The sequence below is a fragment of the Amborella trichopoda genome, chromosome 2 (assembly GCF_054954075.1).
Source record: "Amborella trichopoda isolate Santa Cruz 75 chromosome 2, AtrichopodaSantaCruz75HAP2 v2.0, whole genome shotgun sequence".
In the NCBI taxonomy this organism is placed as follows: Eukaryota; Viridiplantae; Streptophyta; class Magnoliopsida; order Amborellales; family Amborellaceae; genus Amborella; species Amborella trichopoda.
The window spans coordinates 4,120,559-4,192,647 of NC_142337.1; the positions used below are offsets into that span (position 1 = coordinate 4,120,559).

The 72,089-nt window shown below is 36.4% G+C and overlaps 4 protein-coding genes and 1 long non-coding RNA gene across 18 annotated transcripts; 4 read left to right on the forward strand and 1 right to left on the reverse strand.

The window, feature by feature from the left end:
* Positions 1–1,677: 1,677 nt before the first annotated feature.
* Positions 1,678–24,727, forward strand: LOC18443324 (uncharacterized). Of its 2 annotated transcripts, XM_020672717.2 has the most exons (14): positions 1,678–1,927; positions 2,606–2,828; positions 4,404–4,578; positions 7,496–7,579; positions 7,659–7,900; positions 8,009–8,246; positions 16,889–16,968; positions 17,078–17,162; positions 17,686–17,817; positions 17,909–18,022; positions 19,151–19,198; positions 23,832–23,916; positions 24,157–24,210; positions 24,297–24,727. In XM_020672717.2, exons 2-14 carry the CDS (start codon positions 2,608–2,610, stop codon positions 24,443–24,445), a joined length of 1,707 nt encoding a protein of 568 aa, XP_020528376.1. In that variant the 5' UTR covers positions 1,678–1,927; positions 2,606–2,607; the 3' UTR covers positions 24,446–24,727. The 2 variants fall into 2 exon arrangements, with proteins under 2 accessions (XP_020528376.1, XP_006853287.1); XM_006853225.4 differs by having other exon boundaries at positions 1,678–2,828.
* Positions 24,728–24,919: 192 nt separating this feature from the next.
* On the forward strand, positions 24,920–25,283 carry LOC148783050 (uncharacterized). Its single transcript, XR_016048887.1, has 2 exons — positions 24,920–25,009; positions 25,132–25,283. It is a non-coding gene; the product is annotated as an uncharacterized LOC148783050 (long non-coding RNA).
* A 5,393-nt stretch (positions 25,284–30,676) lies between these two features.
* LOC18443023 (putative WRKY transcription factor 14) lies at positions 30,677–34,835 on the forward strand. Its single transcript, XM_006853226.4, has 3 exons — positions 30,677–31,865; positions 32,660–32,800; positions 33,888–34,835. The coding sequence occupies exons 1-3, from the start codon at positions 31,306–31,308 to the stop codon at positions 34,495–34,497; spliced, it is 1,311 nt and encodes a 436-aa protein (XP_006853288.2). The 5' UTR covers positions 30,677–31,305; the 3' UTR covers positions 34,498–34,835.
* Positions 34,836–48,580: 13,745 nt separating this feature from the next.
* On the forward strand, positions 48,581–64,506 carry LOC18443021 (GTP-binding protein-like protein). Of its 13 annotated transcripts, none has more exons than XM_088857488.1 (12): positions 48,581–48,826; positions 49,303–49,375; positions 51,259–51,529; positions 53,116–53,169; positions 53,708–53,818; positions 60,825–60,887; positions 61,225–61,479; positions 61,719–61,865; positions 62,137–62,164; positions 62,295–62,365; positions 63,613–63,672; positions 64,118–64,506. In XM_088857488.1, the coding sequence occupies exons 3-12, from the start codon at positions 51,518–51,520 to the stop codon at positions 64,184–64,186; spliced, it is 870 nt and encodes a 289-aa protein (XP_088713614.1). In that variant the 5' UTR covers positions 48,581–48,826; positions 49,303–49,375; positions 51,259–51,517; the 3' UTR covers positions 64,187–64,506. The 13 variants fall into 13 exon arrangements, 11 of the variants coding, with proteins under 11 accessions (XP_088713614.1, XP_088713620.1, XP_088713615.1 ...); XM_088857494.1 differs by having other exon boundaries at positions 51,259–51,447; XM_088857489.1 differs by having other exon boundaries at positions 51,386–51,529.
* A 5,394-nt stretch (positions 64,507–69,900) lies between these two features.
* Positions 69,901–71,234, reverse strand: LOC18443022 (RNA-binding (RRM/RBD/RNP motifs) family protein). Its single transcript, XM_011628273.3, has one exon. It carries the CDS (start codon positions 70,993–70,995, stop codon positions 70,621–70,623), a length of 375 nt encoding a protein of 124 aa, XP_011626575.1. The 5' UTR covers positions 70,996–71,234; the 3' UTR covers positions 69,901–70,620.
* Between the last annotated feature and the right edge of the window lie 855 nt (positions 71,235–72,089).

A 72,089-nucleotide genomic window follows, 5' to 3' on the forward strand; every position in this document is an offset into this window, starting at 1 on the left:
TTATAAATTTTAAAGTTTTAAAACAATATATATCAAACAGATATATGAAAACTTGAAAATTGGCAGTCAAAAAATGCATTATAAGATAACCATTTTCAAAACTTTAAATCTTTTTTTTTCTCATGTCCATGTATCTTGAGGCGAGATGATCGATTTGAAGATATTTGGACATCAAAAAAGCCATTTTCTAGTGAATTTTTTGAGGCAGGCTCTAATTTGATTGTTTAGAGCCTCGGGTCTATATAAACTTTTCCTATTTATCATATATATACATATATTATTTTTAAAATATATATAAGCCAAAAGATAGAGTATAATGTCCAGTTACTCCTTGGGTAATACTCAGGAGTAATTTTAGGGCTCTAAATTATAGGGATGCAATTTTTTCATACTAACTTCGCAGGTAAAATTTTTTGAATTGAAATATCTATGTACTAGAAAAATTAGCGTCTCAATATTGAACAAAGACCGTTCAATTTTAGGCGATCTAAATGTTAAAAAAGCTCAAAATTCAATATTTTATTTTGAAAATAACAATCTAGCAAGTCTGAGGTAGTTCCTAGAATTTCAGACCAAAAAAGATCCTCCTTAGAAGGTATTTTAAGTGAGGGAGTAGATGCCTAATATATGCTATTGGGAGATCGGATTGGGTTTGGTTTGACCTTAACCTTAACCTGGACCAGACCCTTCCAGGCCAGTTAAGGTCAGGAGTAGACTTAGATTGGACCCAACTTCAATCTAAGTTATCTGAAACCAGACTCGACTGATAGGGTGTCAAATCGACCTGTTTGGTTCATAGGTCTGCTCAAATCCCTAGGAGTAGAGAAAAACACAAGTTGTAGATATTGTCGAGAGAGATTGCATCAAGAAGTGAACATCGCACTCACACATAGGGCTAGCAAGGGTTGCATGCCCCGGTCCGGTCCAATCCGCATGACCTTGAAAATGTAGGTGCAAGGCCATGAATTGTGGCTCAAGGTCGCGGCTAGGGCTGGTGCCTATCTCGTTCGGCCATCTTTTTTTGTTATTTTATTTGTTACATGTTTTTTTTTTTACGGCCCCGCCCTATGGGGAGAAGGGCTGGGCCCAGGACAAGGTTGGCCCTAACCGGGTCCAGCACGTCGCCATCCTGACTCACACAGGATAAGGAATGCAGTAGTCTAAGAAATGGTGGAGAGAGAGACTAAAGCTCCATAGGGAAGGAAAAGATGAAGCTAAATCAGTGACTCGCCAGGACCTGAGTCGGGTCGGGCTTTTGACAGAGCACACGGTTTCTTAACTCGAGGCTTTACCAATCAATCCTGCAGATCTTGGTCTGCCACGTGTAGGGCTGGCGTCCAGCTCATCGAAAGCGCGTGAAAAGATCTCCCTCTGGCTTATAGACACGTGCCTACATCGTCACCGTCGATTTTACAATCGCTATCGTCGTTGACTGTGACCGGCTGCTCCGGTCACTTCCTTACACGTGGCAGTAGTTCACGGGCTCAAAATGCGGACTCGAAGTATTTATATGCGCCACTTTGTTGGGGAATTGGAGTCCGGAGTAACCTTAAGTCGAAGCAACGTTAACGGTCGAGCACCTCTGCTGTCCACGTCAGAGTAATTTGCACGACGTTTAAGGAGCGGGAATTTGGGCACTACGATAAAAATTGATTGTATAGCGACTAATAAAAGCCATTTAAATTTTCTAGAGAGAGAGAGAGGAGAGAAGGGAGACTGGAGAGACAAGCTTGGATCAACTGGAACCTAATTTTGGCGCAGTGCTCGTTAATGGCGTTTGATGAGGAGGAGTGATCGGTTTCAGGTGCTTCGTATCAGCGTTTGGTGAAGATTGAGCCTTTTAGGGTTGAATTCCGTGCAATATACGGGGAGTTTGGGCTCCACTAGGGCTTTGTTGGTTTTACTGCATCAGGTGTCGCGATTCGAGGTGAATTTTCAGAGGCTTTGGATTTCTGTAGGTTTAGATGAAGTTTTAATGTGATTTGATGAAGTTTGAGCACTGTGAGGTTGAATTTCATGGAGAATTAAGCGTCATTTGTGCTACTTAGGACCTATTTTGATGGTTTCTTAGTTAAAGTGTGCGCTTTTGCTGTAAATTTCTGTGGATTCATGCCGTGTTTGATTGGAATTAGTGTATTGAGATGCCTGATTGTATGGTTTGGTAGAGTTTGAGTGTGTGGGGATTAAATTCAGTGGAGAATTGAGATCTAGTTTTGTTGTTTAGGGTTTGTAGTGATTGTTCGGTGAGGATAAACTGCTGTTTCTGAAAATTGTGAAATTTATCGAATACGGAATGACCGTATTTGTGCAAAACTCTGCATTTTGGTAGATAATTGAGAGTTCTAGGTTTGGATTTGGTACATAAATTTCAAGTCTATTTGAGGATATTAGAGTCCTTACACGGTTTCTGTGAGTCTATCTGTAAAGAATAGTGTTTGATTCTGGAAACTTGGCCATTGAAGATTTACTCAAAAAACCTAGCCATTGAAGATTCAAACCATGGTTTATCGTTTTTGAATTTGAGTCTTGACAATATCAATATACACATTTGGGGTATTGGGATTTTTGGTTATTGGTCGAATTGAAATGGGTTTCTAGTTATCAGATATGGAATCGGCAAGAAGCTGGTTTCATAAGCTCCAGCATAGAGGGGACAAGGTGAAATCATCAGCCAAGAAGAAGGAATCGGAGAATGGGAAGGATGGACATAAGCCTGCAAGTGAGGAGGCTCCATCAAATACCACCAAGCAGAAGGTTGCGGCTGCAAAACAGTATATCGAGAACCATTACAAGGCACAAATGAAAAGCTTGCAGGAGCGTAAGGAGAGGTAAGGACTCGTTAGATATTGTATGTTAATCAGTTTAAAGATTAAAAAAAAAAATTGGTTTGAGTTTGCCTTGCTTTTGAAATTGTCACATTAGAAAATCATGACACTGACTCATAATTTAAAGAACTTGGAAGATTTTAAGATTGGATAAAGCAATCCTGGAACCCCTTTAAAATGTATCAGCGAAATACCATAACGAAATGCAGATCAACTGAAAATGAAATAACGAATGAGATATTTAATTGAAAGCACTCTTCTTTATTTAATTGGAATTAATTGTATTTCTAGAATTTCTGGAGAGACCCATAACTTTTTTGATAATTCTGAAGAAACCATGATATTGCAACTATATCTCTTTAAAGTCAGAGAAAATATGGTGGTAGAATATAAAAAAAAAGAAAAAAGAAGAAAAGTTGGATGCCCGTGTCAAAGACATTTCGAGTAAATTACCAGTGGCTTAGTTGCTTAGTTTTTCTTTCCTACTGACTTAAAAGTTTGGAATTGCTCGTGATTTGTATAAATTATTTTAATTTGGGTTTGATGGCATTCACTAGTTTTCAGTCGCCTCTGGGATTCAAGTAAGGGCTTTTATATAGACTTATCTGAAGATGGTCATTATTTATAGGAAAAAGTTTATATAAGGTTGCCACCTTAAAATGTAGAATTAAGGTGCAACTTTAAAATCCTTTGAAAAAGGTTGTTTTGATGTTGGAAAAATATCTAATTGATCATTTCAACATCGAGATGTATAGATATGGAGAAAAAAAGATCTTTCAAGTCCTAAAAATAGTATATATTGCAACTCATTATCTAAACCATCCATTTTCAGGATTTTCATGTGTTTTATAGGTCGGCTTGATGTGCACCATTTTTGGAGTTTAAAATTTTATAATTAGAGATAAAAATAGATTCTCACACCATCCTAACATTTTCAACACCAAAATTGTATCTCATGATAAATTTTGGAGGTGCACCTTTATTTGATTGTTTAAGGTTGCAACCTTGTGCAAACCACACCCTTATTTATATTGTTCTTTGATCATATCGTCCTCTTAATAAAGCACCCTATTTTTTAACCTACTTATGGTTACTTAAATAAATTCTTTTGTTGAATTATTGTAAACAAAAGAAGTGTTATTGTGCTTTGCTTACTAGCCTTTGGCGCGAGTCCTGGCAACTTTCCAAATTCTTCCATGTCATTTTTGGGTTTTTCAGTAGCTTGTGAATATGTATACTTATTGTCTTCATTCTCATAAACTGACTTTCTTGAGTCTTATTTTTAACCTCCAGTTTTTTATTTAAACTATTTTTTTTTCATTTCTTTATTGGTGATATAACCACACAGATATCTGTTTATTGATTTGTTCTCAAAGGATCTTTGATTTTCTTTGTTTGTTGAGGTGAATCTGCTTATTGAGTTGCTGTCTAAAACCATATTATTACCATGCTTTATATATGTATATATAATGACATAAAAACAATATGCTTTACTGGAAGTAAAATTGAAGGTGAATTTGATTAAGCTTAATCTGATCGTTTAGAACTTCTATATTTCTTTTTTTACCTCTTTCCTAGACGTTGGATCTTAGAGAGGAAGCTGGCTGATGCTGAGGTGTCAGAAGAAGAGCAGAACAATCTTCTGAAGTACTTGGAGAAAAAAGAGACTGAATACATGCGTCTTCAGAGGCATAAAATGGGTGTTGATGATTTTGAGCTGCTGACAATTATTGGGAGGGGTGCATTTGGCGAGGTGCGTCTTCCATTTCTTTGTGTATATTATTTATTTTTAGGAAAACTTAATTTTAGAACTTGTGTGTTTCTTAGAATAGGCACATGCTGTGGATGAGCATGCTTCTCTTGAACTCCAAGCTACTTTGTTATGAGTGGACTGCACATGCATGTCTCTACTGATGATATGTATTGATGTGCAAAGGACAAAGTCGTAATATCAAAAAATAGTTGGTGTTGGTATGTTGGGAAATAAAATCTTTCTAGTGTCTTTGTCATATGATACAGATAGTGGACCAAAACCTTCCCACATATTTTTTATATCCATTTGCACATGCTCCTTTCCCTCTTGTTAATCAAGGTCTACCATATGGGGAAGTAACAGTAATGCCTTGAGTCCCATGCAAAATCTAAAGCCTTATTACCGAATGTCATATTCAAAGGCCACAATAGCTAATTCATTGCAGTTTTTCTTTACTGTTAAATACCCTGAGAGTTTAATGCCGTGTAAATTTGCAATTTAGGGTGTAAACAGAGAGTAGATGGACTTGTGGGGCTGTTTTCTATTTTTCCTTAATGATATAATTATCAATCATCATCATCATCATTATCCAAGTCTTATCCCAATTATTTGGGGTCGGCTATAGGAATATTGTTCCTTCGTTCTTCTCTATCAAGGGCCATACCCTCAGTAAGACCAATTACTACTTCTATTCTTGTCCTTTTGAGCCTTCCCCTTACCCTTTTAGAGCCTTCCATTTGAATGATATAGTTATCGATGCTAATCATAAATAATTATTATTGATTACAAAGGGATCAAATGAACAATGTTAAAATCTCTAAAGAGCTTAAAAAAGGAAAGGACTGATATAATGATATATTATTGGGCTAAATCCTTGGTAAACTGTCATACAGACCAATGAAATTGCAACATGTTTAACAATTAGGAATAATAGGAAAAGAAAGCTTATTGGGAAGAATTCTGCAGCAGAAGTTCAACCAGGAAGTTTGTTGTTGTCCCCCCCTTTGTCATCTATGTTTCCTCTAACTTGACTAAACCTCTGAGATTTGAATCTAACTTGTAAATTAGGATTACTTGTTTTACTGACAATAGTCTGCAGGGACTGCAATAACATCATCACCATCAATCATCATTTTTTATTATTATTAGGGATATTTTTATCGTAATCCCTCCCCCAAACCAATGTGTCAGAAAACATGTCACATGCACAAAAGCTATCACTAATCGTGCATCCAACCTCCTCTGTGCCTTTTCGACCAAATTCACAATTTTTCTCATAAACTAACCTGATTTTTCCCCTAATTCCCCCGCTCCCTCTCTCTCTTTCTCTCTCTCTCCCTCCCCCTCCCCCCCCCCCCCCCCCCCCCCCCCCATCTCCTCCCTTTCCCCCCTCCCAGACACCAGTGTTTCAAAAAGCGCTAGGCGGCACCTAGGCGGTCGGGGGGGTCTAGGCCGCCTAGAACCTGGGCGGCCCAGTAAATGTTTTTTTTTTTTTGGGGTTTTTCTCTCTCTAAAATAGCCTCTAATGGGTTTTAGGTTTTTTTGAAACCTAAAACCCACAATTTTGCACCTTTAGTATTAAAAAAAAGACCTAAAAGGACCCAAAAATGGCCTCAACGAGCGGCATTTCTGCCCCTGGGAGGGGCGCAGGTCCCGGGCGGCCCCAAGGCCGGTTCCGGCGGCCGCCTAGGCGGGCGTCCGAGGATACCCGCCAAGGCTTGGGCGATGCGCCCAGGCCTTCTAGACCGCCTCGGCAGCCGCTCAGGAGCTGGGCAGTCCGCTTTTTGAAACACTACCAGACACTAGAGTATTTTTGGGAGGAGCTTGGTAGAGTTTCGTTGGTGAAGGCATATTATGATGGGTTTAGTGAAAATCCCTTGAAAGGAGATTAAAGGGGAGTGGACTGATTGTGAACATGGAGCAGTGCAACAACTTTGTCCTTTTGGGAACCATGTGAATCTCCATGCCTTTTGGTCATCTCTTACTTATCTGATCTTAATGTGGCCCTAGAGGAATGCCCAACTGGATTTTTCTCCTCAACCTTTGGTTTTGGCTTCACTTTTTCTTCATTGAAGGATTAGGTCAAGCAGAGGTTGCTACTTCAGGTGTATTCTCCCTTGCATTTACTGAGTCGACAAGCCAGATAGAGAGTCTTGGTCATCCCATGTTCCTCCACATGCTCAATTTTTGCAATTCAATCTCAAACCAGACTTGAAATTCAAGACCATACGAAAATCCATTGATTTGTTCAGATTTGAAGAGAAATTCAGGGTTTTTTTCTCTCTACCACCTCCGTTGCCACTTTATGAGAATCAACCTTTTTCCCTGGCTTCAGTGCTATACTTCTGCCTCTGCATCTTGGGCCTCCAGAAGCGCAATATACACCTTACTTTGAACCTATTTTTTTTAAATGGAATATGTTCATTTCGTGTGGTCATCTAGTAGTTTGCCAAATAACCATGCAGTGTTGTGTATTTTGACAAATTCCACTCCCCCACCCCGCCCTTTTTTTTTTTTTTTTTTTCCAAAATCTGCTTTATAATGATATCTGGCTGTCACAAATGTTCCTTTATTTTGTTTGCTGGCACAAATGCATGGGGATTCAGTCATTCTTCACTTGTTTGATATATATATATATATATATATATATATATATATATATATATATATATATATATATATATATAGATATATTGATTAACTTCTTGAAGGGTTCATTCATGGATTAATGTAATTGAAAAATCGGCCCTGAACTTTTCCAAATAAAAAAAGAAATATGCGCCCTACATTTATGCATGTTACGATATTTGTCTGGTGTGCCCTTTATATGCTAGTTCATAAATTGTTTGTTATTAATTACACTGCTTTCAACTTTTTGGTACCATTCTAATTTCATAATTTGCCTATAACTGTGCAGGTAAGACTTTGCAGGGAAAAGACCACAGGTCATGTATATGCAATGAAAAAGTTGAAAAAGTCAGAAATGCTCCGTAGAGGCCAGGTACACCTAATATCTATCGTTTGAGGATATCTTTGGTGTTCACTTATGAAATACTTAACCTCTTGTTAAATATTCACAGGTGGAGCATGTTAAAGCAGAAAGAAATCTCCTTGCTGAGGTTGACAGTAATTGCATTGTCAAGCTTTATTGTTCTTTCCAAGATGAGGAGTTTTTGTATCTCATCATGGAATACCTTCCTGGAGGAGATATGATGACCTTACTCATGCGAAAGGATACCTTGACAGAAGATGAGGCTAGATTCTATGTCGCGCAGACTGTCCTGGCTATCGAATCTATCCACAAGCACAATTACATCCATAGGTTTGTTTCATACTTGCTAATTGCCTATTAATGAAGCATATGTACCAATTATCTTTTGCTGATACCTTGAGAACAATGATTTATTTTGTTTTGTTTTGTTTTTAACAGGGACATCAAGCCGGACAATTTGTTGCTTGATAAATATGGGCATATGAAGCTTTCAGATTTTGGGCTCTGTAAGCCCTTGGATTGCCGTAATTTCCCGAATCTTAGTGAGAGTGACTATGCAAGTGGAAGAAATTTAAAAGCCTCAGGAGAGAGTGATGGGCGCTCAAACATGTCCCCACTGCCCAGGCGCACACAGCAGGAGCAATTACAGCATTGGCAAAAGAACAGGCGTATGCTGGTGAGCTCTCTATCTTCCCTTGTATGATTTCCTTCATGGAACTAACAAAACTTCTGGACTTAACTACAAAGGTTGCAACATCCTGATGACTTTAGGTAATAAATTTTGAATATAATATACTTCTTTGTTGGATATTTTTTGAATATGACATGCTTAAGAGAGTTTAGTGATATTGAAGACAATATACAGCCAATCTTTCTTACTTGTACATCAATTATGATATTAATGAATTCTGTTATTGATCAGAAGAAAAATTGATGTACAAAGTGGTGAGACTAACACACAATTCATTTGAGGATGGTATGATGTCATCCTATTCTGAGTTTCATGGTTCACTCACTCATCGATCAAAGGCAGTTGCATCACTGCTTTACTCTTTTTTCTAAACAAAATAAAAACCATTAATAGAATTGGAGGCTATACTATTTTTTTACGTTGGATGCTTGCTTAAACAATTGAAGGATTGTTGCCAGTTGTTCTTTGTCTTAGAAGCTTGGCCTAATGATCATGTTTGTATTTTCTTGTTGTGTGGAGAACTTTGAAAGTATATTTTATGTATGTTGCTGAAGTTTTTAGGTTGACTATGAAGTTTTTTGTTGAGTTTTTTTACCTTGTTCTTGATTCTCCTTGATCAGAAATTTTTATGTGACTACATCCCATCCATTTGATTTGAAGTTTGTGTAGACCCCAAATTCATATATTAAAAAAATAAAAAAGATTAATGATTCACAATATTCTGGGCTGCATCAGCCCCCCCTTCATCAAAAGAATTCGCCTTCGAATTCGGCGGCTCGCCTTTAGAGGTTGATCCACGATATGGAATGAGATGCTGGACATTAAAAACATCTGAAGTGCGAATATGGGTGGAGAGCTTCAATTTGTAGGCATTGTCATTAATCTTTTGCATCACTTCACACGGTCCAGTCTTGGCTCAACTTATGATATTCCCTTGTTGGAAATCTATCCTTTGTCTAGATTGCCCGCACAAAATCTCCAACATCAAAAATCTTATGCTGGCGATGCTTGCCAGCGATGGCCTTATATTTGGCATCATACTCCCTAAGTTTGTGAAAGCATAGTTCCAATGAATTGTCTTCAACAGAAAACACAATCACCTTGTTTGCACCAAATAAAACATCGAACACATTGCAACCTCTCAATACACAATATTCGGCACTGACTGATCATGAAGCTCCTTCAGAACAATCCTGGCAAATTTAACATGAGAAATTAGTAAGGGAAAATGAGTTTCCCAATAAGAAGCTTCATTCTGCCATGGTATTCAATTTATTGCTTCGCCTCTATCAAGAGCATGCTTCTTTGTCCAAATAGGGGTAAGCCCATTCTAGTACACCATATCATTCAAGAGATAAGCCATCTTGTCCATAGATTTCCATTGGTTGTAATCCTTGATGTATAAGGCCAGGTATGACAGGAATGCTATAAGCATACTGATTTGCATGCCAACAAAATGGGCAATATATAACTGCCAGCAACAATGGTACTAGATTCCCATATCTAACATCAACAAGGAATATGTACTTTCCCCCAATTTTGATGGGACCCAATTCAAGAAAACAAGAGAGAAATGTTTTACTGCATCTTTCATAGAAACTTTATCCATCACTTTCATGTTTTGTCTACATGAAAAATTGTAGCATTCGTAGCACATATACACAGGATTATTGTACATGAACATACCTGAGATAACTCGCTAACAAACTTTAAAATGGGTTAAGATGAATGCGTTGTAGCTACAACCTCTTTTTGTTAAAACTTGGTGAGTTGTTGTTGGGGCTCTCCACTTAAAACAAAGTAATAGGTAATAGCCAGGTGTAATCACCGCCATCTTCACTATCATAAACACCATCACCACCATTATCTTCGCGGCCAATAGCATGTTTTTCATTGAAAATGGGACTTTCTTCTTTCTTTTCATCAAGACTAGGTTTACCAACTTCATCACAAATTGATTCTTCTACCAAACTCGAATCCTCATCAGGGTACACATCAAAGATTGGTAGTTAGTACCCAAAATCGCTATAGATCACTTTCGGGTCATCTTCGTCAACCGGCTCATCATAGATGGGATCACCTTAATACTTGTTGTCCTCATCATAAACTTTGGGATCTCAACCTTGAGACCGGTTTCCCACCTACTATCCCTATTCATGTGATCAGCTACCTTGTCTCCTTGGAGCTTGATCATGGACGAATTTATGGATTCCTCATTTGCCTCGATCTCATACTCTTGAGACGGGGCTTCCATTTGCACCAAACGTTGACCTATGGTTTCGACCAATCTCCTCAGATTTGCAATCCCTTCTCACGAACTAGCATCACATGCTTTTAGGATTGTTGCTTTTCCTCCTTTGCCTTTGCATGGAGGCCTGGTTGTTGATTTAGGGCAGAAAAATCAATGCTACAGTACTGCGCTACAATAACATGCTACAGTACCGTCCGTACTGATCATCAGTCTCTGATACTAACTTGTGGCAGACCTAGTAGCTTGGAGCTACGGTTTAGGAAAGAAGAAGATAGGGAAGATCCAAAATTAGAGAAGTATTAAAAAACCAGAGAAAAAAGAAGAAACACTTGCTGCTCTAGGGGTTTTTGAATAAAATCCATAACAAGATGACCCATTATGCTTGAGTTCATTTCTTATATAAGAAAATCCTAGACATGATTTAATCTTGGTCATCCATTTGATCTAATCATGACCATTTATTATAAAATACTTTAAATGAATAAAAAGACATAAAAGACTCTAAAAATTACTACTTGTACCTCTAAATCAGTAAAACGATTCGAGTAATAAATAAAAGACATAAAATGATCGACTCCGTGACTAATTTCCCCACATGTGGTTCCTCTTGTAAATTTCAAGCTTGTCTCTCTTATCTAGATACTCGAGGGCAGTATTCTAGGCTGCATCATAGATTGAGGAAGAGCAAATTGATTCTTGTTGGGTTTAAATTGGGTCATTGAAGGAATCACTAAAAGCTTTTCTCAGGTACTCTGGTCAAGTTTTCTAGCCAGTTTGGCAGCGAAGAGGCTGCACATCAATTTTTTTGATGAATGTGGGTGAAGCTTTTTGGCAAGTCAATCACTTCTTGGGGATTGAATAGAGAATCCCTTTTTTGAAAAAAAAACCCATCATTTTCATTGGAATTTTCCATTGGATCATCAATCATACGAAAGGGCAGTCCAGGGTCTCTGGCGCAAAAGAATTTACTTGGGGGGAGGGTGTCCGGCTGGTGGTCATTCACTCTACGAAAAAAAATAGTGTTTGTAGAAAATGTGGTCATTTACCGAAAATAATAATGTTTGTAAGCTTCTCCCATGAACTTGTTTTTTGAGCAGTCCTTAGTGTGAGGTCTCATTTTTTTATAATTTGTTTTCAGAAAGAATGATCACCTTAGCCACGCGTGGAAATTGTTAAACTTTTTTTTGTGTTGACAGTTGATTGATTTTGTGAAACTCTATAGTCTTTTTAAGTATAATTTGAACGCAAGGTTTACACTAAATTGCACAAAGCTGGATCCCAACTGCAGAGATGTATGTGCAAAGGTGTGATGGTGACTAATATGATGATATATGAGGTAACCTCAAAGTTTTATCCTGCAATTCTTCAACCTCCACCCTTTACAACAATTGACTGCATATATATCATAGTGAATCAATGAAACCAGGATTTCAAGTGCCCTAAATGCCATTTCTTTGCTTTCACCCCTGGATGCCTCTGCATTCTTTCCTGTCTAACAGTTGAAGATTTCTATGACTTTATCTCGATATCCATGATAAAGATTTTGTTAGCTAAAGTTTTTAATGGAGGGGATTGGAAATGATAATTTCTTTTAAAACTCATCAAAGCCTCCTGTTTATAGGATAACAATTAATAGGCCTTTTCTCTGCTTGCTTCTCATGTTTTAATCTTTCTGAGCATTTCTCAGATGTTGGATGATTCTCACTATTTCGGAATCGCGATTCAAAAAATTAGGAATCGTGTTTCCTATTTGCAAGAATTGATGTCCCTTCATGTTGGAATCACGTTTCATACTTATATAGAATCACACATGACCCTACTTCTTTTGGTGGTTGCTGGAATCATGATTCCTAAAATTATGGAATCATGATTCCTAAAAATAAGGTATCTTGATTCCTAAAATTCTAGAATCGTTGTCCCCATCAATTTGGAATCAACATTCTCACTATTCCGGAATCGTGATTCTTCCCATATTGGAACCCCTTACTAGAATTGCGAACCAATTCCCTCCGGTGTATGAGAGAAGTATTCAGAAAATATATAAATTTACCCATTACTACGAGATCGAATTTTGATCTGTATATACTCATTCCAAGACTCCAAATACTAATGTCAACCTTTATGATATCTTTGTGGACAATCCCATACAATGGACTCGGTCTATCGATACCCCTAATATACCTCCAAGGTCTGGAGAACAAGGGCAAGCTTCCTTTATCTCCTTTCCTTGAATTATAAAATAAGTACATGACATAGTAATTCTTCTTTGTTAAATGTAGTTTTGAGTCTTTTGACTTTTGAAAATTGAGTTATTCAATTTTTAGTCAATTTTTTTGATATTTAATGATTAATTTAACCTAAAACATCACACATGGCACGTCGTTCATATCCTTATTATCTTCTTATTTTACTTAAAGAAAAACATTTTTATCCTCTTATTCAACTTGAAGAAATGACGGTGCCCATCATATATTAAACATTATTACATTAGTAGTTTAGTGCCCACACCAGTTACCAAACATTATTAAATTTGAAGGAACATATTTTTTTAGTATTATTTATTCTTGGTAAGAATTCTTAAAAAGTAACATGAAATGAAGGATGGAAATTAGTAAATAAGAAAATAAAAAATTTAATATGTTACTTATATTTTAAAATTTGATTTTATTGCCGTGTGCAACAACTTCAAATTCTCTCACGCTGTCATACATGTCGTACTCACTCATGATTGAACATCGAAGGGTTTCTGCTCTCCCTATGCTCACATTGCTTCCTGACAACATGGACTCGCAATTCTTTAATACTTTGAATCAACATTTAGCATAAGTAGAATCGCATTGTTGTGTAGCAAGCAATCACGATGTCTGCAATATAGAAACTTGATTCCAAACAACATGGATTCACAATTCCAAAAAAATTGGAATCAACATTTGTCACAAGCAGAATCACATTCTTATGTAGCTAAGAATCATAAAGTCCTCGATATGGAATCTTGATTCCGGCAATCCAAGAATCGAGATTCCTAAACTGGGTGGAATCGGGTTCTCCAAAAAATGAAAACATGATTCCTTTCTTTTAGAATCGACTTTCGCTTGGGGAAATGCCAAATCGAGATTCCGTTTACCCTCATAGGCGATTCGGGTAACTATATTTCAAAATATGCTTATGAACATCTCGCTGTTTGAGTGGTTTTTGTATCACACTTAGGTGTTTAATGGGATGACAAGTGTCTTCTTAGGATAAGCTAGGCACACAAGTGCAATTATAAGCTTGGGTCTGGATGTGGACTCAGATTGCATAAAGACATATGGCAAGTTGGCCTAGTAAAAGTCCTATACGATCCTCTAGCATGGACGCCAAACGTTTGATGGTTCTGAAGCCCTTGGTGTTCAATTGATCTCTTGGGATCCAGTTGCTATGCTCACAATATGGCTTACGTGGTGGAAGTTGACAAGAGCAGCTCTGCATGAAATCTTGCACAAGCGGGACTTGGAAGATAGTTGATCAGGAGCTTTGTGCGGTCGGAACCAGTCACCCTGGCCTGATAATGAAGTCATGTGCGATGAATTTTGGTCATCTAGGCATAACTGTTAGTGCATGCACATGGCAATGCCATGAGAACCTCGGTGGTTCAATGGAAACTTGATGAACCTAGAAGACAACCATGGGCATCAAGTGTTCAACATGCTGTCTGGTGAAATGATCAATGTGTTGGGAGCTGAAAGGCTATACCAAGTGCTTGATGGTCTTCTAATAGTCATGAATGAGAGAGAGGTCCTTGTTAACATGTTTAGTCATGTAAGGTTAACATTATTAGAAACAAAACATGTTTAGTCATGTACGCTTGGTGTTTACTATTGTACAATGAGTCAAAACTAATTGTCCATGTCTGGGGATTTTTCAATGATCCTTTGGTTATCAAAAAGCTCGATACACCCACGAGATATTTGTAGCATTTTTGGCAGGTAATATCTGCAACCATGGTAATATTGGAAATTAACATTTTATTCTATTAATGATTGTTTAGATGAATGAGGAAAATATATATAATACAGTTGGACTCATTGCATTCAAGATGCATTCCAAATGCTCAGCAAAATGCCCGTATAGCTTTGCCATGAGCCCCAGACCTCTGTATTAGAAAGACGAAATGGGCCCATGGAACCTTTTCCTTAATGTTTGGGATGACTATTCTGGACATGCTTTGACATTCTTCACAATCCTCACACAATTTGAGTGGGCCCCAATCATAATCGACAATTCTGAATAGCCAATGGGATTGTTCTTTGATTGCTCCACATGCATCATCATCATCCGAGCGTTAATCCCAACTATTTGGGATTGGCTGCATGAATCCTATTATTCAACCATTCCACTTGGATTAGGATTCATGAGGGATGTGGCAAAAGTTTTTCATTGGCTGCCAACTTAACACAACCCTCCTCCTTTTTCATCCGGGCTTGGGACCAGCAATGGTGGAGTTCTGCATGCATATGTTGTATAAAGGCTTGTCCTAACATTTCGATGTGTACAACGTCAACAATGTTTGCCTACATGCAAGATTTATTATGGCTGTTGATTTCTAGTGGTTGAGCTATGAATGTGCAAGATTGGCTTTCGACAATATGCCTATTATGGGGACTTATGGCCTCATTAACGGTATGGCCCATAGCGCAGAATGGCGGACCAGGATTGGTGTAGCCGACCCCAATTAGTTGGGAAAAAGGCTCTGACAATGATGATGATGTGGTTCATGACTTCATGTTATAGGTGACATATACCGTGTATAGCTCATGTTCTATGTGACTTATGTCTTATGCATTCTATAGCTCATGTCCTTTGTGACTCGTTCTTAACACGGCTTATACTTTGTGTGGCTCATGTCCAGACGACTTACGCTTCATGTGGTTCATGTCTCAATTGATTCTTGCTTTGGGATGCATGTCTTGCACAATCTATGCCTTATACGGTACTAACTGTTCTCCAGCAACTGTGATGGTAGACATGCATGTGGTGGCTCATTGCCAAGTATTGAGAAGTTCAGGCCCTACTTCTGAGCTTATGAGTTTGGATTAGGAGTCGGGACTGATTAGATAGAACCTGAGGGTTCGATGAAGAATATCCCCTTCGAGACTCTCTTTAGTTGCTTTGAAATCATGGTACTGTAGCCACAATCCAGAGCCGCATAAATGGGCAATTGTTTGCCCATATTCAAGTGACGATAAGTATAACCCTTGAAATGCGGATCTTGTTGGACACAAAAGCCCACTTCTTGGGGAATCTGTCCATCTATCTATCCAATGTCCTGAGATCTCTATCGTACTCTATCTCCAGGATTTATCTCCCACTCTTTGATGCCACTTGCACACTTTCTTGGGAGTATTTTCTGATTTCTATGGGCGTTTACCCCACTCTCTCATCATAACTGCCTACATACTCTCAATAACTGGTATCTCCGGCTGAGACATATGATGCTTATAAACGAGCTAAGAGTACTCAGCTGTGAGGAATAACACCGACAAGAAGAAGAAGAAGAAGAAGAAGAAGAAGAAGAAGAAGGAGATCAAACAATGAAAAGAGAGAACATGGAGAAATACGGGAATGGGGTTGAGGTCATGGTGGCAGCACCACTTGAGCCTCAGCTACCGGTCTAGGTTTCGACTCCCACTAACGCATTAGAAAACTGCTAATTATTTCTAAAAACGGGTAGGGGCTTGTATTCCCCACTGATCTACCCAAAAAAAAGAACATGGAGGAATACATAGCGAGAGTTTCATTCATTAGAGAGGGCTTTAAGGGAAAAACAGAGAATATATAATGATCATAGTGCTGATCTTTTGGAAGGATGACTTTGTTTGAAGCAAGGTATCGGATGAAAAATGCTTGTGATGTACCTATTTCGTTCTTCTTTATTATGATTTTAATTTTCTTCCTTTGTCGACGTAATAAATTGAACAGATGTGTTCCTCTGTGTGTTACGATTGTAATTGATGTAAGATAAACAGGGTGTCTCTAGGTAGACTGCATTCCCCAGAATCTAATAAAAAGTCTCATAAAAGGATGAACTTCGGTTGTTCGATTTGTATTGCTTTCTTTAATTTATGTTAAAGGTCTACATTTTGAGCAAATACTTGCCATGATATGAATAAAAAATTGGCCCCATCAGGGAGCACCATGAGATCAGCCCAAAATACATTTAACCATATTTCACTGGGTGTGTTCTAAATTTATTCAAGCATTGCATTATTCTGCCAATTATATTCATTGTCTCCTCAGTGTCTTTTGATTTTCTTCAACTTGGAACTATTTCGTTTACATCGATCTCCGTTCTGGTTTTACATTTACACTTGAGCTTAACTAATGCTAAGAACTGCAGGCTTATTCCACAGTGGGTACACCTGACTATATTGCTCCAGAAGTTTTACTGAAGAAGGGATATGGAATGGAGTGCGACTGGTGAGTGATGTTTCCATTGTTCTTTCTTTTCTGACTTGGGTTTATTGCTTATCATTGCCCTAAATCAATATAATTCTTACCTTAATTTAATTTCTTTTCTTTTTCATAGGTGGTCACTTGGAGCTATCATGTATGAAATGCTTGTGGGCTTTCCTCCATTTTATTCGGATGAGCCTATGTCGACCTGCAGAAAGGTATACTGAAGCTTGCGTTTGCCACTAATAATCTTCACTTTCAATGGTTCAGAAAAATGTGTGTAAAATTATGGAGTAAATTATGGATTAATGGAAATAAATGTGATCTTGAATAATTTAGAAATAGAACAGCATAAGGGCAATGGGAGGGAAGGAAATTCCTAGGCATAATCTTTTATGTAATTTCTTGGTAATTTTCCCTCACATTAATACTGATTCATTATCTCGATTAGAATTCTCTCTCATGAATCGTTTTGTGTTTTTGTTTCTAATAACTGCTGATGACAGTATAATTTTATATCTATACCTGGATGTGCATCTGCTCTGTGTCATGCTGGACAAAATCCTTGCTTTAACTTATGGCACAATATTTCATCAAAACAATGGCCCATTATGATTATATGGAGAACCATTTTATTTGGTGGCCCATGTGCAGTTTCTGAATAATCGCTAGCGCGCAAAGTTTATATATTGCTGCTTAATCTTTTACATTAATACCTCTCACTTATTCTCTCATTATTAGATTGTGAACTGGCGAACTCACTTGAAATTTCCTGAAGAAGCAAAGTTATCAGTTGAAGCTAAAGATCTGATATGCAAACTTTTATGCAATGTCGAGCAGAGGCTTGGGACCAAAGGAGCCCATGAAATTAAGGTTTGTTAGAGTCTGATTACTCTTAATTTGTGATTCTCTGTGCTTCACAATTTACTAAATGATATTTCTGTTTTTTATAATTGGACTTCAGGCACATCCTTGGTTTAAAGGAATCCAGTGGGACAAATTATATCAGATGGAAGCTGCTTTTATACCCGAAGTTAATGATGAGTTGGATACTCAAAACTTTGAAAAATTCGAGGAGGTTAGAGATGCCTTTCCTTTTGCTGTTTTGACCCCCTATCTATGTGCAGAGATCTTGTGTCTCGGTTCAAGCCAACTTGCTTAGCTAACACTTGATACATACATTCACACATACATGCCCTCACAGAAACACAAAAACATGTGCATGCATATGAGTATGGCTTTTTGGGTGGCAAATACATTCAAGGATTGAATATAAGAAAATTGGAGGTCAATTAATAGCAAAGAATGTAACATCTGTTTTCTTCCCCGTTTTAGATGTTTGCTTGCAAAACAATGTATTATCTCAGTGAGACTGGGTTTTGCCTGGAAGGAGTTAAAAATGGCTTTTTTGGCTCCATATATTTTATGATAGATCTTCCTATTTTCTGTAAGTAATTTATAGTAGCAGCCTTCCTGGGAGTCATCCACCTTTCTGATTAGGCCTGGCATGGTCAGGCTCGGGTTGGGCCTGGCCCTGCAGGCCAGAGTCCTGGCCTGGCCTGGTGGAAGGATCAGGCCTGGCCTGGGCCCTGTCTACATGTGTTTTGGACCTGGGCTTAGCTGGTCTGGGATTACTAGGTGCGCAGGCCTATCTGGATGTTACCTCTGTTTTCGCTGAAGCAATTGTGATGCATTAAACTGGCTATGCATGAAGGGTCTTGCCTGGTTTTTACTTTAATTGTTTTCTGCTAATCTAGGATGCATTTATTTATAGAACATTGTTTTGGTGAGACAGCCGACTCACCTATTCTTCCATGGTCCGTTGTGCATGCATCCATATCTAAGATGAACGTCAAAAAGTGGTGTCTCCACTACAAGTTAAAAATGAGTGGTGGAAAGAGATTTTTTTATTTTTCAAAAGAAAAAACTTCCAGATTCATGATTATCATCATGGTTGAGATAGGCGAACCCTATAATTTTGGATCCAAAATCCGTCTTTAAGACGGATTTTGACCACACATCAATAGGTGAGTCGGCCGACTCGCCAAATCATCATCATCAGAGCCTTTTTCCAACTATTTGGGGCCGGCCGACTCACCAAATAGTTGTCCTTATTTATAACAAGGATTAATCTGGTGGAAGTTTTTTCTTCCAAAGAAAATAGGATTCATGTGATTGCCAATCTTTTGCTTTTATTTGAATGCAGTCAGGGCCACAAATGCAAACTTCATCAAAATCAGGCCCATGGAGAAAGGTACTTTCAATGCTTCATTCTAATTTTGAAGCCTATTTTGTTGCATTTGTGTTGTTTCTATAATCCCAGCCTCTGAGCATCTCACCATCTTGTTCCATATTTTCACCAAGAACCATTCTCTTAGAAGTATGTGAAATGGGTTCTTCCAATATTTGATGGTCATGCATTTCATTTCTGATAAACGTGAAGGAAGGGAATATTTATGGTGTATTTAAAATATATTCAATGGAACTGCTCTTGAGAGGCTACCATATTCATGCAGGAATCTCTTTGATTCTTGCGCTCTTTTTGTTGATACATCATGCCCTTTTGTTCTATTAAGGTTTAGTATGTGGCACCCCATATCTTGCCTTTTTCCTCAATTTTCTTCAGAAAAATGAGGTAGCTATGATTTGATAATTTTAATAACAAGGAACAGAACATTCTCATAGTTACAATCCTCTCTTCGTATAATCTTATTAGACTTTTCTGTCCCTTACATTGAATTTCCTCAAATTGTTTTTCTTTATTAGGAACAATATCCAAAAAATTTAAAATTTGTTGATGCTATCTTTTAACTCTTGGATATATTATCTCTTGGATGTATTTTACTTGTTGAGATTCACAAAATGGATTTTGACATGTGATACCTTTATTATGTATGCTTTTTGTGCCGATGCTGATACCGTAGGATACCGGTGTAGTGAGTTGCATATGAAATGATAACCTTAAAATAAACATATATATATATATATATATATATATATTGAATGATATAAAAGTTTAATAATATGAATAAAATATTAAAGTATATATGAGATTAATTTTTATTCAATTTCATGTTATGTTTATAGTGAAAGTATATTTATAGTAAAATATATAGTTGGAAATTTTTAATGGTAACGTGAGTTTATTAAGGGAAATTTATCAAAATACACCTAATTTTTCAACAATTTAACAGTTTATCCTTTTTCAATTACTCCAACTTATACTCATGTGTATCTTTGTGAGTATTTTGAAATTAATTCTAAGGGAAATTTATAGGTAAGTCCTATTTTATCTTTGATATTTAAAAATAGTTCCGTATATTTCATATTTTACAATCATATGTACTTTTTCTGGGAAATTGTTACAATCATATCTACTTTTTAGGGAACATATTTTAAATTATTTTATTAATGCTTTTTATTGTTGTATGATTTTGAGAAGTATGCATACAATCATATGTACTTTTTCTGGGAAATTGTTACAATCATATCTACTTTTTAGGGAACATATTTTAAATTATTTTATTAATGCTTTTTATTGTTGTATGATTTTGAGAAGTATGTGCATACTAAATTTGAGCTTAATATGATGTATAAAAAAAGATAAAATCAAAACACACTTTATGTTCTCAAAAAAGGGGTCTCGATTGTAAAATATGAAATACATGGGACTAGTTTTAAATATATAAAAAGTAAGACAGGATTTATCTATAAATTTCATTAAGTTATGGTATGATGTTAAATAGTTGATCTCTTATGTGTTTTGTATATTTCGATAAATGCCTTTTATCCTTAAATCTAACTTTTTAAATTTCTTTGTGATAAATTTTTAAATCAAATTGAATTTTTAAAGATATGGATATATTTACATAGCACAGACTTCTTAACCAAGTCCCTCTAGTTTATGTTGCCCTTGATTTTCCTTCGAGCGGGAGTTTGAAGGTGTGAGCCAGAAGAAGTGACTCTGGAACTGATAAAACTGGCTGCAAACTCTTAGCAGAGTCAGGATGGCATGGCCAAATTACTAGTTAGTTTAATTTTGGAGATATTCATGGAGTTCCATGTGCTTGTGCCCCAGACTGGCAAAGCATTTTGCTTACTATCTCCAAACTGGTACTTCCATACGATTACTTTTAGCATTCAGAAGAGCTAGAGATTGGCACATGCTGCCAACTTTGCTGTTTTTTTTAATTAACATACTTGAATGCAGCAGGAGCAGGATGTATAAAATAATCTACTTCTCTTGCACTTTGATACAGACAGAACTTCCCTCACACCTTAAGAAATACCTAAAAGGGCTCTAAATGAACAAGAAAGATAAATATATAAGTAAGAAATTTAAGGCATCGTCCTTTGCGTATGGACATCTTAAAATTCCCTCGCCAGTTCTATATAATTCTCCTCACCTTCCACGTCTGTGAGCTTTAGCTGACCTCCCAAACTTACAATTTCTACCTTGTCACTTGTGCACTCAACTACCTTAATTTCCTTTGGATACCAAGGAATCAAGCTCAGGAAAGAAACTTGTGGGCCCATTTATCCACCTGCTGCCCTCTCTCCCTGCATGGACAGATGGGGCCCAAGTCGGAGTGATTTAATGCACAGATGCAGACCAAGTCGAAGTTCCTAAAGGGAGGATGACACGGTTGAAACCCCTAGCTCATGAGATGCTCAGGGAAGTAGTGGTGCCTTAGCTTAAGAACGAGATGATCAGGGAATAGGAAAGCCCCAATGTTCTCTCCCAAGGTGAGGACCGATGGGAGTGCAGTCCTCCTGCATGGACATACACTCTTAACCTCACTAATATGAAATATCAAATGCCTTCCTTGGGTTTTCCTACTGCTTGATTCAAAGCAACCGGTAGGTGACCAATATCTTTCCTCCCTACCAGTTGTATTGAGTGCTGCAAATTGAAATTGGAACATTCCAATGGGATTGCCCAGAGTTAGGGGTTGCCTTGCTCTTTTCCCCACTCTTGATCTTTGTTTCTTTTCGGACCATTGGTGGCTTTGGAAAGATTAATAAATGTTCCAAAATGTTTGTATGGTTTTGTGTGAAGTTATTTCCAATAGGGGAAAAAAAAAGAACTTGTGTAGGTATGACTTGTGATGCTTTATTAAGACTATGGACAATAAGTCTGACATTAATTTCTTTCCCCACCTAGGACCTCAGGTTCCTACCCAGTGAATGCTTCTGGCCCCAGGTACAAGTTTCTTATTTTGACGACGCTTTAGGTGGTCGATATGCACATTAATATAAGGTATTCTAGATAGAACTGACATACTTTGGTGGTGATATAAGTGGGAGAAGAGGGTTTTCGACAATGTGTTTTTGCGCAATTTTGTTGTCTTGCACATGGGGTTAGAAGCATTCACTGGGTAGGAACTTGGGGTCCTAGGTGGGGAAAGAAATTGATGTCAGGACTTATTGTCCATAGTCTTAATAAAGCATCACAAGTGATACCTACACAAGTTCGTTTATTTTCCCCTATTGGAAATAACTTCACACAAAACCATACAAACATTTTGGATATGGAATGCATATGTAGGATTTGACTTACAGATGTGGTATTGTGATGGTCCTCATTTGTGGATGAGCAAGTGGTCTGCCCTTAAAGAGTCGAGAAGCTTGGAGGCGTGCATGTGGTTACTCCTTTGCGGCAAGCACATCGATGCATGCATACATTAAGTAGGCCCTCTTGTGTTGCTTGGAAATACTTTGTGAATCCTTGAAAGTGTATTGTGCTTCTATCTTTTCCCTCCCTTTTTCTGGACACTTGCTATTGGAATATTGCGCTTGTTAAAAAGGAAGTGGAACTTTGTCATTAATGTCTCCACTGAAAGCACTTGAGTCCATCTTGATTTCCTGACTAGATCATTCCCACAAAGATGCATACATGTTAAAAATATGACTCAGGGATGAAGTCCATTAAGGAAATTATCCAAAATAACCTTAGAAGGGGTTTTAGTGATCACGTTTTGGGAAATAGATGAATTCTATGATGCAGATTTCTTTTATCAGTCGTTAAGAAGGAAGAAAGCTTTTGTTTGCAGTGCCATATAGGTATGAAAACTCTTATGAGGGGGCTAAATGATTCCACATATCCACCCTGGACCTATTTATCCTCTGCCAAAAAGTTGACTTTCACAGGTATATTACTATATGACAAATAATGTTTTGAATGAATCTTGGATGTCCCCCAAAATCATGGGTTTCGAGGTACCATTTTAATCTAATCTGAAAACATTTCAAGGATCTAATTCCAGGATGTATTTGTGCGTTGGGATTGGGTTGAAGTGTTTGTTTCTCACTTCATAACTGGAAAGTCCTGCTTCTTGCTCCTACACTCACGATGCATAGATTGTTTTGAGAACAAACCTAATACATCAAACAACTTGGTATCTTTGCTTTGGCTGGGCAAAAAAAGAGGGGTTGGTGAGCTTGTTTGGTCCATTATTTTGTTTCTTTGGACATGGTGAACAATTCCTCTAATCACTTTCATGTAAGTTCACTTAGATGTGTGTAACTCAGTAGTCAGTACCAAAGACTCCTGTAACTGGATATTTCATGACAAACCACATGTTGGGTAAGCATCTGAGCAATTTCTTTCCGCCCAAACGGGATATCAATGTCCATTCCCTGCATTTTCTTTAGTTACTAGTTCTTGAAGTTCTCTATTCCATTGTCATCCCTTGTGTTTCTTTTCTCGTGGTGATTTATTTCATTTAATTCTTTGAGGTTTACAGTCTTATAGTGTGCCATTGGATTTGTTCCTACCAACTGAAGTGGAATGTAACGAATGTAAAACCATATTCTATTAACAAAACAAACTTCTGTTCATACCGCTGTTACTTTAAGTGACTAATGTAACCTCTGTGGTCTAACAGATGCTTTCTTCGAAAGATGTGAATTTTGTGGGTTACACTTACAAGAACTTCGAGATTGTCAACGACAACCACTTACCCGGCATTGGTCTCTCTCTCTCTCTCTCTCATACACATGTGTGGCCGCCCGCGCTTACATCTCTCTCTCACACACACATGCACATGTGCTCTCTCTCCCTCCCCCTTCCTGCCCCCCTCCCCCTCTTTCTCTCTCCCTCTCTCTCTCTCTCTTCACACACACCCACACACACACAGGCTTACTCACGGATAGCATACACGCACATGTTTATATGCTTCTCAAGTGAGCATTTCTCTTTCATTTCTCCAGCTGAATTGAAAAAAAAGAGTAAACAAAAGAGGCCCTCAATCAAATCTTTGTTTGGTATGATCTCTCTCTCTCTCTCGTGAGTACAATGAGAAGCAAAGAAAGCATTTCAAAACCTCATTATTTTGTTTTGGTTGGTGTAGACCCCACGGCCGCCACTAACCAGCCTGCACAAGGAAGCTTCCTCAACTTACTGCCCACACAATTAGAGGTTTCTGAAAGCCCCGAACCCTCTCCACAATCGAACTCTCACTCATCATATCAGCATCAATCTCACCAAAATCACAGATGATCCACCGAGTTTGTTCAGAGTTAAATTCTGCCTTGCAAATAAGATTTTTGAAGGAGGCCCAAAGGCTTTGAAGCATCAGACCATCTTCATCCATCTCTCTCTAGAAATCCCAGGTAAAAAGAGGGGTAAAAGGGGGTGATGGATTTGATGCTCTGTAAATGTGTTTCTACTGTTTGATGACTAGCAGGGGTGGCAGCGATGCCCTCTGATCTGAGCTTTGTGTCATATATGGAATCATGGATTTTATTCATAATATAAAAAGAATCATAATTCTTTTTGGTTTCTTGAAGTAATAAACTGTACTGGTAAAGCATGATATCTGATACATGCGAACCAACTATGATGGGAAAAGGACAGGCACTGAGGAGAGAGAAAGAGAGGGAGGGCGTGTGGATGATGAGGTCAAAGGTCACCTTGAACAGGGTGTTGGTCCTTTGATGGAATAGGACTCTCTCTCTCTCTAGATATTTCATGGTCTTTTTTGATGGAGGGCACTCTCTCTCATGTGAAGCTTTTGTCCTCCGATAAGATGACTCTAATGTTGTGTTAGGCCATCTTCATAAGGTGACTCTCTTTAATAGGGACCCCCCCGCTCTCTCTTAATTGTCTCTCTCTCTCTTAATGAACTCTCTCTCTCTCTTAGTGGGCTCTCTCTCTCTAACCCTTTTGATGTGTGACACTAATAGGTCGGTCATCCACTGATAAGATGACCAATAGCATCTTGGACCTATGATAAGATGACTCATACCCATCTTTTGATTTGATGAGTGCTCACTCTCTCTCTATATAATGGACTTTTGATGAGTGAGACTAATAGATCGGTCATCCACTTATGATAGCATGTTTGTTGGCCTATGATAAGATGACTCATAAGCATCTTTTGATTTGAGGGCTCTCTTCGTCTCTCTAAAAATGTTATTATCAGCAGTTGCATGGTCATCTTTACATGCAAACCTTAAAACAAGCCAAACCATCCTACTTGCATTGGGGGATAAGTGGTGGGGGTGCCCACCATACAAGATTCTGATGTGAAGCATTATCAAGGATTGGACAGGCAGCTGGAGACTCGACATTGTATGGCCCTCAAACCCTAGTTGTATGGTTTCTTCAGTGAGGTTGCTTTTTGTTATCGGAGGATTTAAACCACAAGTTTAGAGATTTTGAGAGGGATGGGAAATTTCTCTCATTTCTCTTTTTCCCTTTTGTTTCTTTCTTGGCTTGTTCTAATTGCTTCTTGAAACTCTGAACTGTCGCTTCATATCTTTATGCAAAACATTACTGTTAGGCATTGATGTTTAGTGTTTTGACAAGACTAGGTGGATTGAATATTACTGTTTGCACTCACATAGAGAGAGAGAGAGAGTGAGAGAGTGACTTAAGTGGATGCCTTAAGTGGGAGAGAGAGACGCTTAAGTGGGTACCTTAAGTGGAGATGTATAGTCTTACATGTATGAGAGAGAGAGAGAGAGAGACCCTTAGTGGGTTCCTTAGGTGGAGATGTTTGCTTGTGTGCCTCAGGTGGAGAGGGATCACTTGAGTGAAAAATATACATGTGCATGATTGTGTGTGTGGGAGAGAGAGAGAGATTCAAGACAAGAATGTTTGTTGTAGAGAGAGAGTGATACAAGGTACAAGGATGTTTGTTTTGTAGGGAAGTTTGAGAGCGAGCGAGTGATTCAAGATCTGGGGATGTTTGTTCATGGGGAAGTTCCTGCAAAGGAGATTTGTGCTGATCCAATGCTTCCCACATTTGAAAGCATGGACATTCCACCAGCGCTCCATCATGGAAAACCATGGAAGAGGGCTGTCATGCCTATTTTCTTATGGAAGCGCTTTCCTATGTTATGTGATGGAGCTTTCACATGGCAAAGCTCTCTTCAGTAGAGCGTTCTGTGGGTAGGTCAGGAAAGGTTGACTCGTCCCGGACTTAACCCAACCCCACCTTATAGGATTCAAGCGGGCCCGACACTGGGTAGGTCCAAGTCATTTGGACCTTGACCCAACGTGCTGGGTCCATCGAATGGACCCATACTTAGACGCGTCCAGGTGGACCCGACACCCAGCGCGAGGTTCTTCAGAAAAATGCATAATACCATGGCCGGAATATTGGCAAACGACCTCTTTTTAACTTGAGAGAGAGAGAGGAAACACGATTCAAGGCGACATCTTCTCTGGCCTTACCCAATTTCAATGTTTTCGCCATTCTTTCAGGGGATTAATCACACTAGCATAGAGAGAGAGAATGATCTCTAAGCACGTAGAGAGAGAGAGAGAGAGTCATTTTTTATTGTATTCTTATAATTGGAGTCATTTTTTAGTGTGGTTTTATAATTGGTGATTTGATTTAGTAGAAGTACATGTGATTCTTGTCCAAAAAAAAAAAAAAAAAGAAAAGAAAAAAAGAGAAAGAGAGAGAGAGCTAAACATGCAGGCCCTTGGTTCTTGTGTTTTTAGAGAGAGAGAGAGAGAGCATGACATCTAACACGTTGGCTTTGTTGTTGTGCTTTCATCAACTCGCAAGCAATTGTTACGCGTGGTCAAGTGGCGCACTCCCATTGGTCCAGCATAAAATCATGGGTCTTTCTTCTACTTCACAAAAAAATTCCACAAATATTGTAGTGAAAAATGGAATGCTTCAACTATTTCAGTGAAGTGAGAGAAATCCTTCAACTCTAAGCACGATTATTGCAGCTAGAGAAAGAAAGACACTTGTAGTGAGAGAAAGTGAAAAAATAAAATAAAAATCCCAAGTGTATTGTAGTGAGAGAAGGGCAAGAAAAAAGGAGCATTGGATCCCCAATTCAAACAATGTTTTGTGTGTGTTTTGCAACACAAAAAGTACGAGGCATTGGATTGGAAGAGTGGTGTTATTGGTCACACGGGTGAACATGCACGTGCTACGGATCCCAAGGTGCCGCCTTGGCCCTCACACAAATAATAATTTAAAAAATTATATCTACATAATATCTTTTACAAACATACATGTGAGGGAAAGCCTTGAGAAGCTCCTCTAATAATATTCTATCTCACATTCACTTTCTCGAGGCTACATTGCAACCACATTTCCTCTAATTTTAGGGTTTGAGTCCCTAGGAATAATAACATCTCTCTCTCTCACTCTCTCTCTCTCTATATATATATATTCTCTCTCTCACTCTCTCTCTCTCGCTATATATATATACTTTCTCTATATATATGTAGAGATAGAAGATTTCATGTGCTCCGGCAGGAGCAAAATGTATAGTAGCTCCCTCGGAAAAAACTCGGAGTGGGAAGTGTTTTTAGGACCCAAGTTTTTCGACTCTGGTCTGAGTAACCTAGCCACCCATCAAATACTTCAGTCGAATATCCGCTCTGAAGTGGCAACGAAAAAGGGAAATTTAACAAAATATGCATGAGAGATGTATTACTTAACATTTTTCGCATTTGTAACTATTGCAATTACTCATTATATGTATTTTGACGGGCATCTCGTATATATTTAGATAAATTTCCCTAGAAAAAGTCACTCCCTAGGGTGCATGACATTCAATATTCAAATGGTTAAATCTAGGTAAATATAATCACTGTAATGATTCTTACACAAATTTCAGATGATGAGAATATTAGTAGTAGGGTCTCTTGGAGGGGAACCAAATGTACAATTGCACCCGCAGGAACACACTATCTGCTAGAGCAAGGCATGAATGTGGTCTACTAAGATAAATAGACCACATTGATCCTTAGGCTTTCTCTCTCTTTCTCTCAAATATCCTTGGGCCTTAACATGTAATCGTTGACTCTCTCTCGAGAACCATTCTCTTTGATCTTGGCCGTTGGTGCGATCAATGTGGACGGCTAGGATCCGGCCGACCCAGAGTGCGGCCGGCGGATGATGAAACTAGGTGTGCCAGAGCTCAGGGCATTCGTCACGCGTGTGGATAACGGTCGCTTTCGCATGCACCGGGTGTCGACAAATTCATGATTAAATAACAATTAAACAAAAAAAAAAAACCCGTTTTTTTTTGACTTAAGAACCTTGATCACTAGAATGAGAGCACAAAAAAAATAAAAGAGGATAAAAAAGATATTTTTTGGCTTATTAAACAAACTTGGCTACCATGGTCAGCATAAATGAAGGTGGCACGCCAACGTGCGGAGGGCTCCCCCTCTTTTTTTATTTATAAAGTATAGTCATGCTTGCCCACCAATTCAAAACAACAAAAGCTATATAAATAACAAAATAATAATAATAATAACAAAAACAATAATAGAAATATACCAACAACAACAATCCCAATTAATATAGTAAATAACAATAATAAAAAGGAGAGCTATTTGCATTAGTGTTTTTGCCTAGGTGCACCTGTGTAAATTGGTGGAAATTCTATTGGACGAGGTCTATTTCATATTCCCACCCATGTTTTAGCCGCAAATGATGAGAATGGTATTGAATTCCCCTCAAAAAAATAATAAGAATAACAACAAGAAGAAAAAGAATAATATCAAGAATGTAAATTGGTGGAAATTTCATTTAATATTCCCACCCATCCATGTTTGAGTTGGGAAATGATGAGAATGGTATTGACTTACACAAATAATGGTATTAATCTATTTACACAAATCAATTAATAATAACCACAATGCAAGTACTAATTATAATTAGCATGACAAAATCTATCATTAAGATGGTATTGGTAATAGTAACAAAAATGTTAGAAAATAAAATGATGGCAAATACCAACAAATAATGATAGTATGATAATGTATTATGACAATTAAAGAAAGGTGACATGCCTGCATCACATGGGTAGGATGCTTCTGATTCTTGTGGAACCAAGGACAATGGAAGACAAAATTTTGAAGAGAATCCCACTGCAAATTGTTCTTTTCATGGCCAGAACATGGAACAGCTAGTGTCAGTAAGCGCAATCAATGATTCAATTTTTATTTATGTATATATGAATAAGTTACAATAAGGGTGGATCAATGGGGCTTGGACCACTGGCACAAACCGTAGAAATTTCAAAAGGAAACCCTAAAAATCTCAAGAGTGCATTAAATTGGAAACCCTAAAAACCTCAAGAGTGCATTAAATTTGGATGAGTGCAAGCTTGAAATTTATTTGTTTTGTTGAATGCTGAGGTTTTGATTCTTTTTCTGTGTGCCCAAGTTGAGAAATAAATTTATAAGGTCTAAAATGATAAACAAAAGACTAATGGGGACATTGGTGGGGGTTATTGAATGCAACCATGCAATCACAATAATGTATTGGGATCCTCACTTTTTGCTGTTCCTTTTGTAGTGTGTGTTTTTTGCTTTTGTGAGATGAGAGGGAGAGAGAAAGATTTGCATTTGTGAGATGAGGGAGAGAGAAAGAGAGGGAAGGACTAAAGGTTTAGAGAGAGAGAGAGGGAGAGAGAAAGAGAGAGAGGGAAGAACTAAAGTTTTAGAGAGAGAGAGAGAGATTGCATCAGCAGTCATCAATGGAAGAAAAGTGGAAGGGTCTCTCAATGGACGGAATGTCCATTTAAAAGATAAATTTGAAGAAGCATAAGTGAAAATTTTTGTTTTCTTCTCCATGAGCAAGCACTTGAAGATTTCCAAGCTCCATTAAGGTTAGAGAGAGAGAGAGAAAGCTTAGAGAGAGAGAGAGGTTGGTGCTACAGAAGATTCTCAACAGGTCCCATCACCATGAAAGAAGTCGGTGATTCCCTCCATGATCATTGGCCCATTGAAAACTTCAAGCTCCTCACAACACGAAACATAGAAGCCTCTCTCTGTCTCTCTCTACCTCTTTCTCTCTCTTCATAGCTACCCCACATTATTTAATTCTCAAAGCCCATAATAAATTAAGCCAAGTTAAGAGCTTCCCCACATTAAATTAAGGCTAGTTAAAAGCTTCATTCAGACCACATGCACCAGGACAAACCTTCACTCAAGAACTTTTCACCCTGTCCCAAATCCTACAAACTCGGTAGCCGAGTTTCTCTCTCTAAAAACATACACATCTATCTCTCTCTAAAACACAAAATCTCTCTCTAAACACACACAATATGAAATGCAATGAGTTAGGAAAGGGACTCAAAATTCTTGGGTCTCTTAAAGGGAAGCAAAAGACAAGCAATGGGCTGAGGGCCCTTGAATTCATGAGGAGGTCGCTGCAAAAAATCAGTAAAGAAATGTATAGCAGTTGGGAAAATTGACCTATTGACATTGCATATATCATCATCATTTATCATCCTATGGATCACTAACATTTCTTTTGTTTCTTAGGAAAATGCATGGGTGGGTAGGTTTTGCTGCCCAATGAAAAAGTCAGCGCGCTTAGAGAGAGAAAGACCGTAGAGAGAGAAAATGGAGATAGAGAGAGAAAGACCATAGAGAGAAAATAAAGATAGAGAGAGAAAGACCATAGAGAGAAATAGAGATAGAGAGGATGAGCTAGAGAGAGAAAACAGAGATAAAGACCATAGCGAGAGAAAATAGAGATAAAGAGAGAAAGACCATAGAGGGAGAAAATAGAGAGAGAAAGAGACAGACTCTTTTTGAGGTGCTTTGAAAGTTCAAAGTCGAGAGATAGAGAGAGAGAGAGAGAGAGAGAGAGAGAGAGAGAGAGGGAGAGGAAGAGACTGTGTGTAAATTGGCTTATATGAAACTTCATGGAGTTGATGTAGAAAGGTGCAATCCTCATTCTCCCCTCTTCACACTACTCACCCATTCTCTTATATAAATTCCTTATTTTCCCCCTTCTGCCGGGGCAACTTCAACCAGCAGTGAGATATAGACATTTAGAGAGAGAGAGAGATAAGAATTGGGGTAGAGAGAGAGAAGAAAAAATGGAGAATTGAACATGTTCTCGCTTCATAACCAGACTAGAGATGTGTAGTTTTTGGCAGAGGATGGACAACGATCAAGGCGACCTCTCCGACATCGTTCGAGCGAGCGGCGGAGGCCCAGAGCCCACCTTTGAATGGCATTTCCCGACTAATTCGACTAGTTTTCCAGCGATCTCAGAGGACTTTGGTGACCCCTTCTCGGTTTTCCGGCATCCGGAGATCAATTTTCCTTCAAATTCTTCCGCCACCATGACGAAACCATCAATAGGAGGGGAGAGGGAAAGAGAACCTATGTTAAATGAAGCTGGTTTAATGGTTGGTGAGGAGATGAGGCCATGTGAGCTTCTCTCTAGAATGCTTCAAATATCAACACCAAAGTCAAAAGCATCACCAGTGTGTGGCCTCATCAATTCTTCTTCTTCCTCTTCTACTTCTTGTTCTACTTCATCATCATCAGTTTCTCCTAGGATTGTTAAGACTCCGATTGTTGGTGCAAGTGATAATAGTGTTAAGACTCAGCTAGTTGTGGGTTCAGTGGGGTGTCAGTCTGAGAGCAATGGCTTGCAGATTTCTTCTCCTAGGAACTCGGGGATCAAGAGAAGGTAAAGTGGGAGCAATCATAGAGAGAGAGAGAGAGAGAGAGAGAGAGAGAGAGAGAGAGAGAGAGATTTCCTAGGTTGTTTACCTTGTGGTGTGTAGTATAATTTTCCATGGGTTTCTGCATGGATTTATGTTGAAGATTGATTTTTGAGTCAAAAATATGTGACTTTTTTACTATCTTGGGGGGATCATCTTAAAATTTTCCTTTACTTGTTTACATCCTTTTTTCTTTTTTTTTTTTTTTTTGTTCTTTTCTCTTTCTAGACTTTGATCTTTAGCTTGATGGAACTAACCTTCATTAACATTAAAAGATTGGCTTTTCCTGGACTTGGTTTTTGAGGAATATCTCATTCTAAATATTTCTGGCCACAAATTCAATGATAACCGTGACAAATAATAGAAACTGTTAAATCTGCCATCTCTTTTATGTTTTTTTCCTCTTTAAGCATAAAACTGTCATCCCTTTGATAAAACCCAAGATCTATATTTCACAAATGATCCAAAAGACTGATAAAACATGGTCAGTATTTTTTTTGACATTTTAATTGAGGAAATCACTGTTTCTAGTCTTTCTTTTCCTTTCTCCATGGGAAAATGGTGATCATATGAATCTGGTACATACCTAACAGAATCTCTGGTCAAACAGTGAAAACCCACCTGCTCTCCCATGTTGCTTGTTGAGAATAACAAGAGAATTGAAACCTTTTCTTTTCTATTTGTTTTTCCATGACTTGTGAGATAAGAAAACTGAGCATTCTTCTTTATAATTTCCTCTTTTTTTTTTTACTTTTATTAGGAAGAGTCAAACTAAGAAGGTGGTGTGCATTCCTGCACCTTCAGCTGCCACTAACAGGCAAAGTGGTGAGGTTGTTCCCTCAGACCTTTGGGCATGGAGAAAGTATGGACAAAAACCCATCAAAGGTTCCCCTTATCCAAGGTATTCTTCTCCGAAAGCCCATCATTTTTTTAAGTTATACTATTGAATGAGAAATCAGAAAAAAAGAAACCATCATTTTTTTTGGATGAATTATATATTTGAAACAAGAAATAAGTTAGATCATGCAAATAAGAAAAAACCATGATTTTGCTTTTCATCTAAAGTTTTTGGCTAAGATTATATAAACTTGATGATTTGCTTGGAGCTAAGATGAAATGATGAAATCAGTTCTTGTGGTCTTCATTTTCATCAAGTGGGTTGCTTTCATTCAAAATGTTATTGCCACATCAGTTGAAGCTTGAACAATAAATTAAAGAGGATTTCATGGAAGTAATATTGGAAGTTGTTGCCAACTACAATCACCTTTAGAATATGAAGAAAGAGTATCAAATTTTTTCATGCATCTATTATTGTATGGTAGTATCTCTCACATGAGTACAGGTCATTAATAGGTAGCATCCTAGGTTTATAAATGAACAGTTCCTCATTGTTTCATACATCACCATCTCTGATCTTGCATCAAATGCCTGAATGAATATGGATTGGCACTATTTCATTCAAAGAAAAAAAATATAGATTGGCAATAAAGGAATCTCTCTCTCTCTCTCTCAAAAGGTTATATTTCGTCAAAATGCCAAATCTCTTAGTAAGTCATAGTACTGATTAACAATGTGAACTTAGGCATATTAATTATCTCCTTCTTCTTGCTCTCTACCATTTCATTAGTTTCTAAGCTATAAGACTTGTATACAATTTTGTGGCATTAAGTTAATAGTAGCACTGCATATATTTCATATGGGCTTATTAAATTCTTTTGTGCTTAGATAAACAAATGTTGTGCTTAGATAAACCACATTTGTTTCCTCTATGTTAATTTTGTAGAGCTTTCAGCACCCCAAGCAAACCTAGTTCCCATTAAACACATCATCAACTAAAACCCAAAACCCTAAATTAATGATACAAACATCACATTTTTGCCATTGTATTTAGATCTTGGAGTGCTTTGTCCCTTAATCATACAACGTTATGGTACTAACTGCTAAATCAAACTTCGAATTCTAATAATAAAATTGTGCATAATTTTCAGGGGTTACTATAGATGCAGCAGCTCGAAAGGTTGCTCAGCTCGAAAGCAAGTAGAACGTAGTCGTAACGATCCCAACATGCTCGTTATCACCTACACATCTGAACACAACCATCCATGGCCAACACAGAGAAACGCTCTCGCTGGGTCAACAAGGTCCCAGCCAATGAAGGCAAATTCTTTGAAGAATTCCCCATCGACCCAACAAAACCCTAACCTTAATTCTGCACTCTCCATCAAGCAAGAGATTAAGGACACCGATAATTCCACCATCACCAATACAAGGAGTAGCGATAACTATACCAACAATGATGTTGATAGTAGTATATCCATTAAGGATGATATAATGGGCGCAGAGAGAGAAGTGATCATGGAGGATCGAGGCTTCAATCCAGGGTTTCCGGTTTATAGGCCGGTTCCAACTGACCAGAACCATTCAGATGATTTCTTTGCAGATTTGGGAGAGTTAGAGCCAGACCCTCTTAACCTCATGTTCAACCAAGGGTTCAATGAAGATAAGAGTGATGAAGATGGTGAGAACAAGGAAGTGGAGCCATTTAGCCTATTTGACTGGTCTGAAAACTCATTTGGAGATTCTAGGAGGGGTTTATAATAAGACCTTGGAGAGGCCAATGTCTTGGACGTTGGTGCAACTTCAAATTCAAGGTCTTGGTATAAACCCCATTCCCATCTCTTTGCAAGAGTTTGAATCAGAAGAAGAAGAAGAAGAAGAAGATGAAGAAGCATTGATTCTCTCTCTTTCTCTCTCTCTGTCTTCTTTCTCTATGTTTATGTCTTATCTATTTATTTATGTATCTTGTTTTTGTAAGTGTTGAATGAGTAAAGACTAAAGAGGCCTTCTAAGGGATGGGACAGAGAAGCTTGAGGAACATAAGCTCTCAACTGTTTGAGAAGTACAAATTTGAGATATGACTGAATAGCTTTATTGAAGAGGTGGATTGTCTTAACCTTTCTCCTTCTTTCCTTCACTTCTTTCTTATCTTCCACAGTGCACAATAATCATTACACATTCCCCTCCCATTGGCATTCAAAACCACATACTGTAGTCTCTTGGGTGGAGAAATAAAGAGACAAAGAAGAAAGCCAAAGGCAAAAAGAGGGGAAGACAAGAAATGAGTAAAAAAAAAGCCTGATACTCATGGATCCTTAGAATCCTAGAGATGAATGATATGATATGATGATGATGGTGAAGAGATTAGGGTTTTTTCTCTTTAGGGTTTTTGAGTCCTCTTCCATTACATAATGCCTCAAGCTCTTGAAACTTTTGAATATATAGTTGGATATTATCTCATCCTTATAAATTACTTAAGGGCTAGTTTGCACATGTAATTCATCATCTAATCTCTTCAATTACTCTTCAATCTTTGATTATATGCTTGTATTTATCGTATCTTTTTTAAAGGCTTAGCTTGTAAATGTAACTCGTCATCTTATATTTTTATTATTTATTATTGAAACTTTGATTATGCACATGGATATATATTATCTTTTTTTATTACTTTAGGGCTTAGTTTGTAGATGCAATTCATTGTATTTTGATTTAAACCATGGTTGTATAAATGTAGATAAGGACTTAGGTGTAAGTGTCACGTGAAGGGAGGAGATCTCGAAGTTAAAGGATCATATATTTTATTGAATTGTGGGTTAGTAGTTTATAAGAGTTTAATGCGGTTGTTTGTGTGATTTATGAGATCACATGTTCTTTAAAGTTTAATGTTGGTTGTTTGAGTGATTTATGGGATGGCATGTTGTTTTATAGAAGGTTTGGGAAATGGGTTTGTGGGGGTTGTTACAAGAGAGTGCGTGCCTTTGTGAGTGTGCAACCTAAACAAAGGTCAATTCACCAAAGCCATCGCCTAAGCCCTCTCTCCCTCTCTCTCTCTCTCTCTCTCTCAAAATACTCAATCACCCAATTCTCTCCCTCTCTCTCTTTCTCTCAAAATACTCAATCACCCAAATCTATCTTCCTCTCTCTCTCTCTCACACACATATTTTATTCTTATACAACTCAATCTCTCAAACCTCTCTCTCGCTCACTCGCTCATTTTTTATTCTCTTTTAAGCCTCACACAACTTATTCTCTCAAACCTCAATTACCCAAGAAAATTAATCTATAATTTCAAACAAGTACCCAACACATACACAAACACACACACTCTCCCTTTCTCTCTCTCCTCTAGGTAAATGGTTGTGGGGTTGGGCGCTTTGATGGTGTGGTGCCTTTGAGAAAATGTTAGGATAAATGTTTTAGTATTGGGTTATCCTCTCTTTTCTATGAAAGTTTTTTATAGCAATTTGCCTTGTGTTGTGTTGAGAAGGCACACAAGGAAAAAAAGAAAATAAGAAGCTAGTGGAAAATGGTCATGGATGGAACCCAAAAAACAGAATCAAGTTTCATAGAGCAACATATCTCTCTCTTCATATTTTTTTTTTTTTTTTTGACTGAGTTTCAAAAGATCTTCAAAAAATCATGAATTTATGCAACTGATATAAACAAGTGTGTTATCTTTTTGTAAAAAAATACTTTCTAAAAATAAAAGTAAGAGATACGGTTCAATTGAAATTAGTCCGATCGAACTAGTTGGACTAATATTTCAAGAAACAAGGAACATGGAATAGCAATTAAAGAAAATATTACCTTATTGTGGTACGATCCCATGCTTTGTGGTGAATAAACATAGAGTGATCGTGTTTACTTTGAGTGAAGCCAGTTGCAAGAATAATAGCTCGAAAATAATCTAACTACGCACGAAGAGCTTGTTTGAGACCGTAAATTGCTTTACGAAATAGACAAACCAATGACTTCTATTGAGAAACAAATCCAAGTAGTTTACTGTCACGCCCCAAGATTTCTAACATTCCCGAGGTGCGACAGACTATTCTTATACTAGAAAAAAATCCAAATTCCTATTAATATATATATTGTAACAAAACAAATTTTTCTATTAATTAAAATTTGTACAAAGTTTGCTCACAACTAGCATTAACATGAAGGCTAGGTATGCATCTGTTGATAGAACAAAAATTTACAATGGTGAAATTAAACAAAAGTTACAAAGGATAATTTAATTATGACATGACTGCATCTCCCAAGAATTTACAATACTGATATTTCTAAGAGGTGATAGTCAAAACAAAGCAATTTTAGATATCTACCATGCATTGAATCAAAATCAAAACCCCCTTTTATTTTTATTTTTTTTTGAAATTTTAAGATTATTATATAAATTCTGTTCATAACTAATATTAACATAACGGTCTAAACATATATACATCTCTTGACAGGACAAATTTATAATGGCGAATTCTTACAAAGTAACAAAAAAAAGTTTAAGCACAACTACAATATCTTCCAAAGTTGATCCTGACGAACACTCAAAATGAAATTGCAATTATCCTGAAAAATATTTATCATAGTTTGGTGAGTTTGGCTACTCAATAAGTGATCATCATAATCCTAAAAATAATCATGGTTGAAAGATGTCAATATTTTAAAAAAGGAGATATATTAACAGAAATGCATCAACAGTTTCGCCTTAAAAAATGCATAATTAAGTATAATTCAAATAATTGAAATGCGTATAACTTTTTAACGGCATTGCATAATTCAAAAGATTTCACAAAATACCCTACTGGCATCCCAAGTAGGTCACCTATATACCCCATCAGCGTCCTGATGGGTCAACTTAATCCCCATTGGTGTCCCAGATAGGTCCACTTAATCCCTGCAGGTCCACTTATACTTCACCAGCGTACCGGATGAGTCCACTTAATCCCTACCGGCATACCGGATAGGTCCACTTATACCTCACCGGCGAACTGGATGAGTCCACTTGCATACTTAAAGTATTTCTAAATCTTTTTAAACATTCGAAAGCAGCAATATCATGTACTCAACATATCACTGAAATTATTAATATGAATTTCACTGAAACCATTATTAACAGTCACTTTCAATAACATTTAAAAAATAACCAGTCAAATATTTTGGGCTCAAATTCAGAAAGGTAACAGTTCGTAAAGAAATTCTAGCATAATTACCAATCTAGTATGTATAGAAAAACTCTGATAAAAATCCAAGAATACGGAATTATCACAATTTATGTGATGTCAACTCGCAAATAAACATTTCACAGACAATGCTATAATCAAATGCAAAAATATCAGTTTCAAATAATAAGGCAATCATTTGCACATGAATTTTACAATGTCTAAATATTAAAAAACAGTAGAAAGAAATCTCACAATTTTACTAAAAGCAGAAATATCACATTTATTTCTAATGATTTTACAGTATCTAAAATTCTCTAACAATAGACAAGAAAATTTATTTCTAAGAATTTACAGCATTCAAAATTTCTAACATAGATAAAATATCACAATTTTATTAAAAAGATTATTTTTCGAGACAATGAGGTCACTTACACACAAAACTTATAAAATAAAGATCCTGGACGGAAATATCACTATTTTATTAAAAACAGACTATTTTTCAGGAAGATGATGTCACTTACACATAAAACTAATAAAATAAAGATGTTGGATAGAAATATCACTATTTTATTGAAAACTAACTATTTTTCAGAAGAATGCGATCACTTACTCTTTAAATTACTCTGATATGTAATTATCGTTGCCCTACAAGCATCTACCAAAATATACTACTGCTGTTGGGGAGCCCCTCAAGCTTGGCTGGTATGCTAAGTAACATAGTCCTCCGAACTCTAGGTGGTCTACCATCCAAAATCTATAAAGCTCCAACCAAAAGTCCAAACTACATGGACGTGGCTGTTGAGTTAGCCACTTCAGGTGATGAACCATCAACTTTTAAAACTTTTTATTTTTATTTATTTTATACAAAGTGGTACTTTCATGACACCTCAAGTAAGAGGTGTCAATAAAATATTAAATGAAAATATAAAATGGGTAATAGATTATAATATAAAATGGGAGAAGGCATACTAACCTGCCACGTCAAAAGTAACAAAAGAGAGGGCCAAACACGGTTAATTTTGATATTATAAGTAACAAAAGAGAAGGCTAACACATTAATTAAAAGGAGTAAGATAAGGAGTGGTCTTTTATGGACCACCTTATGTAAATAGCCCACATGGTATAATATTAGTATGATGGACTCTCATTCAAAAATTATTTCTTTATGTAAGTATTATATTATATTTATTTATTTTATTATTATTATTATTATTATTATTATTATTATTATTATTATTGTTGTTGTTGTTGTTGTTTGTATTTAATTCTATCAACAATATTAACATTAGTTTTCAGTTCCCAAACTTCAGGGTCATTACATTGACGCATGTAAACTTCTTTTTGAAGTTCGCCATTAAAGAATACTTTTTTGACATATTGATGCCATATTAGCCATTCACGAATCGATGAGAGTGTAATAAAAGTACGAATAATTGTCATCTTAGCAACTAGAGAAAAAGTTTCTTCATAATCGATGCCATGCTTCTAGGCATAACCCTGAGTAACTAATCGGGCATTGTATCGATCAAGAGTGCCATCAGCTCGTAACTTGACTTTATAAACCTATTTATTATCAATGACATGCTTTTCTGGGGGCAATGTGACCAAATCCCAAATGTGATTTTCCTCTAAAGCTGCAATTTCTTCATTCATAGCTATATGTCAGCATTGGACATTAGATGCTTGAGAATAAGAAGATGACTCATGAAACAATGTATTAGTAATGGTTACAGGAGAACAAGTATGATATGGGCTAACTACTGGTAAGTTATGATCAACAGGTGGAACGCGCTTTCGAAGTGACCGCTGAAGGTGAATAGGATTGGTAGAATGATCAACAACTGGAGGTGATGCATGATCAGCAATTGACAAAGACGACTCATCAGAATTAGTTAGTGAATGTGGCAATCCCTAATTTTCATGACAATGAGAAGGAGGAATATCAAAACTAGGAAACAAATAAAATTTAGGTCCATGTGTGGTTGAATTAGGGTATGGGCAGGTTTGGTGGAAATGTATATGTTTAAAAAATGTAACATGCCGGGATATTCTAATACAAATGATCAAAACAACGATATCCTTTCTGATTTGTTGGATAACGTATAAACATGCATTTGACAAACTTATGTGAGAGTATATCATGGGTAGAAGATAATAAAAGCATAAAGCGTGTGCATCCAAACACACGTAACTGTGGGTAATTAGGAGGTTTTTGAAAAAGTTTTTGAAATAGTGACACATTTTGCAAAATCGTTGTAGGAAGAAGATTAACAAGATAGACAACGCTTCAACCCAAATGTTCTTTGGGAAATGAGAGCTAATAAGAAGAGAACGAGTGGTTAAGAATATGGTGATGTTTTCTTTCAGCAACTCCATTCTGTTATGGGGTATGAGGACATGAATATTGATGAATAATGTTATTTGCACGAAGATATGCTTGAAATTCATTGGAAAGATACTCCCCCTCAGAATCAGACTTAAAAACTTTAATGTTTTTCTCAAATTAACTTTTTATCATATTATGGAAGTCTTGAAAAACACTAAACACACTTGACTTGTGTTTGAGAAAATAAATCCAAGTATATTTAGAAAAATCATCTATAAATATCATATAATAAAAAAATCCATTAATTGAAGGAACATGAGCAAGGTCCCAAACATCAAAGTGCACTAAAGACAAAAATTGCATATGCAACATATGCAACGAAGTTTGCAAATTAGCAGCGAAGGGTTTATGAAATTGATATACAATGAAGGGTTTCAAATATGCAGATTTGCAATACAAATTTAAGTTGAAATAGTTGTAAATTTGCAATGATTTTTTTTTTTGGGGTAATTTAGTGGGGAAGACAGGCCCTACTCATTTTTTCATTAGATTGGGGGAGTTACATTTTAAATATGTTAATTGAGGGTGTCAGTGGCAGGAATGGATACCATGATATGGTAACTAGGTGTGGGAATGCTACCACCACGACCCCAGCCAAAAATTTTGCATATGAAAATTTGAGAGATCAATAAAATTTGCATATGAAAACGGAAGATGGAGATTAAGTGTTCACAAAGAAAATAAAATTTATGTGATTATTGACCTTCACAAAAAAATGAACTTGTGAGCAGCAACAGAGAAGAGATGATCAGATCTTTGGTGCTCTGATACCATGTTAGATTTAGAGAAGATACAAAGCTCAATAATTGTCTAGAGAGAAACAATCTTATCAATTCTCATTAACAAGGAATGAAACCATAAAAAAGTTTACCTACAAATACAAATTTAAGGCAGACCACATACAAAAATATACAATGACAATAAAGGACAATTGAAAATCATACATTTTATTTTTGAATACATATTATTATTAGGAACTCCTCTCTACCCAAAATCAGCCCCCAATTATGGTTGTGTTGTCAGTTGCAATTTGTTAGTAATTTTTATTGTTGATTTTTTTTTAACTCGGATTTAGGTGAAATTTGGAGACCTTATGTGTTTCATTAAAGAGCACATGTAAAAAGTACAAAAAAATAAATTTTAATAAAAATAAAATGATCAAAATATCTCTCAAAATTTTATGGGTATTTTAGTTATTTTATTGTTTAAAATATTTGTTTTACATTATCTATAGGTGCATGGGATAGGAGATTGGATATCCCAAATTTCAACTCATTCCCATGCACATAAAGAAGATCAAATTAAAATACTTACACATATTCTTAACGGTCCAATCAAGTTCGGAAGGTTGAAATTGAATGTCTTTTAGGTGAACTACAATGTGGATTATGAGGTTATTTGGAGGCCTTATCCTAATCCATTTTTAACTTTTTCAAATATTGAAATGAAATTTGGAGAGTGTGTGTGCCTCATTTGGATGCATAAGAAAGAATAAAATAAAAAAAATAAAAATAAAAATTTCAAACCAAAGCGCCTCTCAAGGTTGAAGAGGTATTTTGATAAAAAAAAATTTTGAAGTATTTTTATATATTTTATACAGTGCATAATGGTGAAAAGTACATATGATAAAGTTTTAGCACAATCTGATGTAAATACTCGGACGTACTCTCAACTGTCTATTTTATGGTGAGCTATAACTATATTATTGTGTATTTTTTATGTGATGTAGACCGTCCATTTGTTTAAACCTACCGGGGATGACCTATGATTTTAAAAGTTCCTACAATGAACAAATATCACAAAACTTCAAGGAGCATTTAAAACTGCTTAATTTCCATATATCTTAGTTTCCAAAATCCCCAGGTTCAATCAAAACATAATTCTCAAACTTCCTAGAATTCCCTAACAAGTTATCAAACTCACTATTTGTCAGTTCCAGGTATAAAAAAATCTAGCTTCTAAAAGTCTTGAACTTTTAGCTCCCAATTATCAAGCCTGCAACTATTTTCACTGATTTCAAATCTTTGAATTTTGTAGGAGAGATGAGCTTATTAAAATTAGGACTAAATCAAGAGTCGTGATTAGACCAAAAAAAAAAAAAAAAGACTACATTTCCCTAAAACATCATATTACCAAAAATAATCACCAATGGATCATTTGGATCCTAGGATATGCAAAAATCATGTTTTACGTACCTAGGGTATTTCACACAAGAACATGTTTGACAATTTTCTTCGAAAAATCATGTTTTATGCAAAAGAAAAAAAGAGAGCTAAACAAGGGTGCTCAAAGTAAAAGGAAAAAAAATTGGCTTATCCAAAACATGACCTTATATAAGCACGAGAGAAATAATACGATATAATATAATTGATGAAAATAAAAATTTATATGATCGTGTGTATATATATATATATATATATATATATATATATATATATATATGCCATGTAATTATCTATATAATACATAATAATAATGATGGGAATATCTTCGATCACAGACACGCAGACATACACACACACCCCAATCCATCTAACAAATGATGAACACTATTTTAAATTACCAATAACAGTTTACTGATAAATTAATGTGATATATAATAGTCAAATAATCATATTAATGTTGAAAACATTTATTATACTTTTAGAATAATAAATATTAATATTATTAATTTTAATAATATTGGAATGCTATTATTAATAATAACAAAATAGTACTAATATTATTATGAAAATAATAATAACTATAATAATATCCATAATAGTAATATATTATTGCATATTTATAGAGAGTAGTAATAGCAGTAGTAGTATTTTCAAAGTAGTATATGATGATATATTCAATAAATAACAAATCCATGTTATACAGAAAGATTATCCAAATATGGGATTTGCATAACCAAGTTATCATTCAAAACTATCCAATCACTAGGTTTTAACATAATCAGAGTTTGGCATAATAATATTATGATTTAAAACCTGGGTTTATTTACTTAAAGAGCCAAACGACCCATAAGTTAGTAAAAGAAATGTTTTCCTAGAAAAGTATATTCTATGAAAAATAGTCAAAGTAGATGAAGAGTTATCCATTGACGAATTTTATTTCTCTATATCAAGAGTACCATTTCAAAGAGGCAGAAGAGGGATTCAGTCATAACCAAATATTTAGGCAGATGAGGTTCGAATATTTGTGTTTACTTACATTGTTAGGAACTTTAAAGCCTTATGTTAATTTCTCTTTAAATGCAAAGTTTGATTAAAATTTCAACTTTATTGGGTTTTGTTATTTTAGTGATGTATACAAAACAAGAATTTGGATAGACTACTGTCTCAAATTCTTTGGATTTTTTATTTTCTGTTACTTCGTACATATTTTCTTTTTAGAAAATCTATCTCGGATTCTAGTTTTTATCATTTGTTAATAGGAAGGAAAAAGTTTATATAAGGTTGCAACTTTAAAATATAGAATTAAGGCACACCTCAAAAGTCTATCATAAAAGGTTGTTTTAATGTTGAAAAAGCCTCTAATTGATCATTTTGACATTAAGATGTTTGAATATGAAAAGAAAAAAAGATTTCAAGTCCTAAAAATAATGTATCTTGCAAAACATTATCTGAACCATCTATTTTCAAGATTTTCATGTGTTTCTAGATCTACTTGATTTGAACTTTTTTAGATTTTAATATTTTATAATTAGAGATGAAAATAAATTCTCACCCTCCTAAAAAAAATTTATGATAAAATTTAGAGGTGTGCCTTAATTGGATTATTTACGGTTGCAACCTTATGTAAACCACACCCTATAATTATTATGTTTAATAGTATATTGTTGTTGTCTTGCTATATACTCCCAATAAAAAAATATGTGTTTTTGGCCATGCCATTAAAGGAAACATGCCATGTTTTTCATTCATTCTTTAATGAGAACTTAGGTAAATGTGTTTTCAAATATGACCCCAATTGGTACCAAGTCAAATCAATTATTGTCCAATATGACTTCATTGCATCCAAACTGTAAGTGCAAATTGTGACTTTAATCTATATGTATACAGAATTAATCTTGCAACTGTATTTTTAGCGAAGTTCATAATATTCATATTTTTAACTTACCTATTTTTTTAGGGAAAAAGTTTATATAAAGTTTATGGAGTCAAATGGATTGTTGAAGGTTGCAACCTTATGGAAACCACTCCCATTTTTTTACGGTCTGTATTACTATCTTAATTTTTTTCTTCAATTATTTTGATCCAAATCGATCTATTTTTGGTTAGCTCATACAGTATCATTCCTATATCATACAGTATTTCAAAATTTGGAATCTCTACCCGACCCGCGAGGGCCCATTTCTGATTCAACCCGTCCAACTCTTCAATCTGGACCTCCCTATCCTTATTAAAGAAAATAAGAAAAAGTAAAAAAAACCAGAGTTTCGGGGAGAGCCGGAGTTCCTGGAACCTGAACCGCCTGACTGATGAACCCATTTTGGGTCGAAACTTACCCAGAATCTTTTTTTTGCTATTAATATCATAAAAACATCGTTTCTATAGTGATTTGAGAATTCTAAGCCTTGGTTAAAAATTTTGAACAAATGAGATTTAAATTTTTATATATATATATATATATATATATATATATATATATATATATTAAAAAAGAAATTTGCCCAATCGGTTATCCGCTGGAACTAGTGGGTGACCAATTCAACTTGCCGATCGGATTTTTTCACACTGTATGTAACCATGGTTTACTCATGCATTGCTCTTAGATAAACACTGAGTAGAGTCACTAATAAGTCAATGACTTTGAATTACAAATATAGAGAAAAAAAGAAAGAAAGAAGTAAAGCCAATGTTCCTCAAAAAGGATAAAAACAAAAAGAAAAAAAAAAAAAGAATTGCAACGTTGCTAAAATCTACTTTCCTTATCAGTAGAAATAAAAATCATGCTTAAAGAAAAATAATAATAATAGAAGGAACAAGTGCATATAAAGCTAAGGCTCTAAACAATCAAATTAGAGCCCACCTTAAAACTTTCTCTAGAAGAGGTTGTTTTGATGCTCAAATATCCTCAAATTGATCATCCCAACATCAAGATGTATAAACATGAGAAAAAAAAATGCATTTCAAGTTTTGGAAATAGTGCATCTTACAATGCATTTTGGATCGTCAATTTTCAAGATTTTTAAGTTTTCATAGATTTGCTTGATCTACATTATTTTTGAGGCTTTAAATTTTATAATTAAAAATAAAAATATATTTTAAAACAATCACAAAGATTTCCAATAAAAAAACCATATTTCTCAGCACTATTTGAAGGTGGGGTCCAATATGATTGTGTAGAGCCTCGGTTCTATACGAACCTCACCCTTCCATTCCATTCTTTTTTTGCCATGTACTCTCCCTCACATCATCTTACTGTGGTCACTGTCGTCATGGTGTAGGAAAATACTTTTGAAATTACATATTTTTTTTGTTTGGTAATTTTATTTGAAAGTGGGCTCCAATTTAATTATTCCTAGAGCATGAAGACAGTGGCCACAGTCAGATGAGAGAGAGAGAGTACATGACAAGAAAAGAACGGAATGGAATGGATATCAGTTTTTATAATTTCACCCTCAGAAATACCCACCTAGGGAGAGGGATTTCATTAGATTAGATTAGAGAGATTTTGTTCTACAATCTCTAATTGTGTCTCCATCCCTAAGAAAATAAAAGTTAAAAATATAGGCTAGAAAAATATATTTTTGACTTAGTAAGAAAGATAACCATGAATTTATTTATGGGTGCAGTTTGCATACGGATGCATCCGTAGGTATAGAGGTAAGGTGCATCTTCAAATTTTATCATGATATATAATTTTGATGTAAAATGTTTTTAGGATTATCTCAAAATCTATTTTTATATCTAATTATAAAATTTTAAATTTAAAAAATAGTTAAAATCAATAAACATATGAAAATCTTGAAAATGTACGGTGTAGATAATCTGTTGTAAAATGCATTGTTTTTGAGACTTAAAATTTTTCTATTTTTCATAGTCATATATCTAGATGTCAAGATGATCAATCAAAGGGGTTTTTAACATTAAAACTACATTTTTCGATGGATTTTTTAGGAACATCCGCAGTTCTACATTATAAGGTAGCATCCTTATATAAACTTTTTCCTTTGTTTATATGTTAGAGATGGAGTCAAAGATCCTAGGAGAGGAGGAGGTGGAGGAAGAGATTCAAGGAGAGTGACATTAATTTTATTTAAGAAGAGGGAGATTTAAGAAAAGTAATTGGTCTTTTTTAACCCAAAATCTCTCTTATGGTACAGACATTTGGCAACAGAAACCATAGATAAAAGATAGAAATTAAAGAACACTAAATGATTGTCATTAATATACAACCTGGCCTAGATTATTTTTACTTTGTAGGGTACCTATCCTATGTTCTCTCCCACTAGGTCTCTCATTTAGTTGAATGCCACTTGTCCATCTCTTAGTTATGGTTTAATATTGTTCCTATTTTTTTTTTGCCCATAAAAAGAACTTGCAGAGATCAAACACAGTCACAACTAAGGGATACCCTCAATCACTAAAAGCTTAGATCTAGTAAATCCCTTCTTAACGAGATAATCGACAACTTCATTGGCTTCTCTATACGCATGTTTATATGAAATCTTTAAGGCCCTGTTTGGTAATTGAAAAAACATGAGAAAATGATTTTTGTATTTAGTTACTGCAGTTTCTCATGTTTGGAAATGCGAAAAAGAGTGGAAACTTGGAGCCCTACATTTCTTCATGTTTCCATGCTTTTCCCTATTTTTGAGGAAAACAGTAGGTGCTACCAATTTTTTAGAAAAATAGGGAAACACAAAACCTTATCATCCCTTTTCTCTCCCCTCTCAATCGGACTTTGCCTAAGCTCGAGCTCGAGTTTTCTCCTTTTCATAATCAGGTTATCAAAACAAGGGTTATCATCTTTCAGCCTGAGTTTTCTTAAGAAATTTTCTATATTTCATGTTCAAGTGGGATCATGTCGGATTCAATTCCCCCCGATCCAATACCTCAGCATCTGAATAAATTTTACTTACCCAAAAATAAAAATAAAAGGTTCACTCCTCATCGCCATCGATCAACTGACTACGGATCATATGTATCATTCATTCATAGGTGTGGTCTGTATAAGGCTAAGGCCACACCTTTAAATAGTATTGAAAGATACTGGTTTAGTATTTGTTATGGCCTGAAACCTATTTTTATCTCTAATTATAAACTAGACATGGTTTCTAGGAGTCCATGTGGAAATGAGTCACTTCTTAAAAATATATTTTTGAAATGGCTTTTTTGACTTAATTTTTAATAGCAATGATCCAATGCAATGGTTGTATGATAGTATAATGCAACGACACTTCTAGAAAACCATGTTTGTGGTATTTGTATGACCCCAAATTTTGCACATACTCTCTTCATCTCAATAATCGATCCCTCCCCCCTCCTCCCTAAGAAAAGAGTTCAATTTGAACCTTAGATATGGTCAAAATGAGTCCCCTCTAAAAACGAATCTAGACCATTCATTTTGTGAATTTCAAGATCTTAGCCTTTACAAACTCAAAATCATTTTTTTATTTTTTAACATTGTTCATCTAATGATAATAAAACCATCCAAAAAATTTGAAAATGAAAAAACCATTCTAAAGCCTAGATCTAAAATCTTCTCACCAAAATGAACGGCCTATGTTAATTGGGCTAAAAAAATACTTTATAAGTTGTGTTTTTTATTTTTTCTTTTTTTGTGATTGTTCATTAGAACGAAAACAATGTATATTTCAAAACTTGGACCAAATAAATTGGCACAAGATGATATTTTGATATTATTACATTATCTTACAATACAACTGTTGCATGGAATCGTTGCCCAATTTTTAAAGACATGTAATCTCTAAAAGTTTAGACTTTTAGTTTCAATTGTTTTTTTTGTGATAGACTACCTATTTGCATCCACATGTAAGAGATATGTTTTATACCTGGGGGATCGAAATGCAATCATGAAACAAATTTTTTTTATAAAATTTAAAACTTAAAAAATAGTGCATATCCAGCAGATATATTAACACTCGGAAATTTTGAATATTTAAGGTCTATCTTGAATTTTTTATTTTCGTGTCCATACATTTTAGAAATCCAGATCATCGATATTTGAATATCAAAACGACGTCTTCTACTGAGGTGCTCCTTAATTTGATTGTTTAAGGCCTCAGCGTTATATAAAATCTTCCATAGTGAAAAACCTAGTACCTTGTATTCGCACTGCATCCATCCATTGGGCGGAGAGAGAGATGGCATATAACCATCTCTTCCCTGCCTTTAGAGTTCCTCTCAGAGCTTCGTTGACGGGAACTCTTTCTCTCCCTAGGTTTTCAGTTTCAGGATATGGTCATTTTATGGTGTTTACCAAGTTGAGATACTTCTCTTCTGGTTCTAAGATAAGCATGAGCTTGAAAGCTGGGATTGTTGGTCTTCCTAATGTAGGGAAATCTACCCTTTTCAATGCAGTGGTTAGTAGATGAATACCCATGTTCCATTTTATGCATTAGTGCTTTGAATACGTTTGCTTTTGATTTTTCTTAAGGAGCTACGAACCAGTTGGTAATATTTCAACTGGATGATTAATGAATGTCTCTCTCTCTCTCTCTCTCTATATGTGTTAAAGCATGATGTTTTGTACTCACTAATTTTCTTAATAGGAGTTTATCTCTCTCTGTCTAAATCGATTGATTAATTGGTTTTCTTTTTTGAATCTTACTCCTGGATGGTTAGTTATTAGGAAGAATTTATGCAGGTAAAAATTAAAAAATGTGGATAAAAATGGGCAAGAACTGTTAGTCCTTGGTTAGTTGCTCTCCACGGGCCCGGAGTTTATCTGGAACTTCAAAAGAGTTTCTTTCTTTTTATTTTCTTTTCCCCTGTAAGTTTAGTTTAAATCAACTATGTTGAGGGGGTCTCAAGATTTTTTTTCTTTTTATTTTTAAAGGTTGGTTCTTCTATCATGGTGCGTTATTTGGTGAGAAATCCATTGTTGGTGCAAATGAATATGGGTAATCTAGGTAAGAACTATTAGTCATTGTTTACTGAATTTTGGTTGTTGGTTGCTTAGTTATTTGATTTGTAAATATGTTCATTTAATCTTCTTGCAAGTGATACTGCTGATTAATGCAGTGCTTATTTTATATGAACTATGAAGTTGATATGCATTTCCTGAATAACCAGTGATGTTTTCATTATCAGTTGGAATGCTTGTGATAAGGTGTTTGCATAGATAATGTAGTGCTGTTTATTGTTAATTTTATATTGTTGACCAAATTATAAACTCGGCTCGGGCTTGGACTCAGCCCATGCCCTAGCCAAGTAACTCAGGTGAGTCCAGGTGGACTCGTTGAGTGTGGTACGAGCCCAAAAATAAAAAAAAATTCAAAGAAAATGCTAAAAATAAAATCAGTACAAAGGAAAAGAAATTATAAACAGCATTAAATGCCTATAAAAGACAGAAAAATCCTGTGTAGAAGATGGAATTTGGATTAAAAAAAAGAAGTTTATGGCTGGAAATACTTAATTAGTTTATAGCTGGAACACTTCAGAACAATCCAAACAATTGGAAAATAGAAAAATAGAGCATATAATAAAAAAATTCACAATTCATCATCAAACAAATCAAAACCATATATGCACATATTTATCATATAAATATTATACAATGATTTTAAAAAAATGATCAATATATATATTTTTAGGTTTCCAAGTTTGTACCCAGGAATTCTAATTGGCAGGTTGCCAAGTCTGAGTAACTTGGCCGGATCCAAGTTGACTAGGCCAAGTTTTTAAACCTTGTTGTTGAGTGTTATATCATTAGTTTGGTTTTAGGATCACAGTGGCACCCATTGGGAGGGGATGAATTTAGTGACCTCTCTTATTTCTGGCATATCCACATGTTTTGGATCAATGTCCTTTACACCCCCAACTTTGTATATTTGTGTTGCTCTTTTTGATTTAAAACAGTAAATTTTATTGCCATGAAAAAGAAAAAGTCCATTCTTATATATCGAGCAAGTACTCTTTTCTTGCTTGTTTTGGTTATGAGTGGCTAAATGCTCGTGTTTGTCCAATTCTTACCTTTAAAGTTTGAATATTGAAACGAGAAATAAGGAGGAAAGATCTGTTACTTCTTTGAAAAGCTAGCAGATAGAAATACTATAGTACCAGGGTAGATGGTAAATAATTATGAGCAGGTAAAGGGATCTGGGGTATAAAGATTTTGTATAAAACCTTGGTTACAGAAAAAATTACTTACAGCTTCTAATAAGTCTCTGGAGATTTTGGTTTAGATAAGTTTCAGTTATGCAGCTATATGTATGTGATGCAATAAAATCAGTACTGCTGATCACAATTTAATTAGCCACATTCTATGCAGGTGGCTACATATCCAATATCTAGCCTTTTTGAATATTTTATTATTTATTTTGCTTAATGCAAGAATTACGTTTTTGAGCTACCATAGCCCAAACATGTAAACCTGTTTATGAAGTTGCTTCTTCTTCCCATATTTATTGAAGTTGCACCTATTCTAGAGTTTATTGTAAGGGCACTATTCTATGATCTGATGTTTGTGGAAAAAGAAAGTTGATGGGGTGATGACAATCCATTGAAGTGATGAACAGAATAGAGACAGAACTGACCGATATTTTCCAGTTTTCCATCATTGGCCATCATTTAATCAGATGGTCATGAACCTATTGGACTATGGTTAGCATACTTTTCCTTTGTTGGAATCTATGTTTGGTGATTTTGTAATGGTCAAGACTGATATTTTTGTTCACTTCTAATATGGAACCCATTTTTGGTTTTCTTTGAGTCTGGCCAGATTTTTTACTTTGCTTTCCATGAGAAGTCAACATTTGCTTTATCTATGGTTGAATTTTTGTTATATTTGCAGGTTGAAAATGGAAAAGCTCAGGCAGCCAATTTTCCTTTTTGTACAATAGAACCTAATGTGGGCATAGTTGCAGTTCCGGATCCTCGTCTGAATGTGCTTTCTAATCTCAGTAAATCTCAACGTGCAGTTCCAGCATCTATAGAGTTTGTTGACATTGCCGGGCTTGTAAAAGGAGCAAGTCAAGGGGAGGTGACAACCTATTCATCTCGTCTCTCAAAGTAGTGCTATGAAATTGAAGTTTTCTCACTGATTTTTGGGCATGAAGGTTGAGGTGATTTTTAAATTGTTGATTTTATTCGTAGTGAATGTGACAAGCTGCAGTCTCTGTTTCAAATGATTGTCACTATTTCCATTTCTTCTATCTATTCTTTCTTATCCTCACTTGTTAACAATACAATAAACTGCAATCAAATGGGCCATGCAAAAATCACAGTCCATGGCTTATTACCATCCATTCAAATGGACGGTGATAGAGAGGGAGTGGGACCCACCAAAACACATGTTCCAATTGTGGTCCCATTCTCTCCATCACCATGTGTCATTTCAATTGACTGTGACAACCCAGTGGACTAGGGTTTTTTCATTTTCCATTAAGTTCTAGTATCTTTCCCACATTTTATTTCTTTAAAGTGGAAGTAGTAATTTTTTACATGTTAATATGCTTGTATTTTTTTGTCTAAGTTCACATATGATCTAACACATCAGCAAAAGTTATTTTGGTTATAGCACCCATTCTTAATTTATTCTTGTTGTATATAAGCTATATTTAACCTGTGAAGAGGGCTCAATGAATCAAACCCAAAGTTCATTCTGAAAAATTGTTCAATCTGTAAAGTTACCCTACATACCCTTGGACTTTTGGGTTGTGCACCCCAAGAAGAAATAAATAGTTTAGGGGAATTTTCATCACCTAGTGGAACTCCACACACTCATAGTTTATTAAAGTTTACGATGATATTGACACATTCTAGGACATAGACTTCACTTTGAAGAAATGTTTTAGAACTCCAGTGAGTTGACTCAGACTCTCGTTAACATGGGCATGGCAGGTTGTGTTGCTCTCATCCCTCCTAAACTCGAGAGTACATAATTAAAATAAATATTATTGGTATAATTAAGTTCATTTGAAACTGATTTAGTTTTTTATCAAATCAATTGTAAATGACTATACTTATTTTTTTATGCTTTTACAAATCTATATTTTCATATTTTCTTTTTTATATTTTCTCATTTTTCTGACAAAATATGATCTTTAAACAGTTTCTCTCTCTCTTTCTCTCTCTCTCTCTTTTAATTTTTTGAAAAACATTTCTCATCTTTTATTTAAAATTTCTATGGTTTATCATTTTATTTGTTTTAATTTTTAAGGCTTTTCCTTTTTTTTAACTTTTCTTTTTACCATTTTCAAGTTTGCTGTGGATTTTGGTGAGCCAGGTTGATGGCCGAGTTCTAAAACACAGTTTGAAGTGATCACTGAGTATAAATAATTGGATTTATTAGACTTTTGGTTATTTATCTTGAAGTTACAATTATTGGGGCATACTTTTCTGTTCTGATTATATGTGCTCGCTTCACTACCTTTTCCTTCATTTTCTGGTTTCACACTTTCTATTTGTAGCATACACTGGGACAAATCGTATTCTAAAAGATTTTTGTTTCAAAATCTTGTAGTGTGTATTTCATATGCAAGAACATAATTACCTGATATTATCCTTGTTTACTGAATCTCCTTTGGATGCTATGCTTCTGCTTGTTTTCTCTGAACTTGACAAATTGAGTTTCTTGTCATTGTCATTTTTTGGCTTATATAACTGAGGGTGTTGTCTTACCTCTCCGTCCTCCTTTTTGGCATCCCAGGGTTTGGGAAATAAGTTTCTTGCTCACATTCGTGAAGTGGATTCAATCCTTCAGGTATGGAGGATGTAGTTTTCATTTGCATGTGCTTGACACAAGTTTATATTTGCTTTTACACTTCTTAATATGCTTGGATTCGAGTCTCAGTTAGACTTGGCCCATTCTCAACAAGTCATCTTAGATTAGAGCAATTTTCATTAAAAAAAAGAAGTCAAAATCCTATGTGGATGATGAATTTTCCAAGATCTGGCTTTTTCTTTATGAGATAAAACAAGAGAACTGTTTTACTAGGAAGGGTGCAATGCATATGATATACACACCGTCATCTTTTTACAATGGCATATTACGACTCTCTTTTACAAAGAAGTGATTCACAACTCTAATATTTATCTTTGCTATAGTCCTACACTGGCGAAAGTTTTGGCCAATTAAAGTAGATACTTCTAAAAACCTTACGAGTTTAATCTTAATAGTTCATCTAGTAGTTTTTCCCCTCTTTCCTTGTGCTTAAAAACAAAAAAGGAAAACAGTATTCTCTTTCTCTTTCCACGTTACTTGCAGAATCATCTTTTGCATGTTGTTGTGGATTTTTCAGGTTGTACGTTGTTTTGAGGATAATGATATTGTCCATGTCAATGGGAAAGTTGATCCAAGATCAGATATTGATGTTATTAACTTAGAACTGGGATTTTCGGATCTTGACCAGGTATGCAAGTTTCCAACTGTTTTGGCATTTGTGTGGCACTTAGGTACAATTGATTTAGCATGGCATTGAACCTAAGTAATTGACTGCAATATTTTTTCCGTAGTCTGTTGGACTATAGTATACAATCTCTCATTTTATTATTTGAATAAGTTGGGTATTAATAATTATAAAGAGCAAATGAGAGTGGATACAAAAAATAGGCTAACTCAGTTAATGGGTGCTCTGTACAAAAATCCCTAGGGGTCCAAAAAATGCTCTACACCAAATACCAGGACGAAATGTGGGATGCAGGCTTAAAAAAAGCCTACATTCCCCAAGGAGTTGTTGAGACTAGCTCCTGTCCTAGCTAAAGCGTCGGCAGCAGCATTGGCTTCCTTATAAATGTGTCTCCTGTATGTTGCTACAAATATGTGAAATCTCTGCAAAATTGTGGTCTAGCCTTTAAGGGCATGAGGCAGCTCCAGAGGCCCAAGTGATGGTGTTTTTGTAGTCACCCTTGACTATCAAAGATGTATCCCAGTTAGGATCAAATCTACGGAGCCCCTTGAGCAAAGCGACGGCCTTTGCAGTAGTGGAGTCCGTAATGTCGATATGAAAGGAGAAAGAGAGAATAGTAAGGCCTCAGAATTTCAAAAAATGCCACCAATGCTGGAGGGTTCCGGGTTGCCAAGAGAGCAACCATCAAAGTTCAATTTGGTTACCCCATAATTAGGCGGCCTCCACAGTGAAGCACGTGATATCCTTACGGTCCTGAGGTTCAAAATCGCCTCCCAATTATGGTCGAGGTCTGCAAAAGAGTAATTTGTGAAGAGTTTATGGCTGAGGGCCTAGAAAGTTACAAGAGACCACCTTTTTTCGATGAGGATAGGGGTAGGAGATTTCTCCCCTCTGAAAATCCTGCTACTCCTTTCTTACCAAATGGTCCATAGGGTGGCAGCAATGGAAGCCCTCCTAAGGAGCTTCCCTAAATTGCTCCAAGGAATGGGAAGGCAGGTACAGAAAAGATGAGGAATTGATCGAGGGGTTGCCCACAACCAGTTAAAGAGAAGCAGGTCAAACCACATGGCTGATGCAACTTCATAGTTGTAGACACCATTTTAAAACTAACAAATTTTATGATTTTTCTACCTTAGACAACCCTTAGGACCATACTATTCTATAAGATCTTTGAACCATAGAACACCATAATCCATGGTCCCCATCCTGTGATCCAATATCCTGGCAAATCTAGTGGTTTTTAGTAATTATCTATTCTACACCCTTTTCAGTCTATAAAAAAACACTTACTTGCTTCTTTTAGGGTTAGACATGTATGCAAAGGAAATATGAGATCTGAGTGATAGAGAGAGTCCGGGGAAATCTGAGAGGTAGAGAGAGCCCAGAGAAAAAAACCTTGAGAGATAAAGAGTGCCCATAGAGAAACCTTAGGCCATTAAACCCTACCCTGCAACTTTCAAACTTTATATCCAAGATAACCATTCAACCAAATCAAGGCTTGGACAACATTGAAGAGAGACATAGAGGATTGACGGCAAAAATTACAGCTGCGGTCCTGATGCGGGCAAGGCCTCGAAGCCTCGGGTTTGCCGAGCTAACTGGCCCGGCTAGGTATGTTTCTATCCCTTCTCTAGTTCTTTAGTTCATTTCTTATTAGATCTAGGTCTATTTCATCGATTCTACTTCAAAATTTCATGCTTGTGATCAACGCTAGCTCTGTCACTGATATGAGAGCAGATATGCTCATTTCTGAGTAGATCTGACCTTAAATCATAAATCGAATTGTCCCCACACTCTATCACTTTTAAAAACAAGTTTGTGGTTCGGATCTGGTCGATCTTCATTCAAAGATCATTCTGATTTGCATCGTGAACAATTTGGGGTCATGATGCAGATCGGAGAGATCTTCAGAGGAAGATCCTTCGGATCCAAACCACAAACTTGTTTTTAACAATAATAGAGAGTGGGGACAATTCAAATTATGATCTAAGGTCAGATCTGCTCAGAAATGAGCATATCTGCTCTCAGATTAGTAACAGAGTCAACGTTGATCACAAGCACAAAATATTAAAGTAAAATTGATGAAATAGACCTAGATCTAATAAAAAATGAAATAAAGAACTAGAGAAGGGATAAAAACATACCTAATCGGGCCAGTCGGCCTGGCAAACCCGAGGCTTTGAGACCTCATCCGTTTCAAGACTATGACTGTAATTTCCTTTGTGAATCCTCCGTGTCTCTCTTCAATGTTGACCAAGCCTTGGCTTGGTTGAATGGTTATCTTGGATCTAAAGTTGCAGACTAGGGTTTAGTGGCTTAAGGTTTTTTTCTCTGGGCTCTCTCTATCTCTCAAGGTTTTTCTCTTTGGGCTCTCTTAGATTTTCCTGGGCTCTCTCTATCTCTCAGATTTCCCTGGCTTACACATCTAACATTAAAAGAGGCACGTGAATGTTTTTTTATAAACTGAAAAAGGTGTAGAATGGATAATTACTAAAAACTACTAGATTTGCTAGGATGCGGGATCACAGGATGAGCACCATGGTTTACGGTGTTTTATGGCCCATGGATCTTATGGAATAATATGGTTCTGAGGGTTGTGGTAGGAAAATCATGAAATTTTCCATTTTAAAAAAAATGGCATGTTTACAATAGTGAATGAAGAGATGTTGATTTGTCTCTTCGGCCCTTAAACACATAACACATTTGTTAGACAGGGGTGTACATTTACACTGTAGTTGGTCAAGTGTAAGAGCCCTTTCATGAAGGGCAATCTAACTAAAGAATTGAATCTTGGGAGGTATGAAAGAGCACCAAGCCTTAGCCGCAATGGAAGGAGGTTCCAATGCATGGGTGGGTTGCGAGGATATGCTATGATGGAAGGAGGCCATTGAGAAGTCTCCAGAAGGGGTGGGGGACCAAATGATCTTGTCGTTCCCAGAAGGGAGAAGGAACACCGAATGTAACAGGGCCGAGAGTTCCAAGAATTCTATGAGCTCATGGTCAGCAAGAGGTCTCCTAAAATTTGGGTTCCAAGTTCTAGTGGTATGTGGGCTTGTAAAGTTGTCAGCCACCATCGAAAGGGGGTTACGAGGAATGAGGAAGAGGGATGGAAACTGGTCCTTGAGTGGGGTAGAGCCAACCCACATGTCAAACCAAAACATAACCCTATTTCCACTCCTGGGACGATAGTGCACCTGATTGAGGAAACGTTGGCGACAGTGGAGGAGGGACCGCCAGAAGCCCGAGATGTTGGCCCCCGTCCTACACGAGGGAAGCCAAGCGTGATCTTCTCGACAATATTTTCTCTTTATCACCTCTTTCCAAATATGCTTGGGTTGAGTGGCATAACGCCACCACCATTTTACCCATCAAAGCAATATTGTTCGATCTGATGTTGCGAATTCTAAGACCTCCTTGAGCTTTAGGTACACACACCATAGCGCAGGAGATGCGATGGAATTTATGGCCTCCTTCACCCAACCAAATGAAGTCTCTCATGAGCTTTTCCAGCCTAGCAATGACTACTGCTGGCATATGGAAGAGGGACATGAAGAATAAAGGGATATTGGAGAGGATAGCCTTTATGAGAGTCTCTCTTCCAGCTGAGGATAAGAACCTCCCTTTCCAAGCAGCCAGCCGCCTTTCAAATTTGTCAACAGGGCTCCAGTGATGGAGTCTTGGCAGGCCAAGGCAAAGAGGAAGACTCAGGTAAGTGGAAGGGAGTTCTCCAGCAACACACCCCCAACGCCCGGCTAGGATTTGGACAAAGGAATTATCTATGCAAATCCAATCGTCTTTGTTTTCTCCAAGTTAACTCTAAAATTCGTTGCCATCTCAAAACATTGGAGGAAAAGGAGTAGGCAATCAACTTCTTCTTGGGTGGCATTGCAAAATAGAAGAGTTTCGTCAGCATATTGGAAGTGGGAAATGGAGGGGCCGGACCTACTAGTGTGAAAGCTTGTGAGAAGATCCACACGGTACATTCGAAAGATGGACGCACTGAATACCCCAGCCTCTATCACGAGGAAAGGTGACAGGGGGGTCACCTTGGCGGAGCCCTCGCAAAGCCTGAAACTATCCCTTAGGAGTGCCATTATTCAGTACCGAGAACTGGGGTTTGGAGATGCACCCTTGGATCCATTTTCGCCAGACGGCTTCGAAGTTTCATCAAGGATCTCCAGTCAACATGATCATAAGCTTTCTCTCAGTCTAGTTTGATAACCAGATTAGGAGTTTTGGAGATGAAACGAGAATGGATACATTCATGACCTATCAAGGCCCCATCCTGGATCTGGCAGTCCATCATGAAAGCCCCTTGGGTTGGGGAGATGACCCATCCGAGGACCGACTTGAGCTGAGTTGTCAGGACTTTGGAAAGGATCTTGTCGGAGCTGTTAATTAGGCTTATGGACCTGAAATCTTTAATTTTTTTAGCTCTCTCAATTTTGGGAATGAATGCTATGAACATAGCATTCAAAACCTTATGGATGATGGTCCGGGAGTGGAATTCTTCGAAAAAGGCTTTAAGATGTCTCAAAAGGATTTGATAAGGGCAATAGGAACTCCGTCAGGTCTGGGAGCTCGATCAGAGCTGAGGTCCCTAATTACCCCTAGGACCTCGTCCTCAGAAAAGGGTCATTCAAGAGAGGCTGCAATTTCAGGGGTAAGGGATGAGAAAGAGAGGTCCGCCATTTGAGGTCTGGGGCAGGTTGGAGTGGAGAAAAGCTGGGACAAGTATTGGACAAGAGCCTGCTCAATGATGTGTGGTTGTTCTAGGATGCGTTCCCCCACTTTGAGATGTGTGACATAATTCTCCCGCCTGTGACAGTTTGCAATTTTGTGGAAATATGCAGTGTTTTAGGCACCAAGCTTGAGCCATTTAGCCTGGGCTCGCTGAGACCAGTAGATCTCTTCTTTATTGAGGAGAATAAGACACTCATGTTTAGCTTTTGAGCGACACTCCACCTTGGCAGGGGAAAGGGATCTTGATTCTTCAGTGGAGCCCCAATTCTGTATAAACTGCAGAAGGCATCCTTTTGTATGCAAAAGTTGCCCAGTAGTTGGGAGCTCCATGATTTGAAAAAGGTCTTAAGGAGTTGAAGTTTCTTCTGCAATCTGAATCCAGTCACCCATGCACTAAGGTAGAGAAGGATTCCCATTGTGAGCTGCCGAAGGAAGAGAAATTAACCTCTTTGAACCAAGCCATCTCAAAGCAAAATGGTTTGGGCCCTTTAGGGACAGCTTGGGTGTCACGAAGTATGGGCCGATGGTTTGAGGTAGGTTTGGGAAGGACAAAAGGTTGGGTTCCGGGGGAAGAGGTTATCCCAGTCGAGAGAAGTTAAGAATCTATCGAGTATAGAAAGGGTGGGGCTAGATGAGTGGTTGGACCATGTAAATTCAGCCCCTTCCAAAGGGATATTGATGTGGTTCTGGGAGATGAAGTCTGAAAATTGAACCATGGTGTGGGTGATTCTGTCATGGGAATTTCGCTCATGAGACCATCTTGTTACATTAAAGTGACCCCCTAAGCACTAGGTGGGTGAGGCCAAAGAAGCTGCAGATTGTAGTTCTCTCCAGAAAACATCTCTCGCTATCTGAGTTTGGTTCATAGACCACTGTGCACTTCCATAGCAGGGCATCAGAGTTCCAACATAGGGTGACAGTGACTGAAAACTGGCCGATGTGGATGGCCATGAGTGAGTGAATGGTTGGGTCCCAAAGGACCCAGATTCTATCCGATGCACCGAAAGCTTCAAGGGCAGCCCATTGACATGGTCTGAAGCCCCAGATTTACCTAATTAGAGAGAGGGAAGGGGTAGGGAGCTTAGTTTCCACCAAGCCAAGAAGACAGGGTGCAAACTGTGAGGTGAATTGGCGGACATGTTTCTGCTTCTCCAGGTGACCCAAACTCCGGATGTTCTCCAAAAGAATCTTCATCACCGCTAGGTTAGAGAGTTCTCGAGTGCCTCTAGGGTTGCAGCTTTGCCTTTAGCTTTCTTCTTCAACCTGGATTGGCTGAGGCCCTAAACAGTCAAAGTAAGGCGCACCTTCAGATGGTGCCAAAATATGTTGTTTCAGTATCATAAGTCTTTATGATGGCCTGAAAAATTATTTTCATCTCTAATTATAAAATTTAAAGATTTGAAAATGGTGTAGATCAAGTGGATCTATGAACACATGAAAATCTTGAAAATTGACAATCTAGATAATACATTACGCGATGCACTATTTCCAAGACTTAAAATCTATTTTTTCTCATGTCCATGCATCTTGAGGTTGAGATTATCAAATCGAGGGTTTTTTTAGCATTGAAACATCCTCGTCTAGTGAATTTTTGAGGTTCGCCTTGATTTAATTGTTGAGGGCCTCACCCTTATATAAAGTTTTTCCTTTTATTAATAAGTGTGGGTTCACTTTTCTTTAAAAAAAAAGAAAAGTGAAGAAAAGAAAACATTGATGTTAGGATTGAAAAAAACAACCTGGGCTGAGAAAGTGAGAAATTAAGAATAACAAACATTCAGGCTTGTGAAGGGGGGGTATTGAATAGAAGATGGGGCATGAACTCTTGGGATAATCAGAGGGTTGTGGGTCTTTGTAGCCTAGGTGGCAAGAACACTTGGTCTATGTGGGGGGACCTGGAAAGGACATTGTGTAAATGAAAGGAAAACTATATTTTATCGTGATGAAAACTGGGGTGATGCCATAATCCCTTGCATCAGTATACTATAGAACAGAAGATGGGTATGAAGATCTTTTGTTAATTGAAGGGTGGGACTGAGTCAGAGTTGCGGGTGCACTTTGCAAGGAGCAACATTTAGCGGAGTAGTGGTGGTGATCCCATAAAATAACTGACAAGTGATCTAGTTTATGTTTCATACTATTTCACTTTCTTCTTTGAGGCCCTTGATATATTTCCACAAAAATTTTATTGTAATGCTTCTTGCCATTAGTGTTGAGATGTGCCACACCAGTAATCATTAATAGTTTCTCTCTTTTACAAGAGCTGCAGATTGAAAAACGAATCGAAAAGCTTAAAAAGAGCAAGGGAAAAGATTCGCCATCAAAAGTGAAGGTCACGTGTTCATTCCTATAATCTGAGCTCTTAGATTTTGTATTTGTTCGCATTATTAAGTTTCTTCTGAATTTTCACTTTCAGTTTCCCGATGATTCATCTTCTTAAAGGAAAATATAATATTATCAACCATGGAAAAACATTTTCATTGGATCATCATCATTCAATGAAATGATTGAAGGTCATGGGGAGAGAGTTGAACCCATCATTGGGGTCCTGTCCTGCTCTGATGGCTTCCCCTTCTCTCTCCAGCAACAATGGTTTGGAATGGACTATGGGTTCTAGTATATACAGTCCCCCTTCTTAGTATAACTTTTTAGTATTCATTAAACCACAGGAAGATGCAGAGAGATCAGCTCTAGAAAAAATTCAGCAATCACTAATGGAAGGAAAACCAGCACGATCAGTTGTTCTATCTGACTATGAAAAGGAAGCCATAAAACATCTTTGTTTGCTCACCATGAAGCCTGTCATTTACATAGCTAATGTAGCTGAATCTGATATAGGTGACCCTGAGAGCATTCCCCATGTCAGAGAAGTGAAAGACCTTGCTTCTCAGTACCTCTCTGGGGTTGTGGCAATCTCTGCTCAGGTATGATTTAGGAGCCATTTCTTCCAAATGAGAGAGAGAGAGAGAGGGAGAGCTTCTTGTGTGGCTTCCTACATGCATTCATGAAGTTTCCTCATTTACAGGTTCTCTGGTTCCTATTTTAATAGCCTATGAACAATGTACTTGTTGAACGATTTTATGTGTACATGGACTGCTTGTGAATAATTCACTAATTATGTGAATATCATTCCTTGATATCAAATTTTTGCCTCTAATCACAGGTGGAATCCGAGCTTTCTGAACTTCCATTAGAAGAGCGGTACGAATACTTAAAATCTCTAGGGGTTGAGGAAAGTGGCCTTGGGAACCTTATAAGAGCAACATATGACCTTTTGGGTTTGCGGACATACTTCACATCAGGAGAGAAGGTAAAACGTGACTTTTTTATGTATCCTGTGAGTGCAGTGTATGCAGTACTATTATCCAATGGACCATGAAATGATGGAATGCCACTTCACAATGGATCACAATTTCTTTTGACAATGGTGACCCAAGTGTATGATTTTTCATAAACCATTCTATTATGGTCAACTTTCCCCAACTTGAATTCCAATTAATCTCCAGTGATCATATTCACGATCAATTTTTTATTCTGATTTCCTGTGACAATGAATACTTTATTTCTGTTGTTTGTTTCAGGAAACAAAAGCATGGACAATACTTGCAGGTTGGCTTTGTTTTGATTTTTGCCTTTTGAAGTTTTTGTTCTTCTGAAATTCACAAAGCTAGTCAAGCTCCAGGAAAAGATTTCTCTGTTTCCTCAAATTTCATTCTTTCTCACTCTTCATCTTTTCTAGGAATGACTGCTCCACAAGCAGCTGGTGTCATTCATTCTGATTTTGAGAAGGGCTTCATTCGAGCTGAGACTGTAAGAATCCTTGGATCTTCCATTAATTGCTATTACTGCCCAAGCACCCCCCACGGTTCCCCCCCCTCCTCTCTCTCTCTCTCTCACCGTTCCCCCCACGGTCCCCCCCCTCCTCTCTCTCTCTCACAGTTCCCCCCACTGTTCCCCCCCCCCTCCTCTCTCTCTCTCTCTCTCTCTGCCTTGCGTACTTCTATCAATTCCTACCGATTTTAAGAATATGGGTGCGTGCCCAACTGCCGCCCCACCCTCTTGTGTGTGTGGGCTCACACGCATTGTGTACTTGTATCAATCCCTCCCAATTTTGAGAATATGGGTGGAATTCATATCACTTAGATTGCCTTTATAGTTGCTCTAGCGAATTAGCCGTGATCTAGATCAATTAAAAATAATGTATTTGACTTTTATTTTATAGGGAAAATATCCTATTATTCTCTATTTTTAACTTCTATATCTCATTTGACCCAAAAATTGAAAATATTACTTGTAAGCAAAAGAAGTCCATTTTTCTATCTTCCAACCTCTTAAACCCTTTTGACGTGTATTATTGATCTCAACAATTTATGAAATGACTCTATCTCTCTCTCTCTCAAAGCTCCATCTCTCACTAAAACTCTATCTCTCTCAAAACTCCATCTCTCTCTCTCTCACATCATCGTCTCTCTCAAAACTCAAACTCCATCTTTCTCACACATAAGGTGTGTTCGTATTCGAGCTCAAGCTAAACCCTTTGGCTGGTAAACTCATCGAGAAGCGAAGAGAGAGAGAGATGGAGTTTGAATGGTGTATCATTTTAGTGTTTGTTTGGATAAAAAATTTATGGTCAAAAAGGTTCAGGGGGTTGTAAGATAGAAAAGATAGAGCCTTTTGCTAACAAGTAATATTTTCAATTTTTGAGTTTCATGAGATATGGAAGTTAAAAATAGGAGATAAAGAGATATTTTTCTTATTTTATATACTAGCATGTGATGAAATATTTTTTTGCTTTTTTGGATGTATTGAAAAAATTTAATCTTTAATAGGCTTTGGGCTAGGGCCCCTTTGGTCCAATCCCTAGTGGGGCTCGAAGGATACCCAGCTGGGCTTGGGCTAGTCTTGGCCCCTCTTGTTGCCGGCCCCATTTTTTATGATTAGTCGTAATCTACCTTTGGTGCCATACATTTTGGGTTATTTGGTTGCTTCTCTGCTTTTTTTGTAATCTAATTCTTATGAATTTGGTATTCTTTGATCGCTTTCCACAATTTAATCAGGTGGCATATGATGATTTTGTTGTAGCGGGGTCATTGGCGGCTGTAAGGGAAAAGGGACTCGTAAGTACCCTCTTTCCCCACACACATGTGCATGCACACTTTTTCTCAAGAAGTAGATGCTGACGAATCCATGCATGCATGAAAATTCACCTATGTCCACTTCGTGGAGCAGTGATTGAAAAGTCGGGGGCCTGGACTTAGGTGGTTCCCATTGGCAGGCAGATGCGTCCGACCGACTAGGGAATCACCTGGTTTGTCCGAAACCCCAGACTGGGTTGTTCTCTATAGTGAATTGGTTCACTGTAGGGACTCTGGTAACTCCCAGGTTGTCTCCCCAGTCGCAGGCTATTTGATTTATTTCATCATACTTTTTTTTTTATTTTCTGGCAAACCCGGCTGGAATATGCAAGTTGGCTTCGGAATCGGCAAGCCAACTTGGATCTGAGTGCGGACCCGATTCCTGTTATTTAAACACCAGTATTGAATGCCTGGTTTGATCATGCAGTTGAGATCAGAAGGTAAAGATTATGTGGTGCAAGAGGGAGATGTGATGCTTTTCAGATTTAACGTCTGAAAAATGTAGAAAGATTTTTTACCCCGCTCGCTCTCATACACGAGACTGGTGCAAGGTGTTATGGAGCCGATATTTTTGTAGCATATAAATTTTTGTTGGGTGAGATTAAACGTATTTTTTACATTGTAGGAAGAAGAAAAAAAAAAAGGAACTAAAGTAATTTCATACGTTAATTCTTCTTTTTTTTCTCTTTTTTTTTCCTGCAACATTTAGTATAAACTTCAAAATTAAGGATATATTTGGAATGGGACTGTATACTGTGAGACACGTTACCTTTGTTACAAGGTCATTTATATCTCTAGCCATACGATTTCAAATTAGATAACTTGACGAATTTTGCATAAATTTTCTTTGAATTTTAAACCCGGTCGATAATGCACTTGCAATCGACTAATACGATGGATAAAGTGACTTCTTTATACCAAAAAGGAAAGGAAAAAGTTTATATGAGGTTCTTAAAATGTAGAATGAAAAATGTACTTCAAAAATTCATTGAAAAATTGATTGGAAAAAGTTGTTTTAATGTTGAAAGACCCTATATTTCATATGTATGAATATTTAAAAAAAAAAAAAAAAAGCCTAAAAATAATGCATATTGCATCACACTATATTGCAGCACATTATCTAGACCTAGACTGTCTATTTTCAATATTTTTCATATGTTTATAGGTTTACTTGATTTTTAACTATTTTTATGGTTTAAAAATTTATAATCAGATATAAAAAAGATTTTCAGATAATCTTAAAAAAAAAATCATACAAAAGTTATGTTACAACAAAATTTGGAGACAGTCCTTAATTGGATTGTTTAAGGTTGCAATCTTATATAAACCATATCCAAAAATAAATAGTCTCTTTGTATATTTTCTCTATGGGATTGTATAGAATGAGATTATTTACTTTTGGTAGAAAGAAGTCACAATCATTTACAACCAACTACAATTTGATGTGAAATCTAAGAGTTTGGGTGTAGCACAAGTTTAAATTTTTTTTTTTGAATTTTAAGCTTGGTAAATGAAATAAAAGCAGCTTTCTAATTTCACATCTAATTGTCGAGATTAATTGTAACTATTTTGTATCAAAGATAAATAATTTATATTTTTTTAAAAAAATAATAACAATAAATAAAGAAATAAACTAAGAATAGCTCTAAAATTGCCAAAGTTATGGATGCTTGAAGGAGCCTGATGAATTGGTTTTTGTAAATCTCATTCAAAAATTTTAGGACAAATCATGCTAATTTCATATTAAGGACTAAGTTAATTATATGAATTACAGAAATGGGTGAAAATGGGTGAGATTTGTACAAGGTGTCGACCTTTACAATTTTAGTAACCACATCTCAAAATTATGTCAAAAGATGCCATTTTGATGCAAGAGGGTTTTGTATCGATCCAAGTTGTTAAAAGTGCACTTATTTTGGTATTTTTTTACCGCCAATTTTAACTATTTCATTGTCTCTACTCTTTATTACTAAACTTACATTCCATACGTTTTGTCTTAGTTTTAGTCTAATTAATTTAAAAACCTTTAGATTTTAAAACATCCCTCTAAAATTCTCGTTTTGTGGCAACGTCATTTCCAGTCCCTTCAATCAATACAAAAATAATAATAAAGCCTACAATTATTCCAAACCATACCTAACCTTCAATACTGATTCATAACCATCTAAGACTCTTTTGACAACGCTACCAAATATGAAAAATTTTATAAACTCCATCCTATACAAACCAACATTAGTTTAGATAACACCAACATCTAGTCATATTATGGAAGATGAAATTCACATCATTAATTATTCAAAGCGAACACCCGGACAAAAAAAAAAAAAAAACCAAAAGCTATCATCACAAATTAAATTGATCAATCTAACATTTCACAAAATCGCATCAATACAAATTGCTTAAAATAAAAAACAAAAAATATTGATCCTCTTATAATTTTGACATGAAAATGAGATTTTTAAGCTCTCTGATGAGCATGCACCTAGTATGGATGAGCAACATTTGAGCCTTAGTAATGGATGCTTCACTAGGAATCAAGAAGGTGAACATCCATGAACTCATTTAAGGCAATCCCTGTAACGAAGAATTTCCGTTCATCACTGTAAACATCGTAGGTTAGTGGGGCTAGTGTGAAAAATGCACACTTCGTAGCAATATTAGAAGTAAACATTTCCCATCAACCAAAACACTAAGGAAGAAACAAATTCCTTCCAAACTATGAAGAAGAAGATGATGAAGCTGCTGTTCAATAGCCCAAAGATGGAAACATTCATTCTCTCATGTACAAAACAACGAAAAAGTCATTCTCCGGAATACTCAGCAATGAAAATTTCATTTCCTCACATATACCCAACAATGGAATACTGATTTCCCACAAATTGAACAATCAAATATTCATTCTCTTAGATACCCAACAGTCAATATATAATTTCCCTCATATTTCCATTAATGAACTGATAAAATTAAACATCAACAACTAAAATGTGTCATCCAAAACAACGCTTCAAGCAATAATTAACAAAATACAAATATTTATCTCTCATAGCTCTTCAAGCAATAAGTACTAATAAAGCATATTCATCTCTCTCTCTCTCTCTCTCTCTCTCTCTCTCTCTCTCTCTCTCTCTCTCTCTCTCTCTCTCTCTCTCTCTCTCTTTAGCTTCCAAGTAAAGACAGTACTTACCTCAAAAAACTTGAAGCTAGTGGTATTGAGAATGTATATTAAGGCAAAGTCAGAAATAGTTTTAACTCGAATTACAATTCAAAAAACTAAAACTAACACTCGACCAGTGTACCTCTGAGAAAATTCTAATTACTTTCTAAGAAAGGTTATACAGATTAAATGCATAGAGGGTTACACTATAAAGATCTATGCTGGCCCATGTTTCCTTCGTTGCAGGCAAAGTCAATAATAGTTTTGACCACAATAAAAATTCAAGTGAGCTAAAAACTAACACTCAATTGTTGTGTACCTCTAAGGAAAGTCTAATTGTTTTCTAAGCAATTATTTGGAGAGGCAATTGGGGAGAGAGAGTGAAAGGAAAGAGAGTTTCATCTAAGGCAAGCTGACATAAGGCAAAAACAGAAAAGATATATACTGGAGAAAAAGTTTCAGTGAAACTTAAGCAGAAGTTTGGAGCTTGGTTATAGAAGAGAAGAAATGAACATTCAATTGAGCAATGACAGAGAAAGAGGCATATTTGTTCATATCTGGATTTTCTATTGTATTAAATTTAATCAATGTTTTTGTGATTATTTAAATCTGTGCACTAATTGCATCCTAACTTTTTACAAAGTCACCAACACAAATATACCAAGTAACCATGCTGGGCCTAATTAAGACATTTCTCTAACAAGAAACAACTACTTTGTGGTGCACAAATTCAAAGAAAATCTCATAAAACTGTGCCACATTGATAAACATTTCCACCTCAAACACAAAGTGAACAAGAAGAACCAATCAGAAAACAGTCATTAAACACATACATGTTGTATGCAATATATGTAAATCATTCTATTGTACACATGTAAATCATTCTATTGTACACAAAAAGTACTCATATAATAAATGTATTATTAACTATCACAAAGTCTGCTCTAAGTACTACAATTAAAAAGTGGCTGAATTTATATAGGCAAGCACCAAAACAATATATCCAGCAATCATCATGTCCAAATTGAAAGGTTTCTCTCAGAAAATTTACCAAACAACTGGTGTTCGACAAACTGGTTTAAAGAAAACCTCCTGAAACTTTGCTCTGTTACTAAACCCTTCCCCCTTTAAGCACAAAATTCATCATCATCGTCAGGGCCTTTCCCCAACTAATTGGGGTTGCCTACATGAATCCTAGACTGCAATTCTGCTCTATTAGTAAAAACATATTATTTAACCTAAGACCAAATATTTCCTTTCATATTTGAAACAACAATCATGTTTGAAACACACCACCTACTGAAAAAAAAAGTCAAAGAAATTGCAAGTTGTTGGTCTTGGAAACCAAACCTGGATTTTAATTACAAGGATGCTTATGGGGTTTCCTCATTGTGTAAAGAATCATGGATGACTGTTTTGACAAAGGCATGTCGGAGCTTTGGTGTGGTACAGGGAGATTTAAGTACCTCTGCACTCTTTTTGTATGGCTTTTTCAATGGAGATAAAAGTCATTTAGAGAATAATAAGGACATTAATTTTTTTTTTAAAATGCTAACTATTATATTAATAAAATAGTACAAGGGGAGGGAGAGAGAGAGGCTATCCACAGGCGGATAGCAGAGATACAAAGGGGTAGAGAGAGAGGGAGAAGCTAACCACAGGCGAATGGCAGAGATACACAAGGGGTAGAAGAGAGAGACAGAGAGAAGAAGGCGGAATACAAAGGCCTTCTTTTAGAGGGTTACATTTATAGTTTTCTGTCCTTTGTGTTTGCAGCCCTCACCCTGGTTCCTTTACTAAAATACATTTCATTGTCCTCAAAGCCAACAATAATGGTGAAGCTAGGAGAAAGCAAAGAAACAGAGATTCATCTCCCAAAACCCACAAAAATAGCGAGCAAAGCTTACCTTGAGGAATCATCAAAATTTAGTGTTAAGCATCGATTCTGAACTCAACAGGAGCGGCAATAACAACAATAATAATATGAACCGAGAGCACCATGAATTGAAGTCTCAGTTTGGCCCTAATTTCCAATGTCATTCACATTCAACCCAAGCTCTATTTAAAGCCGGACCTACAGATAGAGCGAGTGAGAGAGAAAAGTTCATTTAGAAAGAGATTGGCAGGTCATGGAGAGGAGGGATTTTAGAAAAAAGTGGAGAGAGAGGCCACATTACAGAGAAGGTTTCAAAGAGAGAAGGAGTTTTTAGAGAGCGAGTATAGGTCACTATTGTCTTTCTAAAGTTTTATATTCAAATTTTGGTTCAACATATAAGTTTTTGGTGTGAAACATTAAAATCACCCAAACCACAGTGATTTTTAAATGATACGTAGTTCAAGATCCGATTTTCCTTATATTTTTCATCTGAACCTAAAAATTAACCTCCGAAGGCATTTCTTGAGTGCCACATGGTTCCCAAACCATGCAGTGCTTTATACGTTACATATAGATCTGAGCCATCTATCATCTAATTGAGGCCCAATGATCCATAATCAGTCAACCAAGAGCCTGTACTTGTGTCCTCACCTTCTGCCCCAAAAACTTTGATCCTTTCTCCTAAAACACAAACCACCTTGTCCATTTCAAGCTAATTTAAACCAAAGACATGAAACCCTTTGACAGTAAATATAAGAGCCAAAACTGTAAAACTAGATTGTTTGAGAACCTTGGGCTCCTAAACTTCAAACTAAAATACTTCCCCTTATTCTGTTCGTCTTCACCTTCAGAAACTTCTCTTGATCCTTGACCCTGAATTTTTTCAACTAAAACCAGCTTTCTAAAATCCATGAACCAAGAACTCAAAAACGTTTGCTTCCAATGGCTTCGGGATTTCTGAATATAAGGTTTGATTGCTAAATTCCTTTAAAGCTAAATATCATATAAAGATACATATTACCAGCAGTGAAATAAACGGAAGTAAACAACTAAAATTCCAAATCCGAACCAGATAGCTACCACAAGAGATCTAGAGAATCCAATATTATACAGAACCCAACATTTACAGAACAAAATGCAAAGAAAAACTAGGAAGATAATTTCTTCATCAAAAAGGTTATAAAGGCAATAAAGCTAACTCATTTTATTTGTTGAATATATTGAAACACATACATGCCTCATTACATCCATAACAGAAATAGTCCAACTAACACTTGGTAAAAACACAAATAGCACTTACAACCCCATTATACTTCAGAGAATATCATTTTTTTATACTGAGTAATGCACTATACCATTTGTACCTCCATACATTGCTTATCAATCAACCATGATCCAGTACATCAAAATCTTTCATGAAGCCAGTAGATGATTACATAAGAAGCCAGGAAAACCCTAGAAACCGTACCAATCGCAATGAAGCCAAAAATGGTAGCCAATAGTCAAATTATGCCCTAATTACCCCAGTATCCAGAAAATTCCTACAAACAGAGAAACCATTAACAACCTCTGATAGACCCCACAAACCCCTAAAAAGAAACAGACACCAAGAAAACCATTAAAACATCACCTCAATTCAAAAACACAACAGAGATAGAGATAGATACTGAGAGAAACGGGGACACAAAACTGTACATCACTAGAAGAAACATTCCATGCTTTTCAGAGACAGAGTCAGGCAGAGATTGAGAGTGAGCAATCCACTAAAACACATTGAACTTCAGAAAGACCCTAGAAACAAAACCCTAAAAAACAGAAACCCCAAAACTCGAGGGTTCCCAAAAACCCTAGAAATAGAGAGCGCTAAATAGAGGGAAGAGTCCAATTACAATTCCAAATTCTACTTATCTTTAGCAGAGACTCCATATTTCTCCTGCATCTTGGCAAGGTCATCCTCCTTCTTCTTCTGATCCACCTTCTTGCTCATCTTTGCCTGCTGATAATAGAGAACTATGAGATACCTGTTCGCCACATTGAAACCAGAGAGGTGATCAACAGCCGTCTTCGCATCGTAGATGTCCTCATAAACCACGAACGCCGTCCCCCTCGTATCCTTACTGGTTCCGATCCTGATCTGCCTGATCGCCCCATATTTGCCAAAGATATCATACATCTCCTCGCTCGATATGTTGAAGGGGAGGTTCCTCACGTACAAGACCCTGTTCACCTCTGGGGGAAGCCGTGTGTTGCCCTTCCTCAAGCTGATGGTTGCCATCTCTCTCTCTCTCTACAAGCTCTTCCTCCTTTTCCTTATAATCTCTTTCTCTCTCTACTCCTAGCTCCTGCTTCTGTGAGCTCTCTTCTCCGATGCTTCTCTTCCGCCACTGTTCTCTCTCTCAAGGAACTGTCACGCTTCTTTCTCTCTCTAGATGTGATGCGCGCTGCGCTGGGAAGGCAATCTGAGAATTTCCTTGCTACTTTTTTTAGCGGCATTCCATGCTATCATATCAGAGCGTCTACCCATGTTACAAGGACCCCATAAATAATTTTAGTGTTCAAGGGATTCGACATTATTTTGAATAAGAGGTCTCATTAATGACATTTTTATAATCACTCATTTAAAATTTGATGGACATAACTAATTATACTCTTTTCATATAAAAATAAATAGTTTTTTTTTTATAAATTTTTTTCTTTTTAAGCAGTAGCACCAAGAATTTATGTACATAAAAATAGGTAGAAATATTGAATGTGGTTTTCTATATAAAGAGATAATATATATAAACTAGAAAATATATAAATTAGGGAAAAGTTTATATAAAACCAAAGTTCGAAATAATCAAATTAGAGCCTACCTCAAAAATTTCACTGAAAGAGGTTGTTTTGATGTCTAAATATCTTCAAATCGATCATCTCGACATCAAGATGCATGAACATGAAAAAAAATAGATTTCAAGTTTTAAAAATAATGCATCTTGTAATACATTTTTTTACTGTCAATTTTCAGGATTTTCAAATTTTCACAGATATAAACAATCTACACTTTTTTTGAAGCTTTAAATTTTATAATTAGAGATGAAAATATATTTTAAGGCTATCACAAATATTTTCAATATTGAAAATACAATTCTTGATACTATTTAAAGATGGGCTCTACTTTGATTGTTTAGAGCCTCGGCTTTATGCAAACTGCACCCTATAAAATATGATTATATATTTATGCTACAAGAGAGGTCACATTCATTATTGATCATTAGATTCAAAATTGGGTGGATGATGTGGTGTCATTAGGTACTTCTCGAATATTGTGACCCACTTTAATTCAATGGTTAAAAGCCATTATGACATCTTGTTAATAAATAAATAATT

Bases quoted from the DNA above. Each gene is read 5' to 3' on its own strand.
- LOC18443324 (XM_006853225.4), top strand. From the start codon at position 2,608: ATGGAATCGGCAAGAAGCTGGTTTCATAAGCTCCAGCATAGAGGGGAC. The intron at 7,580-7,658 runs GTACACCTAATA...AAATATTCACAG, and splicing joins AAATGCTCCGTAGAGGCCAG to GTGGAGCATGTTAAAGCAGA. The intron at 16,969-17,077 runs GTGAGTGATGTT...TCTTTTTCATAG, and splicing joins TATGGAATGGAGTGCGACTG to GTGGTCACTTGGAGCTATCA.
- LOC18443023 (XM_006853226.4), top strand. From the start codon at position 31,306: ATGTGTAGTTTTTGGCAGAGGATGGACAACGATCAAGGCGACCTCTCC. The intron at 31,866-32,659 runs GTAAAGTGGGAG...TACTTTTATTAG, and splicing joins AACTCGGGGATCAAGAGAAG to GAAGAGTCAAACTAAGAAGG. The intron at 32,801-33,887 runs GTATTCTTCTCC...CATAATTTTCAG, and splicing joins AAAGGTTCCCCTTATCCAAG to GGGTTACTATAGATGCAGCA.
- LOC18443021 (XM_006853227.4), top strand. From the start codon at position 48,608: ATGGCATATAACCATCTCTTCCCTGCCTTTAGAGTTCCTCTCAGAGCT. The intron at 53,819-60,824 runs GTATGCAAGTTT...CAAGAGCTGCAG, and splicing joins GATTTTCGGATCTTGACCAG to ATTGAAAAACGAATCGAAAA. The intron at 61,866-62,136 runs GTAAAACGTGAC...TGTTTGTTTCAG, and splicing joins ACTTCACATCAGGAGAGAAG to GAAACAAAAGCATGGACAAT.
- LOC18443022 (XM_011628273.3), bottom strand. From the start codon at position 70,995: ATGGCAACCATCAGCTTGAGGAAGGGCAACACACGGCTTCCCCCAGAG.